The sequence below is a fragment of the Mixophyes fleayi genome, chromosome 2, assembly GCF_038048845.1.
Source record: "Mixophyes fleayi isolate aMixFle1 chromosome 2, aMixFle1.hap1, whole genome shotgun sequence".
Classification (NCBI taxonomy): Eukaryota; Metazoa; Chordata; class Amphibia; order Anura; family Limnodynastidae; genus Mixophyes; species Mixophyes fleayi.
Genome location: NC_134403.1, coordinates 133,100,251 through 133,172,339, shown reverse-complemented (window position 1 = coordinate 133,172,339; position 72,089 = coordinate 133,100,251). Strand labels below are relative to the sequence as shown.

The 72,089-nt window shown below is 42.1% G+C and overlaps 1 protein-coding gene across 1 annotated transcript; it reads right to left on the bottom strand.

The window, feature by feature from the left end:
* Nucleotides 1–23,940: 23,940 nt before the first annotated feature.
* Nucleotides 23,941–57,803, bottom strand: TNFSF13B (TNF superfamily member 13b). The gene is made up of 6 exons (XM_075198048.1): nt 57,262–57,803; nt 54,600–54,672; nt 49,524–49,580; nt 34,050–34,165; nt 25,487–25,637; nt 23,941–24,352 (listed from the first exon to the last, which is right to left on the bottom strand). The coding sequence occupies exons 1-6, from the start codon at nt 57,568–57,570 to the stop codon at nt 24,240–24,242; spliced, it is 819 nt and encodes a 272-aa protein (XP_075054149.1). The 5' UTR covers nt 57,571–57,803; the 3' UTR covers nt 23,941–24,239.
* Nucleotides 57,804–72,089: the final 14,286 nt, after the last annotated feature.

The following is a 72,089-nucleotide window of genomic DNA, read 5'->3' as shown; positions in this document are numbered from 1 at the left end:
ACCTTGCACAACACGGAAATCAGTCTCCACTGCGCTTGACTCAGGCGCATCCCCACTCCTTTGCCTATGTCGTAGGTGGCTGTGTAGGCCTGAATGGCCTTTTGCTGCTCCTCCATCCTCTGCAGCATATAGAGGGTGGAGTTCCAGCGCGTCATAACCTCTTGTTTGAGGTGATGGCAGGGCAGGTTCAAGCTTTTTTGATGTGCCTCTAGTCTGCGGTAGGCACTGGCTGAATGCCGAAAGTGTCCAGCAATTTTGCGGGCCACCGCAAGCATCTCCTGCACACCCCTGTCACTCTTGAGGTAATGCTGCACCACCAAATTAATGGTGTGGGCAAAACATGGGACGTGCTGGAAATTGCCCATATTTAATGCCCGCACAATGTTACTGGCATTGTCTGACACCACAAATCCCCATGAGAGTCTAAGTGGGGTAAGCCACTGGGAGATAATTTCCCTCATTTTCTCTAATATGTTGTCAGCGTTGTGCCTCTTATTAAAGCCTGTAATGCACAATGTTGCCTGCCTTTGCATGAGCAGCCATTTTGTAGATGCTGCTACTGATGCAGCTGTTGCTGTTGCTGCGGAAGGGGATGCATCTACCCAGTGGGCTGTCACAGTCATATAGTCCTTCGTTTGCCCAGAACCACTTGTCCACATGTCCGTGGTTAAGTGGACAGTGGGTACAACCGCATTTTTAAGAGCACTGAGGACACTTGATCGTACTTCTCTGTACATTTTTGGTATCGCCTGCCTAGTGAAGTGGAATCTCGAGGGGATTTGGTACCGGGGACACAATACCTCCATCAACCCTCTAAATCCCACTCCACTGATGGCGGACACCGGGCGCACGTCTAACACCAACATTGCAGTTACAGCCGCAGTTATACGCTTTGCAATAGGGTGACTACTATCGTATTTGGTGGTCATGGCAAACGACTGTTGGACGGTCAATTGTTTGGTGAAAGACTTAGCGGTCTTACGACTTCCCCTCTGGGAAGATGACCGACTAACAGCAGCAACAGCAGCAGTGGCAGTAGTAGGCGTACCGCTGCAGGATTCCTCGGATGAATCCCGTATTGAGGAGGACTCAGTCTGGCTGCTGACTTGGGCTGCAGGACTGAATCTGATGGAGATTGTGGAGGAAGTTGACGAGGAGGGTGTTGCTGGTGTGTATCCAACTGGACCACGGGATTTAGGTGTCCCTGTACCGATGAGGGTCCTAGCCCCAGTTCCTGAACTAACCACTGAACTATAAAGGTTATTCAGGTGACGTATAAGGGAGGATGTTCCTAGGTGGGCAAGATCCTTACCCCTGCTTATTTGAGCTTTACATAAGCTACATATTGCCATACATTGGTTGTCTGGATTTGGATAAAAATAACTCCAGACCGAAGAGGTGCATTTTTTGGTCTTCTGACCAGGCATGACGATGGGCTTTTTCATCCCATGGACATCAGCTGTTTCCCCCCCTGGTGCCTCATTTACAATAACCACATCACCATCCTCATCATCAAGTTCCTCCACAGCGCCAGCTACATCATCAATAGCCTCCTCCCGAGCCACCTCTTCCCGTACAGTGATGGGAAGGTCAGGCTTGACAACCACCAACACCCTTGGACTCGCCTTGGGGATTTGTGATAATTTCTCTTTAGAAGGCAGAGTTGTTTGCTGTTTTGTTGCTGACAGCATAACTCTCTTCAATTTTTTGTAGGGGGGGGAGGAGGAGGAGGGCTAAGATCCGTGGGTGAAGCTGAACCACTAGTCATGAACACGGGCCAGGGCCTAAGCCGTTCCTTGCCACTCCGTGTCGTAAATGGCATATTGGCAACTTTACGTTTCTCCTCAGATGATTTTAAGTTTCTCTTTTTGCTACTTTTTCTTAACTTGGGCTTTTTGGATTTTACATGCCCGGTACTACGAGATTGGGCATCGGGCTTGGAAGACGACGTTGATGGCATTTCATCGTCTATGTCATGACTAGTGGCAGCAGCTTCAGCATTAGGAGGAAGTGGGTCTTGATCTTTCCCTACTTTATCCTCCAAATTTTTGGTCTCCATTATATGTAGCACAAGATACTGCAGAATGTGTGAACTTGGTAATATTGCAGTACCAATGGACTTATACTGCTGGATTCGTTTTGCAAATTTGGTTATAATTATTATTTTTTATTTTTTTTTTAAATTTTTTATTTTTTTTTACTTTTTTCTTATTTTTAAAAAACTTGGGAATAGTGGGGAAATAACTATGCCCTTAGAAGCACAGAGCACAGGACACAGCACCACTGGACTGAACAGGACACGGCACAGGACCCAGCAGCACTACGGAACTCAGCAGGACAGAGCACAGGACACAGCACCACTGGACTGATACTGCAGAATGTGTGAACTTGGTAATATTGCAGTACCAATAGACTTATAATGCTGGATTGGTTTTGCAAATTTGGTTATAATTATTATATATTTTTTTTTTTTTTAAATTTTTTATTTTTTTTTACTTTTTTTTTATTTTTTAAAAACTTGGGAATAATGGGGAAATAACTATGCCCTTAGAAGCACAGAGCACAGGACACAGCACCACTGGACTGAACAGGACACGGCACAGGACCCAGCAGCACTACGGAACTCAGCAGGACAGAGCACAGGACACAGCACCACTGGACTGATACTGCAGAATGTGTAAACTTTGTAATATTGCAGTACCACTGGACTTTTACTGCTGAATGTGTGAACTTGGTAATATTGCAGTACCAATGGGCTTATACTGCAGGATTGGTTGTGAAAATTTTGTGGTAATTAAAAAATATTAAAGTAGTTTTTGGTATTTTTTAAAAAAACTTTTTTTTATTTTTTTAAACACAGGGGAATATTGGGGAAATAACTATGCCCTTAGAAGCACAGAGCACAGGACACAGCACCACTGGACTGAACAGGACACAGCACAGGACCCAGCAGCACCACTGACCTCAGAAGGACAGAGCACAGCACACAGCACCACTGGACTGATACTGCAGAACACAGCACAGCACAGCACAGCACTAAACAGCACTAAACAGCACAGCACAGCACAGCACTAAACAGCACAGCACTAAACAGCACAGAACTAAACAGCACAGAACTAAACAGCACAGAACTAAACAGCACAGAGGACCACCTAACACACCCTCCCTCTACCCTGATCAATGCCCGAGTGAAGATTGCGGCGACTAGCGGGGAATTTATAGGATCCGAGTATCGCGAGATCCGACAACGGGATTATGAGTCAGAGCCTCAGTTTCACTTTTGAATTTGGCGCCAATACCCGGATCTGTCTCGGATCCGACTCGGATCCGCAACGTTCGGGTGGGCTCGGATTTCATAAATCCGAGTGCGCTCATCCCTAAAGAAAACCATCAACCTGTATGATTCGTACCAATAAATGTACCTGGACTGCGTAGAGGAGTGGGTCACCACAATATATATTAAAAACCCTGAACTTGTATGATTCGCACCAATAAATGTACCTGGACTGCGTAGAGGAGTGGGTCACCACAATATATATTAAAAACCCTGAACTTGTATGATTCGCACCAATAAATGTACCTGGACTGCGTAGAGGAGTGGGTCACCACAATATATATTAAAAACCCTGAACTTGTATGATTCGCACCAATAAATGTACCTGGACTGCGTAGAGGAGTGGGTCACCACAATATATATTAAAAACCCTGAACTTGTATGATTCGCACCAATAAATGTACCTGGACTGCGTAGAGGAGTGGGTCACCACAATATATATTAAAAACCCTGAACTTGTATGATTCGCACCAATAAATGTACCTGGACTGCGTAGAGGAGTGGGTCACCACAATATATATTAAAAACCCTGAACTTGTATGATTCGCACCAATAAATGTATCTGGACTGCGTAGAGGAGTGGGTCACCACAATATATATAATAAGAAAACCATCAACTTGTATGATTCGCACCAATAAATGTACCTGGACTGCGTAGAGGAGTGGGTCACCACAATATATATTAAAAACCCTGAACTTGTATGATTCGCACCAATAAATGTATCTGGACTGCGTAGAGGAGTGGGTCACCACAATATATATAATAAGAAAACCCTGAACTTGTATGATTCGCACCAATAAATGTACCTGGACTGCGTAGAGGAGTGGGTCACCACAATATATATTAAAAACCCTGAACTTTTATGATTCGCACCAATAAATGTATCTGGACTGCGTAGAGGAGTGGGTCACCACAATATATATAATAAGAAAACCATCAACTTGTATGATTCGCACCAATAAATGTACCTGGACTGCGTAGAGGAGTGGGTCACCACAATATATATTAAAAACCCTGAACTTGTGTGATTCGCACCAATAAATGTACCTGGACTGCGTAGAGGAGTGGGCACTGGGCACCACAATAAAAAATATATAGAAAACCTTCAACAGGTCTGAATTACACCCAAAAATAGTATCTGGACTGCGTAGAGTAGTGGGCACTGGGCACCACAATAAAAAATATAAAAAACCTTCAACAGGTCTGAATTACACCCAAAAATAGTATCTGGACTGCGTAGAATAGTGGGCACTGGGCACCACAATAAAATATATAAAAAACCTTCAACAGGTCTGAATTACACCCAAAAATAGTATCTGGACTGCGTAGAGTAGTGGGCACTGGGCACCACAATAAAATATATAAAAAACCTTCAACAGGTCTGCATTACACTGCACATACGGCTGCTCCTCCATCCTCTCCATCATATACATGTTGGAGTTTCAGCGTGTGACAACCTCTTGTTTTTGATAATGTCAGTGCATTTTGAATATTTTTCAATTTGCCCCACACCACTGAATGTACTTTATCTATGATACGCATCTATCTATCTTGACTGCGTAGTGTGGTGGCCCCGGTACACAATTTGGTACCGAGGCCACAATATAATTAAAAAACCCTTCACGGGTCAGAATTCCACCAAAAAAGGGTATGGACTGCGTAGTGTGGTGGCCCCGGTACACAATTTGGTACCGAGGCCACAATATAATTAAAAAATTGGGCATCAACTGTCACTGTTGTTTAATATCTGATACACCTAAATATGGACTGCACAGTGGAGTGGCCCTGGTAGTAAATTTGGTGCCGGGGCCACAATACCTCCTCCAACTTCCAAGTGTAGTGTTTATAAAGACAGACAGCGTCGAAGTGTTATTAGTTGACTTTCTTAACCCTAAAATTGTCCCTGTTGCAAATATTCGTGCAATGGACAGTTACTTTTTTATTGAAAGACTCAAGCTTTCAAGTGTAGTGTTTATAAAATATAAACAACAATACAGTAGTTTTAGAGCACGTCAATACCTCTTGTTTTAAATTATGACAGGGCATTTTACTTTTGGTTTAATTTCTTGAATTTGTTTAAATTTGGTTTTACTTTTTGAACATGGCAAACGACTGTTGATTGGTCATATAATGCAAAAAAAAAAGTTCCAAGATGGAATTGTCCTTGGGCCCTCACACCCACCCTTATGTTGTTGAAATAGGACATGCACACTTTAACAAACCAATCATTTCAGCGACAGGGCCTACCAAACAACTTTGGCTGAAATGATTGGTTTGTTTGGGCCCCCACACCAAAAAAGCTATTCATCTCTCCCTGTACAGACTAAACAGGCTCTACTGAGGCAAGATGTCATCCTCATCCTCAACCTCTGATTCCTCTCCCCCTACAGTGTGTACTTCCTCCTCATCACACATTATCAATTCGTCCCCGCTGGACTCCACAACCACAGGTACCTCTGTAGTATCTGGAGGGCAGTGCTGTACTTCATTGAGGAATTGATTATTCATTTTTATAAACATCATTTTTTCAACGTTGTGAGGAAGCAACCTCCTTCGCCGCTCACTGACCAGGTTCCCCGCTGCACTAAAAACTCTTTCCGAGTACACACTGGAGGGGGGACAACTCAGGTAAAATAGAGCCAGTTTGTACAGGGGCTTCCAAACTGCCTTTTTTTCCTGACAGTAACAATATGGACTGTCTGACATGTCTACTTGGATGGTGTCAGCAAAGTAATCATCCACAATTTTTTCTATTGTGACAGCATCCAATGCAGCGAGAGTAGACATGTCTGCAATGGTTGGCAGGTCCTTCAGTCTGGACCAGATGTTATCAGCATCCCCGCCAGCGCCTCTTTTGGGAAAACTGAGCTTTTTCCTCGCAGCCATAGATGTGGAAGAAAATGAGGGTGGAACTGTTGGCATGTCACGGTCCTCTTCAGAGGACAATCTCCTGACCAGTAGGTCTTTGCACCGCTGTAGACTTGTGTCCGCCGGAAACAGAGACACAACATACGCTTTAAACCGAGGATCGAGCACGGTGGCCAGAATGTATTCCTCTGACTTTAAAAGAGTGACCACCCTCGGATCCTGGCAAAGCGTACGAAGGGCTACATCCACAAGAGCTACATGCTTGGTGTAATCGCAATGGCTTACCAGCTCCTCCCTCACTTTCTCCAGCTGCTTCTGCAACAGCCTGATCAGGGGAATGACCTGACTCAAGCTGGCAGTGTCGGAACTGACTTCTCGTGTGGCAAGTTCAAATGGCTGCAGAACCTTGCACAACACGGAAATCAGTCTCCACTGTGCTTGACTGAGGCGCATCCCCACTCCTTTGCCTATGTCGTAGGTGGCTGTGTAGGCCTGAATGGCCTTTTGCTGCTCCTCCATCCTCTGCAGCATATAGAGGGTGGAGTTCCAGCGCGTCACAACCTCTTGTTTGAGGTGATGGCAGGGCAGGTTCATGCTTTTTTGATGTGCCTCTAGTCTGCGGTAGGCACTGGCTGAATGCCGAAAGTGTCCAGCAATTTTGCGCGCCACCGCAAGCATCTCCTGCACACCCCTGTCACTCTTGAGGTAATGCTGCACCACCAAATTAATGGTGTGGGCAAAACATGGGGCGTGCTGGAAATTGCCCATATTTAATGCCCGCACAATGTTACTGGCATTGTCTGACACCACAAATCCCCATGAGAGTCTAAGTGGGGTAAGCCACTGGGAGATAATTTCCCTCATTTTCTCTAATATGTTGTCAGCGTTGTGCCTTTTATTAAAGCCTGTAATACACAATGTTGCCTGCCTTTGCACGAGCAGCCATTTTGTAGTTGCTGCTACTGATGCAGCTGTTGCTGTTGCTGCGGAAGGGGATGCATCTACCCAGTGGGCTGTCACAGTCATATAGTCCTTCGTTTGCCCAGAATCACTTGTCCACATGTCCGTGGTTAAGTGGACAGTGGGTACAACCGCATTTTTTAGAGCACTGAGGACACTTGATCGTACTTCTCTGTACATTTTTGGTATCGCCTGCCTAGTGAAGTGGAATCTCGACGGGATTTGGTACCGGGGACACAATACCTCCATCAACCCTCTAAATCCCACTCCACTGATGGCGGACACCGGGTGCACGTCTAACACCAACATTACAGTTACAGCCGCAGTTATACGCTTTGCAATAGGGTGACTACTATCGTATTTTGTGGTCATGGCAAACGACTGTTGGACGGTCAATTGTTTTGTGAAAGACTTAGCGGTCTTACGACTTCCCCTCTGGGAAGATGACCGACTAACAGCAGCAACAGCAGCAGTGGCAGTAGTAGGCGTACCGCTGCAGGATTCCTCGGATGAATCCCGTATTGAGGAGGACTCAGTCTGGCTGCTGACTTGGGCTGCAGGACTGAATCTGATGGAGATTGTGGAGGAAGTTGACGAGGAGGGTGTTGCTGGTGTGTATCCAACTGGACCACGGGATTTAGGTGTCCCTGTACCGATGAGGGTCCTAGCCCCAGTTCCTGAACTAACCACTGAACTATGAAGGTTATTCAGGTGACGTATAAGGGAGGATATTCCTAGGTGGGCAAGATCCTTACCCCTGCTTATTTGAGCTTTACATAAGCTACATATGGCCATACATTGGTTGTCTGGATTTGGATAAAAATAACTCCAGACCGAAGAGGTGCATTTTTTGGTCTTCTGACCAGGCATGACGATGGGCTTTTTCATCCCATGGACATCAGCTGTTTCCCCTCCTGGTGCCTCATTTACAGTAACCACATCACCATCCTCATCATCAAGTTCCTCCACAGCGCCAACTACATCATCAATAGGCTCCTCCCGAGCCACCTCTTCCCGTACAGTGATGGGAAGGTCAGGCTTGACAACCACCAACACCCTTGGACTCGCCTTGAGGATTTGTGATAATTTCTCTTTAGAAGGCAGAGTTGTTTGCTGTTTTGTTGCTGACAGCATAACTCTTCAATTTTTTGGAGGGGGGGGAGGAGGAGGAGGGATAAGATCTGTGGGTGAAGCTGAACCACTAGTCATGAACACGGGCCAGGGCCTAAGCCGTTCCTTGCCACTCCATGTCGTAAATGGCATATTGGCAACTTTACGTTTCTCCTCAGATGATTTTAAGTTTCTCTTTTTGCTACTTTTTCTTAACTTGGGCTTTTTGGATTTTACATGCCCGGTACTACGAGATTGGGCATCGGGCTTGAAAGACGACGTTGATGGCATTTCATCGTCTATGTCATGACTAGTGGCAGCAGCTTCAGCATTAGGAGGAAGTGGGTCTTGATCTTTCCCTACTTTACCCTCCAAATTTTTGGTCTCCATTATATGTAGCACAAGATACTGCAGAATGTGTGAACTTGATAATATTGCAGTACCAATGGACTTATACTGCTGGATTGGTTTTGCAAATTTGGTTATAATTACTTTTTTTAAAAAAAATTTATTTTAATATTTTTTATAATTTTTTTTTTATTTTTTAAAAACTTGGAAATAATGGGGAAATGACTATGCCCTTAGAAGCACAGAGCACAGGACACAGCACCACTGGACTGAACAGGACACAGCACAGGACCCAGCAGCACTACGGAACTCAGCAGGACAGAGCACAGGACACAGCACCACTGGACTGATACTGCAGAATGTGTGAACTTTGTAATATTGCAGTACCACTGGACTTTTACTGCTGAATGTGTGAACTTGGTAATATTGCAGTACCAATGGGCTTATACTGCTGGATTGGTTTTGTAAATTTGGTTATAATTATATATATTTTTTTTTAATTTTTTATTTTTTATTTTTTTTTTACTTTTTTTTTATTTTTTAAAAACTTGGGAATAATGGGGAAATAACTATGCCCTTAGAAGCACAGAGCACAGGACACAGCACCACTGGACTGAACAGGACACAGCACAGGACCCAGCAGCACTACGGAACTCAGCAGGACAGAGCACAGGACACAGCACCACTGGACTGATACTGCAGAATGTGTGAACTTTGTAATATTGCAGTACCACTGGACTTTTACTGCTGAATGTGTGAACTTGGTAATATTGCAGTACCAATGGGCTTATACTGCAGGATTGGTTGTGCAAATTTTGTGGTAATTAAAAAAAATTAAATTAGTTTTTGGTATTTTTTTAAATAACTTTTTTTTATTTTTTTAAACACAGGGGAATATTGGGGAAATAACTATGCCCTTAGAAGCACAGAGCACAGGACACAGCACCACTGGACTGAACAGGACACAGCACAGGACCCAGCAGCACCACTGACCTCAGAAGGACAGAGCACAGCACACAGCACCACTGGACTGATACTGCAGAACACAGCACAGCACAGCACAGCACAGAACTAAACAGCACAACACAGAACTAAACAGCACAGCACGAGATCTACCAGGACAGAGGACCACCTACCACACCCTCCCTCTACCCTGATCAATGCCCGAGTGAAGATGGCGGCGACTAGCGGGGAATTTATAGGATCCGAGTATCGCGAGATCTGACAACGGGATTATGAGTCAGAGCCTCAGTTTCAGATTTGAATTTGGCGCCAATACCCGGATCTGTCTCGGATCCGACTCGGATCGGCAACGTTCGGGTGGGCTCGGATTTCAGAAATCCGAGTGCGCTCATCTCTAAATATAACTGGGGGTCCAATGCAAGTTTAAGTAAAGAATGATTTATGTTTTAAAGGGGCAAAAATTACTTAAATTGATGTTACGGGTCCAAATTATTTTATGAATAAATTAGTTGTGCAAATTTCTGTAATGAACATGGTTTTTTTTTTTTTTTTTATTATAGTGGCTTATATCTAACTACCAGTGGGGCAATAATTTTTTCTCATGTAGTGGCAACACTTATTATTTCCAGATGAGGATACCATTTAAAGTACATACTTGGGACACTACAATACTAGTCTGTTTTGCAGAAAGAAAAAAAAGGGACTTTGCAATAAATGCATCAGAAAAAACATTGAAGTGTTTATTTTATATTTTTGGCAGCGGGCTCAGGAGATTTGGGCCGGCTGGTGGATGCCCGTCTGCTACCCCTGGTCCTCCCACTGCTATTCACTGGAGTAACTGGGCACCGAGGTGGTTGGGGTAGTGTTCTGGCTACTACCACCTGACATTGGGGGCACCGGAAGCCGTGCATTATTTAGCCACAAATAGACATTAAATTGGAGGACAACTCTCGGACTGCCCCAGTAAGATTGTTGATGTCAGTGTTCATTTGCACCAAAGAGTTGTCAATCCTTTCCATTGACGTACACAATTGCATTTGATTGTCCTGAATGTTTTGCAAATACTGAAACCCTCTGGTAAGCTGCCTTTGCCTTCCACAGGACTCTCCAAGAGGGATCCAACCATACTTTCCTGTAACCTGCTACACTGCTGAATGGAATCAGCCAAATTGGGTAGTGCTGTCGGTTGAGGTTGGCTGTGTGATGAAGTTGGTGGGCTTGTTGGTGCAACCTGCACAGACTCCTCAACTTCAGGTAATGTAGACATGGGTTCTAAGGTTATGAACTCCTCAGATTCCACCTCTAGTGCCTATCTTTTTGGTGTGTCCACACAAGACCTCCCTGGCGCCTTGTGTTGTTCCGTAGAAAATGGAAAAAACCCACTGTTAACCATTATCAGGAAAAAAGCAGTTACAGGCAAACGATTAATAGCATTTTTTTCACCCACCCCTACAAGATAGGTGGATTTACTTTTTAAGGAGTCATCATCCTCCTGGCTTGTGACTGCAAAGTTTGCTTTTGGGTGGAGGCTGTGTGTAGTAAAAAATTGAAAGGTTTGATATTAATATATTTTTCATGTGCAAAAAACATTTACCAAAAAAATAAAATAAAATAGCATCATTTAAAAATATTACGGCTTCTTTTTGCAATGTGCAGAAAAATCAAACATTTACATGCTGCAGAATTACTGTTTGAACATAAAAGATAAACATATACACCATTATACGTTACTCACCAGCCTTATGTTGGGACACAGGTCTGTCGGAGTCCCACACGTTAATTCCCTTGAGGAGCTCAATTGGGATTAGCTGCTTGAACTCCTCCTTATATGACGTGTAGGTCATCATCAGAGCGAGCCCACCACCAGTCCTGGCAGCTGCTCTTCTCTCCTCTGTCATCTTTTCTTTGACTCTGCATTTATGTCTGATGCGTTTGTGGCAGTTTTCAATTGTATGCTTAATGGTGCCCACCACATTCACCGCATCACATAATTGTGACCACAGCTGATTCTTTAGTGCAAATGTGGTCTTTGCAGCTAGGCTCCCTAAAATCCACAATTTTCCTCAAAACTAAAACGCACATCACGCCCGGACTTTGTTTTCCCAGCAGAAGAGCCTGCCTTTTCCTCCTGCTCCTCCTCACCTCCTAGCTACTCTCTCTTCTCCCCAATGTCCCTAGCCTTCTCATCTCTCCTTCCTCTCACCATGCTGACAAAGAACACACATGGGAAAAATGAAACAACAAATAGACTCACAAATAAAACACAGGGAAGAGACAAAACAACAAGTACACTAACAAACCAAGCAGAGGAAAAAACAGAACAACAAAAAAGAGTCACCCAAAAATATATTACTAAACACACAGACAGAAGACAAACACACACAGACATAAGACAAACAAGGGCAGCTATATCAAATAAGAAAAAAAAAAAACAAATCTCACTTTCTACACACCACATAAATTCACCTTTCTCCTACAGTGTTACCTGCTCTCTCTATGCTACTGTCAACTCAACTAATGAAGTAGCCTGCTTTTTTTTATCATGTTAGTGAGGTCAAAATCGCACACGTTTTACATGTAAAGCTTCAAACCAATCAGAAATGAGTATTGTTTTGAAAAAGGTGATTTTACAGCTAAACACAGGCGATTAAAAATTGCCGCAAATCACGTAAGATTGACAACCATTTCTTAATTGATACTACTAATTGCTAGCTAATACATATGGCGACTTGGTGGCTCAATCACAAGTGATGGCAAGCGATTTTCATCGATTTGAAAGCGCTGCAAAACTTCAGCTCGATACATTTACCCCCAAGACTTCGCACCAGACTCATGTAAATCAACTGGAAGGTCTGGTGCGTGACATCTGTGCTATGTTATCGTATGTTTTTTTCTCTGTTTTTTGGTGTTGGTTTTATACTTCGTTTATCATTTTTAAATGCTCTTATGGTTTGCATTTCAACCTGGAACTCATCAGGCTATTTCTGTTCCCAGTTTTCCGGCTATGTGAGACTGCTCACTCTTTGTCTATATACAGATAGCAGGATTAATACCCAGGGCCTGTATTTGAAATATGTCGTGTATTGGCTCTTCTTTGCTTGTCTCTTATTATTTTTCATTATTTTCAAAACATCACCTGCTTATATACAGGCCACTGGCTGACAGTGTTATGTGTGGGTTAGATGTATAATACTGTTTGGGACACAGTAGTTATATTTTTGTTGGAACGCACTTCCGGTTTCTGTTTTTTTGGTGCGATTTTTGATGCTTGTCAGTGATTATCCCTCTAGCAATCTGGTATAAAGTTGGACGATGCACGTGGGTTTTTAGTAGAGATGGGCGGGTCCGGTTCTCCGAGAACCGAACCCACCCGAACTTTGGGTATCCGAGTACCGAGCTGAGCAGCTCGGTACTCTCCCGCCCATTCCGAATCCAAATCGAGGCCGAACGTCATTGTGACGTCGTCGGATCTCGGGACTCGGTTCTCGCGATACTTCAACTTTATAAATACACGCCTCCACAGCAATCCATCGCCATTTGACAGAGGGAGAGAGCAGGGTGTAGTCATAGGCTAATTAGAGCAGGGACAGAGAATACCATATTGTTCTTGCAATTGCTCTAACCAAAATCGCTAGTGCAGAGAGGAGGATAGAGGTTTATTATTTTTTCTTCATATTTGGCACTCCCCAGCGCTTTTGGGGTGTCCCCCATAATTGTGCATTAATATTTCTGGCTGTCAAAAGTCATATCTGTCAGCAGTATCTACTAAATAATTTGTAGCACACCTCAGTGTTTTTGGGGTGTCCTCCCTAATTGTGCATTAATATTTCTGGCTGTCAAAAGTCATATCTGTCAGCAGTATCTACTCAATAATTTTTAGCACTCCTCAGTGTTTTTGGGGTGTCCTCCCTAATTGTGCATTAATATTTCTGGCTGTCAAAAGTCATATCTGTCAGCAGTATCTACTCAATAATTTTTAGCACTCCTCAGTGTTTTTGGGGTGTCCTCCCTAATTGTGCATTAATATTTCTGGCTGTCAAAAGTCATATCTGTCAGCAGTATCTACTCAATAATTTTTAGCACTCCTCAGTGTTTTTGGGGTGTCCTCCCTAATTGTGCATTAATATTTCTGGCTGTCAAAAGTCATATCTGTCAGCAGTATCTACTCAATAATTTGTAGCACTCCTCAGTGTTTTTGGGGTGTCCTCCCTAATTGTGCATTAATATTTCTGGCTGTCAAAAGTCATATCTGTCAGCAGTATCTACTCAATAATTTTTAGCACTCCTCAGTGTTTTTGGGGTGTCCTCCCTAATTGTGCATTAATATTTCTGGCTGTCAAAAGTCATATCTGTCAGCAGTATCTACTCAATAATTTGTAGCACTCCTCAGTGTTTTTGGGGTGTCCTCCCTAATTGTGCATTAATATTTCTGGCTGTCAAAAGTCATATCTGTCAGCAGTATCTACTCAATAATTTTTAGCACTCCTCAGTGTTTTTGGGGTGTCCTCCCTAATTGTGCATTAATATTTCTGGCTGTCAAAAGTCATATCTGTCAGCAGTATCTACTCAATAATTTGTAGCACTCCTCAGTGTTTTTGGGGTGTCCTCCCTAATTGTGCATTAATATTTCTGGCTGTCAAAAGTCATATCTGTCAGCAGTATCTACTCAATAATTTTTAGCACTCCTCAGTGTTTTTGGGGTGTCCTCCCTAATTGTGCATTAATATTTCTGGCTGTCAAAAGTCATATCTGTCAGCAGTATCTACTCAATAATTTGTAGCACTCCTCAGTGTTTTTGGGGTGTCCTCCCTAATTGTGCATTAATATTTCTGGCTGTCAAAAGTCATATCTGTCAGCAGTATCTACTCAATAATTTTTAGCACTCCTCAGTGTTTTTGGGGTGTCCTCCCTAATTGTGCATTAATATTTCTGGCTGTCAAAAGTCATATCTGTCAGCAGTATCTACTCAATAATTTGTAGCACTCCTCAGTGTTTTTGGGGTGTCCTCCCTAATTGTGCATTAATATTTCTGGCTGTCAAAAGTCATATCTGTCAGCAGTATCTACTCAATAATTTTTAGCACTCCTCAGTGTTTTTGGGGTGTCCTCCCTAATTGTGCATTAATATTTCTGGCTGTCAAAAGTCATATCTGTCAGCAGTATCTACTCAATAATTTGTAGCACTCCTCAGTGTTTTTGGGGTGTCCTCCCTAATTGTGCATTAATATTTCTGGCTGTCAAAAGTCATATCTGTCAGCAGTATCTACTCAATAATTTTTAGCACTCCTCAGTGTTTTTGGGGTGTCCTCCCTAATTGTGCATTAATATTTCTGGCTGTCAAAAGTCATATCTGTCAGCAGTATCTACTCAATAATTTGTAGCACTCCTCAGTGTTTTTGGGGTGTCCTCCCTAATTGTGCATTAATATTTCTGGCTGTCAAAAGTCATATCTGTCAGCAGTATCTACTCAATAATTTTTAGCACTCCTCAGTGTTTTTGGGGTGTCCTCCCTAATTGTGCATTAATATTTCTGGCTGTCAAAAGTCATATCTGTCAGCAGTATCTACTCAATAATTTTTAGCACTCCTCAGTGGTTTGCGCTCAGAATGGATTCAAAGCAGTCCACATATGATCTAAATGAGCAACCAGGTTCTGTCACCAGTCCTGATGTTAGTGTTCCCAGTACGTCATCTGGCCAAGGCGATGTCAAACAACAGAGTGTTTTCAAATTAGTGCAAAAAACAAAAACCAAAAAAAAATTTACTGTATTGAAGCGAAAAAGAAGTGTAACTGAGCAAAAGTTAAGTGACGATAAAAAAAAAATTGCAAGCATGCCATTCTACACACGCAGTGGCAAAGAGAGAATGAGGCCTTCACCTTTGGCTATTAGTGGCAGATCCCAAAAAGTTACCCAGGCTACAATTGGTGCACAACTACTGTTACGCGTCAAAGCTGAGCTGCAAGATACCAGTGAGGCATTACAGGAGAATATTTGCTCTGATTCACAAATGACAACAATCCCTGTGGAGAGTCCATCCAACAGTGGGATGTCTAATCGTGAGCATTCTGCTGATGTGTGCCTTAATAGCCCGAGTGTAGCCGGTGATACCCAAATTGAGGATGCCACTTTGGAATTAGAAGAGGATGAGGGGGAGATTTGTGTAGGCGACGAGGGCGCTAATGAGGATGTTGATGAGGATGAGGTTGTTTGTGTAAGTCCTGCACCAGTGGCAGCAGTTCTGGCACGTGACAAGAAAAAGGCCATTGTCATGCCTGGGCATAAAACAAAAAAATCCACTTCTTATGTGTGGAATTATTTCTACCCAAATCCAGACAACAATTGTATAGCCATTTGTAGTGTATGTGAAGCCACAGTCAGTCGAGGGAGGGACCTTAACCATCTTGGAACCTCGTCTATGTTACGCCATTTAACGAGAGTTCATGGCAAAGTGTTGGGAAAAGCTGAAAGTTCTTCCCAAAAGAATACAAGCACTCCCTCATCAGCTAAGACCCTCCGCTCACCGACATACCGACGGCTACAAAATACACCCACCACACCATCCTCATCAATATCCTCAGTAGCGCTCGGAGTTAGCCCGGCATCCCACTTAAGGCTGGATGACTCCGGCACTATTATTGATTCCTCTGAAGAAAGCGTTAGTCCTGCTGCTGCTGTTGCTGCTGCTGGGGGTGAATCGTCATCCCAGAGGCAGGTGAATAAAATGAGCAGTCCTACATTTCAGCAATTAACTGTGAAACAATCATTTGCGAGGGGAAGCAAATATGACAGCAGTCACCCAGTCGCCAAGCGAATCACAGACGCCATGGCTGCAATGTTAGTGTTAGATCTGCGTCCAATCTCCACAATAAACGCAGCTGGTTTTTCACAGTTAATTGAGGTTTTGTGTCCGCGTTACAGAATTCCATCGCGACACCATTTCTCCCGTAAAGCTATTCCACAACTATACCAAAAAGTGTGTAAAAATGTAGAGATTGCGCTGAAAAATGCCATTCTGCCCACTGTTCACTTAACCACAGATATGTGGACAAGTGGAAGTGGCCAAACCAAAGACTATATGACTGTGACAGCCCACTGGGTTGGTCATTCACCTTCACCAGCAGGAACAGCAGCAGCATGTACACCACTACGTAACATTTGTCACAGGCAGGCCACTCTTTGTATCACCGGCTTCACTAACAGGCATACGGCTGACAATTTGTTACGCAAACTGAGAGATGTGATTGATGCATGGCTTATACCACTCGGACTCTCCCCAGGGTATGTCATTTCAGATAACGCCAACAATATAGTGCGAGCATTACAGCTGGGTGATTTCCAACATATTCCCTGTTTTGCTCACACCATCAACTTGGTGGTGCAGAGCTTCCTACGAAATAACCGTGAGGTGCAGGAGATGCTTTCGGTGGCCCGTAAAATTTCAGGCCATTTCAGGCATTCAGCCACAGCATGTAGGAGATTACAGCAGCTCCAAGAGCAGTTTAACTTGCCCTGCCACCAACTTAAGCAAGAGGTGGTAACTCGGTGGAATTCCACCCTGTACATGCTTCAGAGGATGGAGGAACAGCGCAAAGCCATCCAAGCATATTGCACAAGTCATGACATTGGGAAAGGAGGGGGGATGTATTTCACTCTTGCACAGTGGGGAATCCTTTCAGTGCTGTGCAAGGTGCTGAAACCATTTGAAGTTGTGACATGTGAGGTCAGTGCAGACTCTGCTAGTTTGAGCCAAGTCATTCCTTTAATTAGACTATTGGAAAAGCAGCTTGAGAAAATGAAGGAGGAGCTGAAAGCAAGCAATTCAGCAAAGTATGTTGGCCTTGTCGATCAAGTACTTAATTCGCTTCACAATGATCCTCGAGTTATTAAGATCTTGAACTCGGATCAGTACGTTTTGGCCACTGTGCTTGATCCAAGGTTTAAAACCTACATTGAGTCTTTACTTGTAAATGAGCGAGATGTGAACTTTTGCAAGGAGCTATTGCTCAGCAAGTTGGCCGCTGAACTGGGCCTCGGCTTGACGACGTGTCCTCCTTCACTTTCTCAAGCTGTTGCTCGTAAAAAATTAAATTTCCAAAAAAGAAGCAGGGAAGACACAGGGGGCAGACGAGAACAATTTAACATCTGGGCTGGTTTGAAGGATTTTTCAAAAAAAAGTGTCACTTTGCCCATAAGTCCATCCAATATGAGTATAAACATGCAAAGGATGGTGGAGGATTACTTTCAAGAGGTAGTTGATATGGAAATGTCAGACAGTCCCTTTCCTTACTGGGAAGAAAAGCAAGCCATTTGGAAACCCATGTACAAACTTGCTTTGCAATACCTAAGCTGCCCACCCTCCAGTGTGTACTCTGAACGAGTGTTCAGCACAGCAGGGAACTTAGTCAGTGATCGCCGTAGAAGGTTACTTCCCAAAAATGTGGAGAAAATGATGTTTATAAAAATGAACTACATCTTCCACGAGGAAGGCCTTCACCATCCAAGACATCCAAGCACTGACTGTTCTCTAATGGCGGATTCAAGCGGCGATGAATTGATAGTCTGTGATGATGACGTACACACTGATGAGGGTGAGGATGAAGCTGAAGATGATGCCGATAACATCTTTTTAAAACTTTCTATGTAAGTGTAGGGTGCAATCTACCCCCAAAGAGGAAAGGGACTTGTGGCATTTCCATATCACATACCATCTTGAAAGGCTGCTGTTAGGGCAATTTATCCTTAAGGGTAGGGTGTCATAGACAGAGTGACCCTAAACTGGCTTTGTCCATTTTTCATAATATTGTACAGTCTATAATGGCTGAATTTTTTAGTATTTTATACAAGTGGAGGGGGGCCTAGAGAGACAGAAACCAAACTGGCTTTCTCCATGTCAATTAATATTGTACAGTCTATAATGGCTGAATTTTTTGGTATTTTATACAAGTGGAGGGGGGCCTAGAGAGACAGAGTGACCCCAAACTGTCTTTCTCCATGTCAATTAATATTGTACAGTCTATAATGGCTGAATTTTTTAGTATTTTATACAAGTGGAGGGGGGCCTAGAGAGACAGAAACCAAACTGGCTTTCTCCATGTCAATTAATATTGTACAGTCTATAATGGCTGAATTTTTTGGTATTTTATACAAGTGGAGGGGGGCCTAGAGAGACAGAGTGACCCCAAACTGTCTTTCTCCATGTCAATTAATATTGTACAGTCTATAATGGCTGAATTTTTTAGTATTTTATACAAGTGGAGGGGGGCCTAGAGAGACAGAAACCAAACTGGCTTTCTCCATGTCAATTAATATTGTACAGTCTATAATGGCTGAATTTTTTGCTATTTTATACAAGTGGAGGGGGGCCTTGAGAGACAGAAAGCAAACTGGCTTTTTCCATTTCTTTACATATTTAACTATAAGTGTAGGGTGTAATATACATTCAAAGACGATGGCTGCATTGCCAATATGCATAGATGGAGAGGAAGACAATCTGTTTTGTGTGTAGAATAGGCCTACCAACGAAGAATTAAACTGTTTTTTTGGATGATTTATTACCTCAACAATTAGATTACTTGTCTCTAAAACAGTTGGAGCACTAAATTGGGTTAATTTAGGCCCAAAAACATGGATTTTCCCAAAAAATAGCAAAACAAAACCAAACAAAACCAAAACCAAAACCAAAACACGCAATGGCGGTTTTGCAAAACCAAAACCAAAACCAAAACACGACGGTAATCCAGATCCAAAACCGAATCCAAAACCAAAACACGGGGGTCAGTGACCATCTCTAGTTTTTAGGTCTTGACAAAGGTATGGGGCCTAAATGTTGACTCTGTTCTGTTTCTCTGCCTTACATTTTGCTATTAAAGATTGTGGATTTTTGCAAGCTTGGAGAGTGCACATACTTTGGATTTATAGATAACTATATATATGAATACATACACAGTGCTCCAAGGGTGTTGGTATTTGCTGATATAATATACTGACACTTCTCCCCACTTTCTTTGAAGCTGATCACATGTATTACAAGCAGACACTTAAAGAGCACATGATGTGGCCAGAGCAGGTCTCATAGCTCACCTTAAGCTGGGTTTGCTCTCACTTCCCAGGCTAAGGAAGGTATGAGTTCAGGGGCAGGCTGGCTGCTCCTATTAGAGCAGCTTGGGTTGCGGAGGTGGACTGCCCTATAGATGAGCTGTAGACCAAAGTGAGGAGGTGGGATCTTAGCAGAGGGGCGAGGTTACATGGGTTTGTGTCGTCCTCCAGTCTCGGTGCTCCAGTCTGTCTGGCTATGTATGGTGTTTATGTGTATGAACATGTGACTCTGTGTGTATGTATGACCGTATGTATATTGTCCTACTATTTTCATAGAAATTAAATTGGCGATTGTCAGTAAGAAAAATATGTTCAATGTCTGAGAATGCTGTGGGCAATTATGGATATCAATCCTACCTGACCACTGAACATTTAGTGGAATTTATAATATGAATGAAAATATAACAAGGATGGCAACAATATAAAGCTTTCTAGTTTAGAAAGTAATATGGCCCTTGTCATGTTTTCAGTTTTCCAGCATCTGGACAGGCCCGGCGCTCCCATTAGGCAAGGTTAGGCACTTGCCTAGGGCGCCGGGCTCTGGAGGGCGCCATAAGAATGTAAATTACTTTAAAACTGTGCGGCGACCGCTGACCATACTTGTCACGGCCGCCGCACAGCATTCAGATGCACGGGGGAGGGGGGAGAGGCTATTGCTCACCACCGCCGCCTCTCTGCTCCGTCTCCTCCCCTCCACTCACTAGTGTCAGTGAGTGGAGGGGAGGAGATGGAGCAGAGAGGCGGCGGTGGTGTGACAAGGTAAAGAAAGACGGGGTGAGGGGGGAGGAGGGAGCCGATTTTTGCGGGGGGCGCCGGCGATTTTTTCAAAATGCCTAGGGAGCCATGGACCCTAGCACCGGCCCTGCATCTGGACCCTGTAATCTTCTGTACAATCTCTACTTAAGTCACCTTTCACATAATATCAGATCATAGTTTCCAGACAGAGGAAACAGGTAAGGGAAAGGAGAAGTTATACATGGATAATATAAGGGAGAGGTGAAGAAACACAGCAGAGATATTAAGCAAAGTTGGAGGGACGCAAGAGATATAAGGGGAAATGTAAATAATATAGAAAAAGTAGAGGATAGCGCTGATTCAACTGTAAAAATAATTTAATAAACAAATTGAAGCCAAAGGCCTGATTGTAAAAATTAGCACAACTGACTAGCATACATACATAGATAATTACTAAAATAAAATAGATATCGCCAACCTATTATACAATTACTTATCATATAAACTGGTGCACCAGTAATGAATAGTTGACCAATGTATGGCGGTATCAATATGTGAACAAAAGATTTAAATCAAGCTGTGGTCCGGACCAATCAAATTGCAATAATCAAACCGGTTAATAAACCAACCAAAACTATTGTGCAGATTAAAATGCCATAGAGCTACATATCGCTGTATAGCATAGCATGTAAAAATTATGCAAATATGGTCAAGCACAAACAGGCAAAGTTGTTAGTCCAGCTCAAAAAATGAGCATGTGAAAAATGAACCAAACTGGGCAGGAGCGCTTCTTGATTATATACTGACATATGGAGTAAAAATGATAGGTCAAAGTAGGTAGAGCACGAAGGCAAAGCAATTACTAGTAGGCAATTTAGGCATGTAATGAAACACCAATAAGCCTTCCAATTCCTAGTTAGAAACCTTCAAATTTCTGATTAAGAGCCTGTATGGAGTTAAGCTTGTATATCCAATGCTGAATTGTAGTGGCCGCCCAGTTTGAATTATGCAGACACCACGGACCGGTCACAGCGGGACCGAGCGGCAGCAGTTATGCAAGCGTGTTAGAGCAAAGTACAAAGTATCAAGACAGATGCTGTATTGTGTTAAGCATAGCGATACTTAGCTCATCAGGTCTCCAGTCATTGTAAAGAAGTCCTCCACAGTTGGTATTATGGTGAGAAGTATCCGTTGTCTCCGTGATTATAGGAGAGATACAAACAACAGTCCGGCACACAGTACCCCGGGGTAGATGGGCGGGGTCAGTTTGTCAGCTAGTCAGCTGATACAAAGTAGCCAACCTGACGCGTTTCTCCGGGCAGTCCGGTTTCATCAGAGGAATGGTAATTGTTGTAATGGCAAGTCAATTTATAATCCGATCAGGTCACATGACCAAAAATCAAAACAATAAAGATTAAAAATGATTCAAATCGTCCTCTTATACATAAGGTTATAAGCCCAATCACCAAAACACTCATGGCAAAAATGACTAAACCAATTAAAGGTCATAAGCAAACACAAATATATGTTTATATATAGACATGCAGCTAAGTTCAGAGTACCCTAGCTATAGCATGCATTAAATAAAACCAATTAAACATAAAATTATAATGTAATATCATTAATACAGAACAATTAAAATGTTGGAAAAAATATGTTTTTAGAAAGTATATTAATAAATTGTCGCAAACCCATATATCTAAGCGCCTCTTAGGGTACTTAAATTAAACCAATCCCTATGTATCCATGTTGATGTAGATAGGCATCGGTATTATATGATAAATAAAAATTGATAAATATAAAGGATAAAACAAAGATGGGAGAAGGGGGAAGGGGAATAGGGAAAGGAAGGGGGAGGAAATGGAACGATCTAGCAATAGTAAGCCCCCTAAATGTTACTAAGTTCAATGCTCTCGTTCAAACCAGAAGGCACAAGGGTATCTAGCCTGAATATCCAATAGGCTTCCCTGCGGCACAGTGAGTTGAATCTATCTCCACCACGAGGGGTGGCTTTCACCTGTTCAATAGCTTGTACTTGGAGTTTATCTAAACCCCCTGTCTTGCAGGAATTTATATGACTTGATAAGCTGTGGGATTTTATATTTTTGAGAATATTACGACGATGTTCAGTAAATCGTGATGCCAAGGGGCGAATAGTACGACCCACATATTGTTGGCCACACCCACAGTTTATAAGGTAGATAACAAAATTAGATTGACAATTCAAAAATTGTTCAATTACAAATGTATCATTGGAATGAAAGGATGTAAAAGACATACATTTATGTTCAACATAGTTACATGTGAGACATCTAGTTCTGCCACATTTATAAAAACCTCTTGGTTTGGTCTTCAACCAGTTGTCTGTAGACATGACACAAGGTAATTCCACAGATTTTTCCAATCTAAAGAAACTAGGTGCCAAGTGTTCCTTTAGATTACGGGCTCTTCTGAAGATAACGTTATTTCCCTGTCCTAATAAAGGGCCCAATAGGTTATCGGACTCAAGCATTGTGGAATTCTTTTTAATGATGTTCTTAATTTGACGTGCATAACTGTTATGTTGAGTGATAAACATCATAGCTTGATCATTATGATGTATAGCTCTATCTTTTTTAAATATTTTTGGGCATTGTAGGAGAAGGTCCTCCCTCTCAAGTCCCCTAATGTCATCAATAGCTTTATTCAATATCTCAGTCTGATACCCTTGTTCTACAAACGACTTGTACAAAATTCTTATATGTTTCTCAAAATCACCTTGGGTTGAACAGTTTCTTTTCATTCTTAAAAATTGGCCTTTGGGGATATTATTCCTCCAGGCCCTGGAGTGGTCACTATCAAAATGAAGAAATCTGTGTGCATCTATTGGTTTGGAGAAAGTTTCCGTATGGATTATGTTGTCAGCTATATACAGTCTAACATCCAAAAAATTAATGGATGTATGGCTATGAGTACTTGTGAACCGGAGACCAAATTCATTATTATTAAGATGAGTGAGAAAGGAAGAGATAGAAAAATCATCCCCATCCCAAATAAAGAATAAATCGTCGATATATCTGCCATAGAGGACCAGGTTTGCCCCAAATGTGGAATTCCAGACAAAAAGATCTTCAAATTGTCCCATATATAAATTCGCCAACTGTAATTAATACAGCTCTATATAGATTACTTAGCGCCCTGTTTTATTTTGATTGAAATGTAAATAAGACCTGAAGGAAGACAGGAGACATTAAGTGAAGGTGATGTAGCACAGGAGACATGAGGGAGAGGTGGGGGACACAGGGTGGGTAGCCTTGCATCATTTAATATGTTTTATATTATAATATATTGTTGAAATGCATTTAAAATTAAATATTAGTTTTACACTATAAAAATTCCTACAGCTTGTGGGTGCCTAGGTAGCCTAGTGTATTTTCTTCTGCATAGAAGTATAAGGTGTACTGTTTACACCTCATATAGTTATATTCATGATACACACCCAACACATACATTGCTAATTTCCATTTTATTCTCTACCTGCATAAAAACTGTCCGTAAAAATGAATTTAAAATGTATAGTTGTATTAGAAGAATTTTCTCAAAAGTGCAACAATTTGATTGTTCCAAGAACTGCCATCCACATAATGAAAACATTATTCCAATGAAGGCTGCAATTACTATTTTTAATGTTACTGGATCTCTTAAAATAAACATATTTCTGGTAATTCACAGGATATTAAGCTTAATTCCTGTTTCGACTCCAGTTTATTACTAAATTGCTATCTTGCTGCCATGATGTTTGGGAATGGAAGAAAACAGTTTAGTTTCATTTTGGTTTGTTATATTTCACAATAGTTTAATTGCCCCAAAGAATGTACCGTCTCCACTCAAAGATATTTTAGCTTGGCCTCGTGGTATTACAAGGTGAAGTTCATCGCCGTCTTCTAATTTTGCAATTCCTAGAAAAAAAAAAAAATAGAAAATGACATTATTGCTTTAAATCTTATGAAGAAATACATTCAGCCAAGAAGGACTTAATTGTGTTTGTTACATTGTGAAATAATCTGGGGCTTGATTCATTAATTTAAGAAACGTCTTATTTCAGTCTCCTGGACAAAACCATGTTACAATTCAAGGGGTGCAAATTAGTATTCTGTTTTGCACATAAGTTAAATACTGACTGTTTTTTCATGTAGCACACAAATATCAACTTTAAATTTCAGTGTACAAATAAGCTATCAAGTATTGGAGAGTTTATGCAAAGAAAGTTATTTATATTTAAGACTGTTTCCGTCAGCCTGTTGGTCCCACATGGCAGTCAGACAAAAGGAAGCAAGCTGTAACCTGCTTTCCAGTAATAAATCAGATGTGAAATGCACAGATAAAATATGTATTGGAATAAACATTAAATAGTTTTGCAAGCTTATTTGTGTCACTTCCAATAAAGACTTCTGGTTAAGAATCTAACGTTGTTTCACTGTCAGGGCTGCCCAAAATTTAGGGACTCCATGGAGTATGTGTGAATGAAAGATATACAGCTATATACATATAATTAATACATATAGATGTTAATTGAGCTGAACTCTGCTAACAGTTTGCCGTAACATATGTGCTGGGAGGTAGAGGAACAATGCCTTTCCCTTCCATCAGTTGCTGGCTATGGTATATGTTATTCAGTTTATTATATCCTGCCTGAGCTTATATGCCCATTCAGTGATAGGCAACCTGATACACTTCAGTGGCCACATGATGCGGCCCTCTAGCCTTCAAAAGGGCTGCACATTATCCTTAATATCTGTAATAATTAAAAAAAATATATTTTAAGAAAGAGACTCTTCTCTGTAATAACATATCAGCAGGCATTTTAAAGAAGTGTTAAAATCTATAACCAACAAGTCGAACAATAAAGCAGGGGGCCACAGGTGAAGGCTCAGAGTTCACTGCTGTTCATATTTGTTTGATTACTGTAGAAGTTTATTTTATTTACAAAGTTAATTCTTTATTCACATCACTGACCTAAAATGTATAAAATTTCATGCTGTACTCCAAACAACTTTCTAATAGGTTGTTCCTCATCTCATTGTATCACCTACCAGCTGTGAAACATGAATTGTTTGGGTTAGACTGTGGCATATTTTGTAAGCACTTAAACAAAGTAACCAAGTCTGGTTCATCGCCCACCAATTGTGCCTTTTTCCTTTGGATGAGATGGCCCATTGTAAAAACTGTATCTATGTACCAGACCTGCAATGAAACAAAATATAAATTTAGTAACCTTTATTAAGTATACAAAATGCATATTGTGTCAATTTGTGTAAACTTTTTATGTTGTTTGGTATAATAAAAAACAATTTCTAGACGTAGCAAGGTATCCTTAATCCAAACCCGGGAAAGGGTTTGGATTAAAATATAAAGACATATCAATCCAAACCCTTTCCCGGGTTTTTTGTTTGTTTGTCACTCCTCATCATCATCAACATTTATTTATATAGCGCCAGCAGATTCCATAGCGCTGTACAATTGGGAACAAACATTAATAAGTCAATACTGGGTAATACATACAGACAGAGAGGTAAGAGAACCCTGCTTGCACGCTTACAATCTATAGGAGTCCTTCTCATCCACTTTGTAAAGCTAGGTACACACTACAGGGTTTTCATCCAATAATCGGCTCAACCAGCCGACATACGACCGCTCGTTCGAAAGTCGGGACAGTGTGCGTAGTGACACAATGGTCGAATGTCTGCCCAAATGGAAAATTGTCGCCTCGTTTGGTTGGTCGTACCGTTTAATATTTACGTTCCAATCTCATTCACATTGTGTAGTCTGTATAGATTTCCGACCGATCCACAACAATCCTCCGATCCTTCCTCGACCTGGGGCTCCGTTGAGGGCGTGTGTATGTAAATTTGTGATGCCTGTACCTTTCCCACATGGCGCAGTATCCGCACATCACTGACTTGTGTTTTGTGTACATGTGTATTGCACCTGTCTGGTTGCAGATCATTACACTTGTGTTTTGTGTTTTGGATCCGGATTTTCGTTATTTTTGGGGTTCGGATTTGTCTCGCAAAACACTTGACGAAAGGTCTCGGTTCGGATTTAAGGTTTTGGATTCGGATTTTTTTTGAAAAAAACATAAAAAGTTTAAAAATCAAGTTTTTGGGCTTATTTTCACTCCTAGGCTATTATTAACCTCAATACCATTCAATAACAAGCATTTCCACTAATTTACAGTGTATTCTGAACACCTCACAATATAGTTATTAGTCCAAAACGTTGCAACAAGGTATCTTTCTGGACTGCGTAGAGGAGTGGGTCACCACAATATATATTAAAAACCCTGAACTTTTATGAATCGCACCAATAAATGTACCTGGACTGCGTAGAGGAGTGGGTCACCACAATATATATTAAAAACCCTGAACTTTTATGATTCGCACCAATAAATGTACCTGGACTGCGTAGAGGAGTGGGTCACCACAATATATATTAAAAACCCTGAACTTTTATGAATCGCACCAATAAATGTACCTGGACTGCGTAGAGGAGTGGGTCACCACAATATATATTAAAAACCCTGAACTTTTATGATTCGCACCAATAAATGTACCTGGACTGCGTAGAGGAGTGGGTCACCACAATATATATTAAAAACCCTGAACTTTTATGATTCGCACCAATAAATGTACCTGGACTGCGTAGAGGAGTGGGTCACCACAATATATATTAAAAACCCTGAACTTTTATGAATCGCACCAATAAATGTACCTGGACTGCGTAGAGGAGTGGGTCACCACAATATATATTAAAAACCCTGAACTTTTATGATTCGCACCAATAAATGTACCTGGACTGCGTAGAGGAGTGGGTCACCACAATATATATTAAAAACCCTGAACTTTTATGATTCGCACCAATAAATGTACCTGGACTGCGTAGAGGAGTGGGTCACCACAATATATATTAAAAACCCTGAACTTTTATGATTCGCACCAATAAATGTACCTGGACTGCGTAGAGGAGTGGGTCACCACAATATATATTAAAAACCCTGAACTTTTATGATTCGCACCAATAAATGTACCTGGACTGCGTAGAGGAGTGGGTCACCACAATATATTAAAAACCCTGAACTTTTATGAATCGCACCAATAAATGTACCTGGACTGCCTAGAGGAGTGGGTCACCACAATATATATAATAAGAAAACCATCAACTTGTTTGATTCGCACCAATAAATGTACCTGGACTGCGTAGAGGAGTGGGTCACCACAATATATTAAAAACCCTGAACTTTTATGAATCGCACCAATAAATGTACCTGGACTGCCTAGAGGAGTGGGCACTGGGCACCACAATAAAATATATAAAAAACCTTCAACAGGTCTGCATTACACTACACATACGGCTGCTCCTCCATCCTCTCCATCATATACATGTTGGAGTTTTAGCGTGTGACAACCTCTTGTTTTTGATAATGTCAGTGCATTTTGAATATTTTTCAATTTGCCCCACACCACTGAATGTACTTTATCTATGATACGCATCTATCTATCTTGACTGCGTAGTGTGGTGGCCCCGGTACACAATTTGGTACCGAGGCCACAATATAATTAAAAAACCCTCCACGTGTCAGAATTCCACCAAACAAGTATCTGGACTGCGTAGTGGGGTGGCCCCGGTACCCAATTTGATACCGGGGCCACAATACCTCCTCCAAACATGGTACAGACAATTCGTCATTGAGATCCCATCAAGTATGTTAAAGACAGACAGGGTCCAAGTGTTATTGATTGACTTTGTAAACCAAAAAACTGTCCCTGTTGCACATAGTCGTGCAATGAAGACTGACTTTTTCAGTATGAAATAGAATTAAAGTATTAAATAGAATTAAAGTATGAAATAGAATTAAAGTATTAAATAGAATTAAAGTATGAAATAGAGTGGTATAGAGTTGTAGTGTGGTATAGATAGAGTGGTCCCCACAATATAATAATAAAACCCTCAACTGGTCTGAATTCCACCAAACAAGTATCTGGACTGCGTAGTGTGGTGGCCCCGGTACACAATTTGGTACCGAGGCCACAATATAATTAAAAAATTGGGCATCAACTGTCACCGTTGTTTAATATCTGATACACCTAAATATGGACTGCACAGTGGAGTGGCCCCGGTAGTAAATTTGGTGCCGGGGCCACAATACCTCCTCCAACTTCCAAGTGTAGTGTTTATAAAGACAGACAGCGTCGAAGTGTTATTAGTTGGCTTTCTTAACCCTAAAATTGTCCCTGTTGCAAATATTCGTGCAATGGACAGTTACTTTTTTATTGAAAGACTCAAGCTTTCAAGTGTAGTGTTTATAAAATATAAACAACAATACAGTAGTTTTAGAGCACGTCAAAAACTCTTGTTTTAAATTATGACACGGCATTTTACTTTTGGTTTAATTTCTTGAATTTTTTAAAATTTGGTTTTACTTTTTGAACATGGCAAACGACTGTTGATTGGTCATATAATGCCAAAAAAAAAGTTCCAAGATGGAATTGTCCTTGGGCCCTCACACCCACCCTTATGTTGTTGAAATTGGACATGCACACTTTAACAAACCAATCATTTCAGCGACAGGGCCTACCAAACAACTTTGGCTGAAATGATTGGTTTGTTTGGGCCCCCACACCAAAAAAGCTATTCATCTCTCCCTGTACAGACTAAACAGGCTCTACTGAGGCAAGATGTCGTCCTCATCCTCAACCTCTGATTCCTCTCCCCCTACAGTGTGTACTTCCTCCTCATCACACATTATCAATTCGTCCCCGCTGGACTCCACAACCACAGGTCCCTCTGTAGTATCTGGAGGGCAGTGCTGTACTTCATTGAGGAATTGATTATTCATTTTTATAAACATCATTTTTTCAACGTTGTGAGGAAGCAACCTCCTTCGCCGCTCACTGACCAGGTTCGCCGCTGCACTAAAAACTCTTTCCGAGTACACACTGGAGGGGGGACAACTCAGGTAAAATAGAGCCAGTTTGTACAGGGGCTTCCAAACTGCCTTTTTTTCCTGCCAGTAACAATATGGACTGTCTGACATGTCTACTTGGATGGTGTCAGCAAAGTAATCATCCACAATTTTTTCTATTGTGACAGCATCCAATGCAGCGAGAGTAGACATGTCTGCAATGGTTGGCAGGTCCTTCAGTCCGGACCAGATGTTATCAGCATCCCCGCCAGTGCCTCTTTTGGGAAAACTGAGTTTTTTCCTCGCAGCCATAGATGTGGAAGAAAATGAGGGTGGAGCTGTTGGCATGTCACGGTCCTCTTCAGAGGACAATCTCCTGACCAGCAGGTCTTTGCACCGCTGTAGACTTGTGTCCGCCGGAAACAGAGACACAACATACGCTTTAAACCGAGGATCGAGCACGGTGGCCAGAATGTATTCCTCTGACTTTAAAAGAGTGACCACCCTCGGATCCTGGCAAAGCGTACGAAGGGCTACATCCACAAGAGCTACATGCTTGGTGTAATCGCAATGGCTTACCAGCTCCTCCCTCACTTTCTCCAGCTGCTTCTGCAACAGCCTGATCAGGGGAATGAACTGACTCAAGCTGGCAGTGTCGGAACTGACTTCTCGTGTGGCAAGTTCAAATGGCTGCAGAACCTTGCACAACACGGAAATCAGTCTCCACTGCGCTTGACTGAGGCGCATCCCCACTCCTTTGCCTATGTCGTAGGTGGCTGTGTAGGCCTGAATGGCCTTTTGCTGCTCCTCCATCCTCTGCAGCATATAGAGGGTGGAGTTCCAGCGCGTCACAACCTCTTGTTTGAGGTGATGGCAGGGCAGGTTCATGCTTTTTTGATGTGCCTCTAGTCTGCGGTAGGCACTGGCTGAATGCCGAAAGTGTCCAGCAATTTTGCGCGCCACCGCAAGCATCTCCTGCACACCCCTGTCACTCTTGAGGTAATGCTGCACCACCAAATTAATGGTGTGGGCAAAACATGGGACGTGCTGGAAATTGCCCATATTTAATGCCCGCACAATGTTACTGGCATTGTCTGACACCACAAATCCCCATGAGAGTCTAAGTGGGGTAAGCCACTGGGAGATAATTTCCCTCATTTTCTCTAATATGTTGTCAGCGTTGTGCCTCTTATTAAAGCCTGTAATACACAATGTTGCCTGCCTTTGCATGAGCAGCCATTTTGTAGATGCTGCTACTGATGCAGCTGTTGCTGTTGCTGCGGAAGGGGATGCATCTACCCAGTGGGCTGTCATAGTCATATAGTCCTTCGTTTGCCCAGAACCACTTGTCCACATGTCCGTGGTTAAGTGGACAGTGGGTACAACCGCATTTTTAAGAGCACTGAGGACACTTGATCGTACTTCTCTGTACATTTTTGGTATCGCCTGCCTAGTGAAGTGGAATCTCGAGGGGATTTGGTACCAGGGACACAATACCTCCATCAACCCTCTAAATCCCACTCCACTGATGGCGGACACCGGGCGCACGTCTAACACCAACATTGCAGTTACAGCCGCAGTTATACGCTTTGCAATAGGGTGACTACTATCGTATTTTGTGGTCATGGCAAACGACTGTTGGACGGTCAATTGTTTTGTGAAAGACTTAGCGGTCTTACGACTTCCCCTCTGGGAAGATGACCGACTAACAGCAGCAACAGCAGCAGTGGCAGTAGTAGGCGTACCGCTGCAGGATTCCTCGGATGAATCCCGTATTGAGGAGGACTCAGTCTGGCTGCTGACTTGGGCTGCAGGACTGAATCTGATGGAGATTGTGGAGGAAGTTGACGAGGAGGGTGTTGCTGGTGTGTATCCAACTGGACCACGGGATTTAGGTGTCCCTGTACCGATGAGGGTCCTAGCCCCAGTTCCTGAACTAACCACTGAACTATGAAGGTTATTCAGGTGACGTATAAGGGAGGATGTTCCTAGGTGGGCAAGATCCTTACCCCTGCTTATTTGAGCTTTACATAAGCTACATATGGCCATACATTGGTTGTCTGGATTTGGATAAAAATAACTCCAGACCGAAGAGGTGCATTTTTTGGTCTTCTGACCAGGCATGACGATGGGCTTTTTCATCCCATGGACATCAGCTGTTTCCCCCCCTGGTGCCTCATTTACAATAACCACATCACCATCCTCATCATCAAGTTCCTCCACAGCGCCAGCTACATCATCAATAGCCTCCTCCCGAGCCACCTCTTCCCGTACAGTGATGGGAAGGTCAGGCTTGACAACCACCAACATCCTTGGACTCGCCTTGTGGATTTGTGATAATTTCTCTTTAGAAGGCAGAGTTGTTTGCTGTTTTGTTGCTGACAGCATAACTCTCTTCAATTTTTTGTAGGGGGGGGGAGGAGGAGGAGGGCTAAGATCCGTGGGTGAAGCTGAACCACTAGTCATGAACACGGGCCAGAGCCTAAGCCGTTCCTTGCCACTCCGTGTCGTAAATGGCATATTGGCAACTTTACGTTTCTCCTCAGATGATTTTAAGTTTCTCTTTTTGCTACTTTTTCTTAACTTGGGCTTTTTGAATTTTACATGCCCGGTACTACGAGATTGGGCATCGGGCTTGGAAGACGACGTTGATGGCATTTCATCGTCTATGTCATGACTAGTGGCAGCAGCTTCAGCATTAGAAGGAAGTGGGTCTTGATCTTTCCCTACTTTATCCTCCAAATTTTTGGTCTCCATTATATGTAGCACAAGATACTGCAGAATGTGTGAACTAGGTAATATTGCAGTACCAATGGACTTATACTGCTGGATTGGTTTTGCAAATTTGGTTATAATTATTATATATTTTTTTATTTTTTTTTACTTTTTTTTTATTTTTAAAAAACTTGGGAATAGTGGGGAAATAACTATGCCCTTAGAAGCACAGAGCACAGGACACAGCACCACTGGACTGAACAGGACACGGCACAGGACCCAGCAGCACTACGGAACTCAGCAGGACAGAGCACAGGACACAGCACCACTGGACTGATACTGCAGAATGTGTGAACTTTGTAATATTGCAGTACCAATGGACTTATACTGCTGGATTGGTTTTGCAAATTTGGTTATAATTATTATATTTATTTATTTATTTTTTTAATTTTTTATTTTTTTTTACTTTTTTTTATTTTTTAAAAACTTGGGAATAATGGGGAAATAACTATGCCCTTAGAAGCACAGAGCACAGGACACAGCACCACTGGACTGAACAGGACACGGCACAGGACCCAGCAGCACTACGGACCTCAGCAGGACAGAGCACAGGACACAGCACCACTGGACTGATACTGCAGAATGTGTGAACTTTGTAATATTGCAGTACCAATGGACTTATACTGCTGGATTGGTTTTGCAAATTTGGTTATAATTATTATATATTTTTTTTTTTTTTTTTAATTTTTTATTTTTTTTTACTTTTTTTTTATTTTTTAAAAACTTGGGAATAATGGGGAAATAACTATGCCCTTAGAAGCACAGAGCACAGGACACAGCACCACTGGACTGAACAGGACACGGCACAGGACCCAGCAGCACTACGGAACTCAGCAGGACAGAGCACAGGACACAGCACCACTGGACTGATACTGCAGAATGTGTAAACTTTGTAATATTGCAGTACCACTGGACTTTTACTGCTGAATGTGTGAACTTGGTAATATTGCAGTACCAATGGGCTTATACTGCAGGATTGGTTGTGCAAATTTTGTGGTAATTAAAAAAAATTAAAGTAGTTTTTGGTATTTTTTAAAAAAACTTTTTTTTATTTTTTTAAACACAGGGGAATATTGGGGAAATAACTATGCCCTTAGAAGCACAGAGCACAGGACACAGCACCACTGGACTGAACAGGACACAGCACAGGACCCAGCAGCACCACTGACCTCAGAAGGACAGAGCACAGCACACAGCACCACTGGACTGATACTGCAGAACACAGCACAGCACAGCACAGCACAGCACAGCACAGAACTAAACAGCACAGCACAGAACTAAACAGCACAGCACGAGATCTACCAGGACAGAGGACCACCTAACACACCCTCCCTCTACCCTGATCAATGCCCGAGTGAAGATGGCGGCGACTAGCGGGGAATTTATAGGATCCGAGTATCGCGAGATCCGACAACGGGATTATGAGTCAGAGCCTCAGTTTCACATTTGAATTTGGCGCCAATACCCGGATCTGTCTCGGATCCGACTCGGATCCGCAACGTTCGGGTGGGCTCGGATTTCATAAATCCGAGTGCGCTCATCCCTACTTTATAGGGTGTATTTTGTAAACTACAGGATCTCCCTATTGGTTTTAGTTAATTTGTTCAACTCAATACAATCAATAAACAAAACTCCACCCACCCAGGGTCCCAAAACTGATACATAGCGGATACCTGTGCTCATCACCTTCTCTGTCTGCTGGGGTTAATGAAAGCCAGAGGAGGTTCCCTCACGAAAGCACTCATATATTGTACGGACTGGAAAATTGTATTCATTATATATATATATATATATATATATATATATATATATATATATATATAAAAATGTGTTCGTTTAATGCATCACTTCTTTCTTCTTAAAAGAATCTTATCGCTAAAAATGTATATAGACTCAGAACATTGGCTCACACAGCTTACCTGACCATATATAAAAAACAAACCACTTTCTTTTATCAAGATTGTATTTTGTTTTTTATCAAAAGCAGTCCCTTGTTTAAAACTCAGGAGCCAAGGTATTACGGTTGTGTCATCATCTGAAAAGAAAAAAAAGCCCAGTCACATCACTAAACATAAACATTAATACAAGTTACGATACATATTTCTGTCAAATAACAGCAGCAACTCTTCATACATTGAAAAAGTAATTTCAATTTATGCATAATCTAAATACAAAATTACCCTGTTTTGTAAGATGCCATTATCAAGAAGCTCTGTATTTAAAAAGCTATAGGGATTTTGTTTTAACAAAGAGACACTGGCATCACTTATAATGCAAAACACATGGCGGTATGGTGCACACAGCACAGAAATAGGGGCATGCGCCAAATCCACATTTTTTGAATTTGCCTGAACAAATATGTTTTTTTGTGATATTTGCAGGTATTTAGTCTATTAATGAAATACTCATACTGCAAAAGTAAAAACGTTTGTGTTGCCTAGAATCACATTTTGTTTTATACCACTTTTCCTCTCATCCTCTCCTGGGCATTGCTTTTTAAACATTTGACTTTCAGCAATAAACAATAACAAGACTGTAATGTGTCTGTCAAGGCAGTAGCCGCATATTGTCGATTTTTTTTTTGGCATACATATTGCTTAGTGTTCACAACTTATTGTTTATTCTCCAAGAACAGTTCAAGTAATGCATTCTAAAAAAATATGTCAAAACTTCCTTTTGAAAAACAGCAGAGACTTGCTGCTCGGATCATGAGTTATATTCCTCCTAGCTGTGTGGACAGGAGAGGCAAACCTTGGTAAGCCAGGTAACCACAGCTTACCAGTGTGCTTTGCCAGCCTACCTTCACTGGATTTTTTTTTTTTACTTCGCTGGCATTGTACCATTTTAAATTCCAATAGCACAGCGGGTATTAGAACAAGCATGGGAGTATGGGAGAGCGTGCATGCGCAGTGAAGCCACTTCTGCACAGGTGCCGAAGAGTGCCAAAAGGAATTCACGGCATGTGGCAAACTACGGACAGGAGGGTGCCAGAGCTGACAGCAGCGGACTTGTGTGTAGAATTTGTATGTTCTTCCAATGTTTGTGTGAGTTTCCTCTGGTTTGCTCCCATATCCCAAAAACATACCGATAGGTTCATTGGCTTCTGACAATATTGACCCTAGCCTGTGTGTGTGTGGTAGGGAATTTAGTTTGTACAGCGCTGCAGAACTTGACTGATGCCATATAAATAAACAATAATACTTGTTTAGGGTCTATGTATACTTGTACATGTATATATTTTTCTATATGGGACACAAGGCTTGTTTATATTGATTTAAGGGAGTTACATCATGCCTATAGGCTCCTTATGGGAAGAGTTAGATTAAGGGAGGGATACTGGGGGCACGTGCCCCAGGCCCCATCTGTCAGGGGTCCCCCTGAACTAGGTACTCTAAAAAGGTGCCAGCAGGGGGGCCGGCACAGTATGCATTTGGTGGCTGGTCCCTTCCCTGGTAACAGTCATCTTTATTCTGGTGGCCGCGGATCTAATGATCTGTCCCCCCTTATGTGTTCCTGCTTCCTCCCTACTCCGGTCCCTATCACTGACAGGTGTCACATGGGACATGTAACAGGTGCCGTCCCATCTGTGCAGAGCAGCAGGAGAGGCTCCAACACAGTGTGGATATAATAAGGTAAGTGTGAGGGAAGGAGGAGTTATGTTACTATAATGTGTGAGGGAGGTTATTGGGGAGGTATGTTACTATAATGTATGAGGGAAAGATATGTTACTATAGTGTATGCTATAAATTTAAGGTTAGATTATGCAGGGGCACATGCAGGTGGGGTGAGCACGGGTGGGGGGGTTGGGCGTTAGCAGGGGTGTCGTTAGTGAGGGTGGGTGCAGCAATCAAATCATTGGTGGTCAGTGGCAGCAACAGGCAGCCAATCGTGAGGCTGCCTGTTGCTGATTGGCCTCAAACAGGAAGTGCTCACTTCACTTCCCGTCTGAGCAGTGAGGAGGGATGCAGCAGAAGTGCACCTAAAGGTAAGTTAGAGGTGCTGATGGCAGTGGTTTGTGTGTGTTTTGATGTCAATGTGTGTTTGTGTGTTGACAAGGGGGCTTGTAGCAGTGTAATGTGTGTGATGGCACAGGGGGCATGTGGAAATGTAGTGTGTGTGTGATGGCACGGGGCTTGTGGCAATTTAATGTGTGTTTGTGATGGCACAAGAGTTTTCTGGCAATGTAGTGTGTGTGTGTGTGTGATGGCACAGTGGCTTGTGGCATTGTAGTGTGTGTGATGGCACAGATGGCTTGTGGCAATGTAATGTGTGAGGTAGGTGGTGTCAAATTACTGGCTGTTATTTTGTTTGTGTGGCTATGGTGGGGCAATTTAATTTAATATAGGGGTTGGTGCAGACTTATTATTGCTATTTCTTAAAAGTGAATGCAAGTTATTTAATGTATGGTAGGAAATAGGTTTATTTAATAAATGTGATTACAATTAATGTTGGGGTTATTTAGGGGAAATAGGTCTTGTTATTAAAGGTGATTAAAATTATTTTAAAGTCGGGCTGGTTACAATAAAGGGGCACTAATAATAATACATTTAATATCGGACTGCATAGAGGCAGGGAGGCCTACTGTGTTGACTCATTGCTGGTATTTCTAGATCTCATGTACCTATTCTGTTTCCAAACAGGGACCCAAAATTCCAGGATCCAGACACGCACAACTGAGCTTAGGACACGAGCAGCAGCAACAAGTATTAAAAGCAGAAAGAACAGGTAGGAGAGCCAGCTGTCCTGATTCTGGTGGGGCAGTCCTGAGTTTGGGGACTGATCCACTCAGTCAGGACTTTGTCCCGACTACAGGGACAGTTGGGAGGTATGTCCCACTTCACACTGCCCTGCTTATGAAGGGGGAGCTGCATGCACCTAACAGTAGTGCATGCAGCATTGCTCGTGTATTTAAAGGGGGGTTGGAAGAATTGGAGAGCTACCTAGCCCTGTCTAAAATTATAGCTACGCCCCCATGCATGCTGATCACGCCCACAGATGGTGTGCCATGGAAATCCCCCTCCTCAAATCCTGCATTTGCCCCTGTTATGGGACCTTTTATTTAATGCTGGGGTGGTTTGGGCTATTAATTGAATGTGTGGCTGAGTTTGGGGAGGATGCACTTTTTGGATTCACATTTATGAAATGTGAATATTTTTATTTTAATGTTGAGGCTGGAGGGATGCTTCACTAAATGTGGGTGCTATTGATTTAACGTGGGGGTGGTTGGAGTTTTCTAAATTACTACCCATTTTTTTCAAAATAGCCCCCCCCCCCAACATACAAGGATCTAGACAAGTAGCATCCAAAAACCAGCAGCTACAGGTAGTGAAAGTGACAAGAACAGTTGGAGAGAAAAGGACAGTCTGCCAACTGTCCTGAATTTGTTGGTGCAGTCCCGAATTTGGTTGACTGTCCCACTTAGTCAGAATTTGGTCTGCATACAAGGACAGTTGGAAGGTATGTATTTCACACTGTATTGCTCGTGAATGTAGAACTGCATGCACCTAACAGTAGTGCCCACAGTACACAGTGCCTGTGTATTTGTCTAAAATTTTACTAAAATTAGAACCATATTACATCACAGGGCCTCCTCTTGTCTTAAGTGCCCCAGGCCCCCCAGAACCTTAATCCAGCTCTGCTTATGGGGCGTGTATATGTCTTTGACTTATGCCATCCGGATACTTTCAGGTTGCAAATTTATACAAAGGTGTTCAAACACATTTATTGTGAGCAGTATTACTTTGATCAAGTAAGGTATATACACTGATCAGCCACAACATTAAAACCACCTGCATAATATTGTGTAGGTCCTCCTTTTGCCACCAAAACAGCTATAACCTGTTGAGGTATGGACTCCACTGAAGGTGTCTTGTAGTATCTGGCACCAAAACATCAGCAGCAGATCCTTTAAGTCCTGTAAGTTACAAGTTGTTACCTCCATGACTCTGACTTTCTTTTGGAGCACGTTCCACAGATGCTTGATAAGATTGAAATCTGGGGAATTTGAAGTCAACACCTTGATCGCTTTGTGATGTTCTTTTAACAATTCCTTGCAATTTTTGAAGTATGGCAGAGTGCATTATCCTGTTGAAAGAGGCCACTGCCATCAGGGAATACCACTGCCATGAAGGGGTGTACTTGGTCTGCAGCAATGTTAGGTAGGAGGTATGTGTTAAAGTAACATCCACATGAATGCCAGGACCCTAGGTTTTACAGCAGAATATTGCCCAGATCATCACTCAGACGAGCTTGACTTCTCCCCATAGTGCATCCTGGTTCCATTTCACACTCACCTGGCCATCCACATGATATAAAAGAAAATGTGATTCATCAGACCAGGCCACCTTCATTGCTCCATGGTTCAGTTCTGGAGCTCATGTGCCCATTGTAGGCACTTTTGGCAGTGGACAGGGGACTGCATGGCCACTCTAACCGGTCTGCGGCTACACAGCCCCATACCCAGCAAACTTGTGACGCAATGGGTTTTCTTACATCATTAACTTTTTCAGCATTTTGTGCTACAGTAGCTCTTCTGTGGGATTTGACCAAATGGACTAGCCTTTGCTCCCCATGCGCATCAATGAGCCTGGGGTACCCATGAACCTGTCACCAGTTCACTGATTGTCCTTCCTTGGACCACTTTTGGTAGGTACTAACCACTGCATTCTGGGAACACCTCACAAGACCTGCCATTTTGGAGATGCTCTGACCCCAGTCTAGCCATCACAATTTGGCCCTTGTCAAGTCGCTCAGATCTTTATGCTTGCTCTATTTTCCTGCTTCCAATGCTTCAACTACAAAAACTGAATGTTCACTTGCTGCCTAATATATCCCACTACTTTGCAGGTTCCATTGTAATGAGATTATCAATATTATTCACTTCACTTGTCAGTGGTTTTAATGTTGTGGCTGATCAGTGTATATTAAATTTATATTTGCCCAGACATTTTAGTCCAGGTATTAAAGTCCATGGAACTTTTTACTGGGTAAAAAAGAAAGCTGGTTGCTCTTTTGTGATAACAGGGCACCAATTGCTTGCTTACACACAGTGATTTGGTAGACATTATTTTGATCAATTCAGATATTAGAATAAATCATGGCAACTGTAACATATTATTTCATTATTGTCCTGATAGGGTTAGGATTATTACATTTTATTTAGTGGTTCTTAAAAGTTCAGGTATACAGTAGGACACTGCGGGGAATAAATAATGTAAAGCATAACATATATAAACTTAGTTTATACCATTTTCATACAAAGAATAGTTCTGAACAAACACTATCCAGCCAGATAAAGCAACCTACTGTAATTGTAGGGTGAATGACTTAGTCATGAACAGTTCTGATTGGAACACATTGTTAGATGTATGTGCTAAAAGGCAAGCTAGAATTAAGGATGGAGTTTGTCATTTTTTTCTTATATTCTCTTAACACTAATATGGTGACCTGCACCTTTGCCATTTGAATGGCAATAAATTTCCTTTAATTAAAAACTATGAAATATTTTTGCTATTTAATATCTTCAGTTGTATAGGGTCTTAGCTTTATATGATCAATTAATTCATGAATTACTTTGACCTTTGTCCCTTGCATACTATTATCTGTCTGAAGCCAGACAAATAGCAAGATATATGCAATATATATGTTCTGATTTATACACCCCCTTTGCACTTGCTTTTTTTTACTGTGTTCCTGTGTTATACAGTAAGTGATAAGGTGAAACTACGTGTATTGTTTGCTAAAATCCACACTTAATATTCAGCATGCAAAAATTAACCACAAAACAGAAAAACAATAACAGCCACACACAAACATTAGTCACAATGCAGCATAAGAGGTAATTCAATAAAGTACTCCAATATAATAATTTCATTTAATATATCCTACACATATTTAATTCAATTTATTAGTGCACATATTTTATTTAATGGACACAAATGAAACTCAAAATAATAACCTTGCAACATGGTTTTACCAAGACATAAAGTATCTAGCTTTATTTAACTAAAGTTGTCAATGATATATTGCAAAATCAAATGATGTTGTTTTAAGCATTTTACGCATGGATTTTACGAGCACATCAATATAAATTAAATAACCACAGTATATATAGAAAGCTGGGCATGATGTTATAGAACCAACACATTTTTTCACTTATCTGAAAGAAACTAAAGCTAGCAGCCAAGGAGGAGATACTGTCTACAAATAGTGTTAATAAAAAGTGCATGGACACACACACATATATATATATATATATATCTATCATAATATCATAAAATTTAAATATCTTGCCTGAAATCAATAGCAACATTACTAAGCAGCACAGACTACTTGTGAGAGAAAAGAGGAACTGAGGTCTGGCAGTTGGATGATTGATTAATGTGTTTTTCCACATTCAGATGATTTGGGCTTGAACATGCCCACTTGTAACTTTTACTAAAAACTTAGTGTGACTGGATCACTATTAAATAACTTTTGGTAAAAATTTATTTAAAACAAATAGCGCAGGGCACTTATTTATGTAATTGCACGTACACTTCTTTTTGATATTGAGTGTATGGTGAGATAGGAAATCGTTATTTCTGAGACCAGGGGAAGATATTTGTCTCTTGTTTAACCTTGCTATAGGATATGCCTATTTCTGATGTATATCTCTGATACAATGAGCCTGTGTTTACCAAGCCTTTGGTGTATTGTGATGTGGGAAACTAGCTTGTGTTTGGTTTTTGTTGTTCTGTGTGAATATGTATTCCGAACGGTCTGATGAAAGGCCACATGTTAATTAGATTTTTTGATGTGTGAAGGTCCAACATTGAAGGCAGGAACTTTTAATTAAGACTGGCTCCTGGTTTTCTCTGCATCTGAAAACCAGGTGCAGGACATCACAGCGTTTCTAGAATTTTGTTAGCCTTGAAATGCATGTAAATCTATGTTTTGGGAAGCAGGGTACTTCCTGATTCTAAAAATAGACTATTTCTGAGCTGTATAAAAGATGAGCTGTGTGAGCATGTAAGTGTTTTTCTGATTTCAACATCTGACTTGATCACTGGTACCTCAAACCAGTGTGAGCAAATAAACCATCTTGCTTCATCAAAGACCTGCTTGGAAACATCTTCAATATTGCTGTATTCCTGTGATCTACAGATTAGACTCTAAATCTAATCCGTTCTCCGGCTGTCTCTGAGGTTTGGACCCAAGCGTTTCCAGTACCACCGCTCTCCCTGCTACTCAGCAGCCCTGGTTTAATGTGATAGGCCAGCAGGGGAGTACCAGCCCAGCTACACCAGCAATGAAATACGCTAGCAGCATCATTTACCCAGAAGAAACCCGGTACTGGATGTCGGTAAGGAGTCCAGTGGTGGCAGCTCGTGTAAGCCCCTCCTACTCGGCAAGAGGGCGCATTTGGGATAATGAAAGGGGACGGTGGCAAAGTAAGCCCAGCCGGTTCCCAGCAACAACAGACAGGGTGGCATAGGCGGTCCATCCTGTCACACTTAGTTCTATCTTTCTGGTTTTCTTCAGCCATGCCTTTACATCATCAGGCAGAGATGTTTATATTTATTTCTGTCACGATACAATGTAGAAATACAGCTAAAGAGCCATGAATAGGTGAAGAAACAAACAATGTGTATTGCTGGCAAATATAAACAGGTGATGAAATCATAAGTTTGCAGAAATACCAGATATTCAGCAGTTGCAGGTAAATGAAAGGTGAGGGAAGATTCCAGGCAGCATATACAGGGAAATGCACAGGTAAGTCCCAGGTTCACAAATGAAACAGATCAGCAGAATGAATGATGAGATCCTAATGCAGTAGAATTACAGGAACAATGCAGGAGGAAGAATCACAGGGTGTAACCACAGGATATGACATCAATAACCAGCTATGTGTGTTGGGAGTGACAGGTATATAAAGGGAAATTAGAACACACCCAGGTGCATGGAATAATTAGTGAACAGTGTTAACTCCTAAGGTACTAGGAGCACAACAGGCACAATAGCAGCACCTCTGGTGAGCAGAGGTACTGCTGCTAAGACACAAAATGAACACAACATAGTAAAGTCTGATAGTCCAGGTTAGGAGCTGCCAGGCAAGTCGTGACAATTTCACTTAGATATGACACAAACCTGTTCTCTGGATATAGTTGTATTGCAATAGAGGAGGTCATTTCCAAAGTTTAAAACAGCAGCTCTACAGACAAAATACACATTATGACCTGCTATGTGCCTCACTTTGCATACATTTTGTCTGCAAAGTAAGATGGGTGCATTTCCAGAGGAAGGGACGTTTACACAGACAAAAGAGAGGAGTTGGGCAGAGTACGGATGTTCCTAGTCAACAAAGGAGTAGGGACACTAGTGCACCTCACTTTGCAGAGTAGAGCAGAAACGAGATTTCATTTTGCAGAGCAAAATTATTGTATTGATAAAGGGTGGAGATCGGCTATAGTCAGACTCTTTAATGAACCAAAATAATGCCCTTTAATTATAAATAAATGCAGGCTGGGTAGAGGGATGGTGGGGGAGTAAAGTGATGATGATGAAGTGCAAAAAACAACATGCTGTTCCTCTCCCAGAAGGTACCAGCCCCACACTAAAAAGTACTGGGCTCTACCTGACTCCCTTGGGCTGTGGGAGTTGGGGTAATTAACACGATTGGGACCCCTAAAGTGGCATTTATTCATCTTGCTGTGAATAGAGCTGTTCTGTTTTCCCCAAGACGGTCACAGTTATCAGGTGACAGATGCATGATCACAGTATTTTACAAGCGGATACAGATAGATTTTATTGCTGTACAAAGAGATGATCATAAAACTCAACTGTGCACATATTAAACGTGGTACCTGATACGACATGTGCCGCAGCCATCTAATCAGGTACCACATTCACATGCCATACTTTTCATCTTATAAAATATAACATTTAGGTCTATCTACAAAGAAACTGTAGTGCTCCTCCTTCTGTGGAAGAAAACACTCTGGCAGCTGCTATCAGCTGGAGTTCCCATCAGAGTGCTTATCTAAAGTAGGGATGCTTAGGCTCTGTTTTTGAAATCCAAGTCCCCCCGAACTTAGGCAATCCGAGCCGGCTCGGTACTTTCGAACGTCCTCGCAACTGAAATTGAGGAAAAACGTCATTGACGCTTCGTCGGATCTCACGAGTTTTGGATTCCATAACTATCGACTTCCACGGAGATCTGCATCATTTCTCAGACTGACACAGAAGGGGTAGGATCAACCTTGTCAGACTCCAGTGCAATTGGTCAGCGTCATTGCTCAAACAAAAACAGGAGGGGTGGCAGTGTTCTTATCAGTCTCCAGTGCCATTGTCATTGCTCACACAGAAACAGAAAGGGTAGCAATGTTCTTGTCAGCCTCCAGTGCCATCTATATGGCATCCAGCTGCTGGCAGCAGTCATGATGATACTAGTCCTTCTACGTCATCTACTAATACCTATGCTCAAGGGCATAGTGGGTTTAAGTCATTGTAAGTTTACTGTAGAAAAATGTAAAATTGCCAACATGCCATTCTACCCAAATTATTAACAAGCATACTGTTACGGCTTTCGGTCTTATCATAAACTTGTAGAACAAGATGGCAAGGTCTCCACCTATAGCAGCCGCATTTCCCGTAGAGCTCGCTATGCTCGCAGGTACTCGTATGCCCCCAGGTCTTAAACTCAGAGCAGTACAAGTTCATGAACGTACCGTAGCGCAGAGTAGTGGGGAATAGAGAATCAAGCGTGGTCAGGAAACAGGCCAAGGTCTTAGGTCCGAAGCAGGTACCGTAGTCAGAAACAGGCAAGATGTCAGGGCTGGCAGCAAATGAGGAGGGTTCAGAAACGAAGCAAAGGTCAGGGCAACAGGCAAAGAATCAAAGTCCAATAAACAAGGCCAAGGGTCATACACGAGAAATCCAATCCAAAAGCAGATAAAGGGCACAGGAGCAGGTCAGCAAACAGAGTCTGAGAACTATAACCAGCAGGGAGGCCAAGCCCTCCCTGCCTTATATACAGAGACTGGCCAATGGCAGCAGAGGAGCCCAGCAGGGGGTAATCAGCCTCAGGGGCTGATTAATTAATATAAATTAATTAATCAGTTGAGCACGCGCCCGGCTGCCCTTAATGCTGGTACACGGCGCTAGAAACTACAGCGTCCAGACCATTGCCTAGGCAACAGCTGGAGCGAAAACAGGAAGTGACGTCCCGGTCATCATTGAGATGGCTGGGACGCGTCCTGCGGGCATAGTGAGTCGCAGAGGCTTGAGGCACCGGCGAGATTCATGACAGTTACCAGCATCAGCGAGCTCCCTTCTCTCAGCTAGATCCCAGTGTGACGAAACAAGTTTGATAACACTTTAACAAGCCTGTCCCCCGTTTCTCACATAATGTGGATTGTAGCAAGTACTTTTTATAGCCCTTGCTTTTGTTCCCCAGCTCAACAGAGTACAACTGCAGTATCTAATTACATGTGCATAAGGGGACTGTCACGGCTAAGGATAATTATGGATCCCCAGCCTCTACTTAGATGGTAATAGTAGAGGGTGGTGGAGACAGGACACAGTGGAATTGAAGTTCTTAACTTGAGAGCATCACAAGGAACAATAACACAAACGATGGTAGTGTGTTGCAACTTGATATATTGATAGAAGATACAACAGTAGTTATAATAAAATACAATCGTAATCACAGATGCACTTCAGTTGGTAACCAATGGCAACAGCATGCAAAATAGACAATATAACAGTTCAACGCTAGATGGTAATAGAACACTTGGATCCCACACGAAAAACACACAGCAGATGAAGGTGAACCACTGACACAGCTAAAAGTCCGATGCGAATAGTATGTAGACTTGGCTGATCCAAACGTATAATATGATTCACTTTAGCAGGTGGTTATAATTATCACAATAGTTCATATAGCGGAACAAAGAACGTTATATGCTATCCAGGAACTTGGACATAACTGGTAACAAGCAGGAAGGTGTTGCCTAGAAGTACAGCGTGATAACGAAATCCAAACTGAGCGTAGAACTACAGGTCACAGGAGATCCGGTTAACAGGTAAGCAAGAGTTCATCACAATTAGACGACAGCTGGTAATGCACACAACTTGTATTGAAGTAGAGGCTCCCGGCTTAGCAGTATATTCATATTAACAGTCCAGCAATAATAATCAGCAGAATAATAATAGCCGTGCCAGACATAGAACCACAGATGACTGTAGTTCAACATAGCATACCGCAACATAGACAGCCGAGTAGAATAGTACTGGAGCCAATCAACATGAGCGCAGGTGTAGTAGACAACTCACGAATAGTTCTGTGTGCAGATGAATGACACCACGTAACTTCAGCTTGTAGATAAACCACGAACTGACATACAGCGGAGCCGATGGAGAGCAATGATGACAGGTAACTTAGGCAACAGATAGCATCCAGCAGATAGGCCAAAGATCTGATATGCAGCCAGAACCCACGGCATTGTGAGTAATACGAAGATCAGACAATGAGTCCATGATTACGGGAACTTGAAATAGTCCCCTAGGACCAATAGGCTTCAGAAGAAGATCCCAATCAATATAACGAGAAACACCTATTGACAGGTAGAGACTCTGAAGTGAAAGCAAGCAACAACATAGTTCTTAAAGGGCAAGTCACAACGCTAGTACCTAGCTATTGGACCGGCGTGTGACAGGGACATTGTAGCTCATTGTAAAAATGTATATTGGTTATTGTATATCGTTGATGTGGCAATGAGGTTCTTATTCATTGTCTTTAAAGTGAAGCCAGGGGGGTTATGGGTAGGGATCAGGTTGCAAGATACTGGTAAGGCTAATCAGTATCCATTGTTCTCACAAGACTACTCCAGACGTTTGGTCTACAATCTAGCAGGGGAGGTTCTGTAGAAGTACAGCTCATCTCCACTCCCCTCTCCAACCCCCCTTGTCCAGTACTCACAAATGTTTAACAAGGAGAGGCCCAGGGGCTTGACCATATAGGGGAAAACACGGTGGAAATTTGACATTAGATATAAGGAGCCACTTCAGGGGGGTGATGTGATATTCATTCTGGGATTTGATTCATGGCAGATGCAATGTAGCTGGTTTTGAGTTTTAGTTCCCTACCAATGGACTACAGCTGCAGCTAAGAGAAGAACTCCATAGGTCTTTAAGTCAGGACATCCTGGTGACTGTAGCTCCTTAAGCTATTGGGGTAAGGGACAGATGATGTGGTAAACCTGCCTGGCATTTACTGTGTGTACATAATATTCTAGTGATTGTTTTTGTTTCAGTAAATGTACTGTTGTATTTTTCTAACTGCATTTGCCTAAGTGACTAATAAGAACCTTAGAAGGTACTGGGTAGGGTTCCCTAGCCTAGGAAGGCACCCTTGGGTGGCCAGCCAGAGTGAAGTGGGTAGAATTGGGCCAGAAAACCTGGTATCTTTACAACCAGCACCTGCAATCTACAACATCATCATCCTCACGCTCATCCTCACCCTCATCAGTGTGTCCATCATCCTCGCACAATATTAATTCATTCGCACTGGAATCCACCATTACAGAAATTTGATGTAATTGCTGGTAATGACCTTTCTCGTGGAATTTGTAGTTCATTTAAATGCAGAGCTGTCATGATTTTTGGGCAACTCTTTTAGACCAGACCAGATGTCAAAATGTTGTGCTGTCTCATCTGCATCACCACTGGGTGTCTTGGGAAAGCTTAGTTTTTTCCTAGCCAGAGAAACTGAAGGAGGAGACGTGTCATGTACGACTTGAGCTTTTAGCTTGCGGACCAGGAGCTCATTGCATCTCTTGAAATCTGGGTCAGTTGGGAAGAAATAGAAGCCATAGCTCTTAAACTCAGGATCAAGCACAGTTGCCAAAATGTAGTGATCCGATTTCAAGATATGGATAACTATTGGATCCTGGTGAAGTGAAGAAAGTACTTGATCTACAAGTCCGACATAGCTAGCGGAATTGCTTTGTTTCATTTCCTCCTTCAATTTCTCTAGCTGCTCTTCAAAAAGTCTAATTAGGGGAATCACTTGACTCAAGCTAACAGTGTCTGCACTCTCTTCACAGGTGACTACTTCCAGCGGTTTCAGCACCTTGCACACCATGAAAAGTATTCTCCACTGCACTGGACTAAAGTACAATCCCCCTCAAATTCTATTCTTCTTGCAGCTGCTACAATCTCCTACATGCTATTGCAGAATGCTGAAAATGACCTGAAATATTTTGGCATACAGACAGCATCTCCTGTATGTCACTGTCATTTTTTTAAATAGCTCTGTACCACCAAGTTGATTGTGTGAGCAAAACAGAGAATGTGATGGAATTCTCCCTGCCGTAATGCTCTAACAATATTGGTGGCATTATCAGAAATCACATATCTTCAGGACAGTCCAAATGGGATAAGCCATGTTGCAATGACAGCCATTAGTTTTTCAAAAAGGTTGTCAGCGGTATGCCTTAGTGAAGCAGTTGATACACAGAGTATCCTGGCTCTGGAAGATCTGCCGCTGTTTGTTAGATGCTGCTGCTGTTCCTGCTGCTGAAGGCGATTCATCAACCCAGTGGGCTGTCACAGTCATATAATCTTTAGTTTTCCTAGTTCCACTTGTCCACATATCTGTGGTTAAGTGTACAGTGGTTGGAATGGCATTTTGTAGCCCAATAATTTTCTTTTTTGTAACCTTCTGGTACAACGTGAGGAATGGCTTGTCTAGTAAAATGGTATCTAGATGGAATTTGGTAACAGGGACACAGGACCTAAATTAACTGTCTAAAAGCTGCTGAATTAATGGTGGATATTGGATGCAGATCTACTACTAGCATAGTCACCATGGCGCCTGTGATCCGCTGTGTGACTGGGTGACAGCTTTCATACTTGCTTCCTCTTGCAAAGGATTGTTTAACAGTCAATTGTTGTAATCTACTAGTAGTCTTCTTCTTGGTCTGCTTCTGGGTTGAAGATCCACCCCCAGCAGCATGAGCAGCAGCAGCTGGCCTAACGTTCAAGGATTCTTCAGAGTTATTCTGGATAGGGGAGGAGTTATCTCAACTGGCTAGAAAACTGTTGTCAGGATTTGGGTAAAAATAATTCCACACATAAGAGATAGATTTTTAGGTCTTATACCCAGGCATGATAATGGCCTTCTTCATATCATTGGCAATAACTACTTCCACTGGTGCAGGACTTGTCACTGTAGAGTTCATTAACAGCACTGTTAGCTTAGCTGCCTTAAGCCCATTGGTAGCTTGTTTTGTTAGCAAACGAAGCACTTCAGCCACAAAAGTGGCACTCCTTGTCGCTGAAGTGCTTGATTTGTTAAAGTGTGCATGTCCTTTTTAAGATCCAACATAAGGGAGGGCCCAAAGACAATTTCATCTTGCTCAACTTTCTTTTCTGCTACTGCTGTGTGGTAATGTTTCCTAGATGTGCTATGAACTGCTCTGTGTTTGTGCCATTGCTCTGTCGCTTAGTAGCCAGCCAGCTCGCTGCAGTCTTTGGATGAAAATAATATTGTGACCTATGAGGTGGTCAAAATTGACTGAAAATGACTGGAAATTAATGTTATTGGGGTAAATAATAATATAGGAACAAAAAAAAGGCAAAATATATGAATTAAGCATATTTTAGCAAGTTTTAAAAAAAAAAAAAAATAGATCCAAAACCAAAACACGTGAGGGTGGTTTTGCCAAATCCAAAGCCAAAACCAAAAACACGGGGGTCAGTGAACATCTCTAATTTAAAAGGGAGAAGTGTTCCTAAAGATGGCAACTCCTTTAATGCCACAGGTTGGGTTATGGCTATATGACATTTTGTCTGGTTAAAGAAAATCTGTCTGATTTGGAAGGTGTAAATAATATACATCTGCACACAGATTGCTGGTTGCTGTTTTTTAATATTGATGCCCAATTTCCATTTTATTTAATATCAAAGATTAAATCCCCCTATACCCAAGCACTCAACATTGGCTTAATCTTCTTGCCTGTATGCAGAGGTTTAGCCCTTCTACACTCATGGCTTTACAAAGTACTCTGTTCTCTGTTCTCTTATGTAACATAAAGGGAAAGGAGGAATGACGGGGCTATAACACATTCCAATGGTGAAGTAGCTGTAATTAAGGGAGTTCTGCATTACTTATTCATGTGGGAACATCCCGATGCAGTATTAAGATAGCTGACATGATCTGCAGCATGTGTCTACGAAAACATATCCTTACAACCTAGAACCTAGCTCTAAACCAATACAGCACTTTAATTGTATATTGTAATTGAAAACATCCAGAAAAGCCTCAAAGCTCTAATCATTGACTTATATTGACACAATGAACTACTTGAAAAACATAAGAATAGAAGAAAAAAAGAACAAGCATTACAAACCTTCCTCTTGAACATTTCCTGATTTGTCTGCAATTAGTTGCAAGCAGGAATGGAAAACTGAAAGCAAAAAAATGTTGATTCTCGATAAGAACATTTCAATTCGGTAAAACACTGTTCTTGACTTCTACATTCTATGTTCTTTTCATCTACATGTTCAGTACATATACTCCTTTGTGAAAAAAATGTTTGCTATATTTATTTCATTCTGAATTTTTACACATTTTTGTACTGAGTAAGGGTCTGAGTTAATAAATTACACCAAAAGATTTTTTTCATTTGTTGGGCAAAGTTTTCTAACATGCAGTGACTTGGTGTGGTGGAGCTTAACCCTTTATTTGGTAAGCATTGAAATTATACACCATCTAGTATTGAATTCATACACCATAAAAGTGATCAATATTGGAACTTCTGAAACAAGTGACTACTGTAAACACACATTTAAATGTTGCTTGAGAGCACCTCTGCCAAGGAAAGAACAAAAATGTAAGCGTTATTACATGGAAGTAATGCGAAGTTCGTGTTGCTTGAGAGTAACATTGCACTAGAAAGGTTAATGACACAATTTGCGCCATTAAGCATTGCCCTTAACCTCCACAAATTGTATTAGGGGACGGGGTTACGGTGAAGTGATGGCATTACCACGACCCTTCCCACACTTGCCACCTGACAGAAACTGTAAGTTGGCAAGTATGGTTCAGTGTTAACCTGATATTCCACTGCAGCTCTGTTAAAAATTAAAGTTTTACTACCACACTCCATAACACACAGCTAAAGGCCTTCCAACATGTGCCCTAATAGTGTTTCTGCTGTTACTTTGAGCCTCATGCTCATGTACAGTTAGGAGTAGTGCAATAAATGTATCAAATTTGCACCTTTGCAACCATGTTGCTCTGCAGGGGGGCAAATGTTAAATATTTTAGATTTAGACTTGGCAGGAGGCATGTCCTAGCAGTGTAAAAATAAAGCTGTCCAGTATTTGTGTACTATATGCAAGAAAAACTGCATTTGAACTCCTTGCATTGCAACATGTTTTGTCTAGCAGCAAATTTGCACATTTTTTTTTTGCTTTGCTCCTAAATGAGGCACTTCTGCAGTTAGAGAAGCACTTCCCTCCTACCATAGCAACATGTTGCAGAGGAGTGAAATTGAGCATGGTGGACATATTTAGTATAAACACACTAGTTATTGTACTTAACTTTTTAAAAGGGAGGAAAATAGGTAGATTTATTAAATGAAAATGCTATAAATTTTAATGTCTCGGTAGGTTGGGAATGTTGGTTATACATTGATACATACTGATGTTACTAATTCATACTCGCCTACTCTCCCGTAATTCCGGAGTAGGCAAAGCTCCTGCATTTGCCGAAATTCACAGCATTGAATGGATCAGTGAAAACATATTCTACCTTAATGTATTTCAAATTCACAACAAAATGATAAAAATGTGTTGGGGGCTAAATACTTTTTCAATGCACTGTGTAAGAGAATTCGAGAAGATAAGAATTATTTCTTTAACTTGCAGTCTCACACAACTATTGGCATGGTACTTCTTTGCACATAGCAATTTCACTACATTTTTACTGATTGTCCTCTGGTAACCCTGCTGTGCAGACTGTATTGGTACTCCAACCACTGTGATCCTGTTTTTAGAATTAGTAAGTCAAAAGCCCATGGAAATGCTATGGCAAGACCTGTCCAATCTAGGAAATTCTCAAATGTTAAAAGATGTTTGCCATACAGGATTACTCCAAAGTCCCTAAATGCTAATGTACAAAGGCACATTAATGATCATTCTGTTTCATATATCACTTGTATAAACATAAAGCTCTCAAAACAATAGGGGCCTGATACATTAAGGGGTGTAAATGGCTGTACTTTGCGTATAATGCGCACAATTACTCTGCACATGCTCAGAACTGGACCATAGCCACAGAACACAGCAGCTTCCAATTCATCTTTGAGAGCAAAGGACTCTTATGACAGCTTATGATTTCAGGGACGGAACAGGGAGGGGAATGGGCATATGCATGTAGACAATGTGCACTAAGGGCGTGTCAAGCAGCATCAAATTCAAGCTTTGGGCATCTCAAAAGGTATGTGATTTTCAGTCGTATTACTTGCATCAGCTACAGGTCTGGTGTAGGTGCTGATTACTAGTGATGACGTCTGTGTTTTCATGCTAGAACATGTGTTTGCAATCAAGATCCACTGTAAAAATATATTTTATGTACAGTAGACATTCATAACATACTAATAAATGTATTTTATGGGGGGGGGATTTTTTTTTTTTTTTTTTTATATATTTTGTCATTAATGACTATTTTATTAACAGGTGACATTAACTGAATTTTCTTTTTATTCTGTGCGTTCTTTTGCGACTTCATATTCTACATATGTATTAGACATATCCTGCAGTGTCTTCTCTGTTAGAGCAAAGCTGACCTAGACCCATATTCATCAACAGACGTATCTTCACATCCGCTCCTTGTTGAATCTGGACGTCAATGCCCGTTTCCATGTGCTTTTTTTTGTTTTTTTTTAAAAAATGCATATTATTTTTGTTTTATGTTTACTAATGAATCAGGCCCTAGGATCCAAAAATAAGATTCAATATTGGGTGAATCATTTTCTTTCCCAAAAATTAACTGGGATCCTATCACCCTCAAAACTAGGTAACAGAAATGTGCAATCCAATTTCTGGAGGAACTAGTCATGAGCACAACAAGATTCTCCATCACTGACTTAAAACAAAAAGCAACTACAAATGTGCAGTTTCATGGACCAATTAATATGATTTTCAAATGTTTTAAGGGGCCAGATTTCTGCAGGTCCAAGGATAAAGTGTATACCATTTATATCTATAGACTTCCAAAGCACACAGTGGATGTCTTTCAATATGGCTATAGTTCAAAATTGGGGAAGAGTTACATCCCCACAGCAGCAGAATATCACTGAAACATTTTGTTATTTGAACAACTGTGGTTGCATTTTTATAACTACATGAAGATATAGGTATAATGATTGTCATGAGCTACAGCTATAGCTAAAGGGCAAATGCTTGAATATACTGTTTTGCTATCTCACTGGATCCCACATTTCTTATAATTGAAAGAACTCCTCTATCATCCACCAATATGTAACCAAAAAAGAAGAACTATGACTTCACCTATGTGTTGAAGATAATATGTCACATTTAATTGCATAATATTTACAGCACATTTTGGGGAAATTATCCAGCCCTTCGTCATTACCGGACAAAGGATATATAGTTTTCAGGAAACAACGTACTGTCCTGTATATGCTGCAAGTAAATAGGGTGCTATCATTCCCTACAGTCTAGAAAAGACAATTGGAAAACAACAGCCAATAGAATGTAGGCTCTTATTAGATTCTAACAAAGATAATCATGAAATATGTTTGAGATTTGTCTTTTCTCATTATTGTTTATGTATTTATTTAGAATATTGACTTGAGTTTGCTGAAATACATAACCTTACATCCTTATGCAAATGTAAAAATATACATTGATGTCTATTTACCATCTAGAAAGAATGTAAGGCACACTTTAAAATGTGATGTACTTCTGTAGAATTTTTTTACATTTGTAATTAATACTCCTGGTATGTAAGAAATAAATACCAGAATAACTTTTAGTGCTAAAGAGGACAGGTGTATGAAAGTATGGAGATAAGCTAGTGTAAAAGGTAATATTGAAGCCATCCACTAAAGCAACATTTCTTATTAGTTTGGAAACAAACTAACTGCATTTCTGTACAATCACATCAATACCTGGATGGATGTTAGAATCACATCATATAGATGAGAATCATTTAGATCAGCTAGTTTTATGTCCTATGAAAGTGCATGTACTGGGCTGCATGACTACAGTCTTGGACTGGTTTCCATTTAGTACAGATAATTTACTGAATGGAGTCTTGCGTTCCTGTTCCACTACCATTAATGGAGCACAATATGTGTGGTGTGATTAATTTGAGCCGTATGATTTTACAGATAGACTGTTGCAGGTCGCATTCTAAGTTTATGGCTCACAGCTTGCCTAAGAGGTTCTTAAAAATGTTAAAATAAAACTATAAAAGGTTGTATATTTCAGCTGAAATAGTTAAAAATGCTACAAAATGTAACATTTTTTTTATTTGAACTGCAAGCATTACTGTGTTTTAACTTGAGGTTTGTACTAGTAAATTGTTAAAATGCTATACAAAAGTAGCCACTAAGCCTGAACATGTTTAAGATGACTCAGACATGATAGAACCTACTTGAACACTGCTGAACCAGCTCGAACATGGTAATCCTGTTCTCCCTGCTGGAATTTAGCTTGAATCCCATCAAATTTAAAATTTTAGCGCAGATTCCAAAAAATGGTTTTAAACAAGAACCACTTTTAAACAAGACTGGGCAACTGTACTTAGAGTAGCTTTAAGATCATTGGATTCCAATCACAGAATTACAATACACAAGCTCAGGCAATTTCAGTCTGATTTCATGTCGATACAAAATTTACATATTAAGCAAATGTATTATCATTTGATTTCATCATCTATACGCTGTTGTATTGGCTTGATTATCACCCACATACAAAAATATGTATTGAATAGGTCAGTGTTGGCTAACCTGTGACACTCCAGGTGTTGTGAAACTACAAGTCCCAGCATCCCCTTTCAGCAATAAGCTGCTATATATTGGCAAAACATGCTGGGACTTGTAGTTTCACAACACCTGGAGTGTCACAGGTTAGCCAACACTGGAATAGGTAGATTGTAGCCACCTTAGGTAATGAGGGAAAAAGTGTATAATCCATTCATATAAGCTAAAATATGCAAATTAGAGAATGTATAAATGTTTTTACAGATTTTGTAATCACATATGAAGAATACTTTATAAGGTTTAGTTTTTGGCTGTTCTTGTTACCTGGCCTTAACTAAAATTCCAAGCCTAGCAAATCACTATTGACAGAACTTAACTGGAAATACTCAATTACTACTGTAAAATTGGCATGATTGCAGAATTAATGCAAAAACCTCAATGAAATAAATGCTTTTTTTTTTTTTTGCTTACCTTTTCCTTCAGATATATACCTACGTGATCGACTTTTTTGAAGTAGGTTGTCAATATCTTGTGATTTTTCTCTCTGTAAATAGCAAATTGGCCGAGTAGAGTAATGGAATAAAATTAACTGGATATAAAAGTGAAGAATGTGGGAATTTAAGATGACCCTAAAATAAGGTGGACTGAGGCTGAGTTTGCTTCAAGCTGTACCTAAGACATGTTACTTGCAGTGACATTACCTGCTTCAGGGTCTCCTACCCCTGTGCTGTGTTTCAGCTTATCTTATTTTGACACCAAGCTGCGCAGCCAGTGTCGGACTGGGACATGAAGGGCCCACCGGGGGAAATGCAGCGGTAGGGGCCCACTACAATGGGGTGTGGCCAACTGTAAGAGGGGTTGTGGTCAGTCATTAAAGGGGATGGGGTCAGGCCATGGAGGACAACGTATAGCACCTTAGTATGGTCCATAAAGAAAAAGAGGAAATTTGCAGTGAGGAGCCGCGAAGGAAAAGACAGAAGAGAAGAAAGAAGTCAATAGGAAGGTAAGTGAAGGGGAGCAAATGCAGCATGGAGGGCACTGTGTGAAACAGGGGAGACAGGGAAAGGGGAGGGATGAATTGAATACAATCAATCATCATCAGCTATTTGTGTGCTGTCCATTCTTTGTGGTTAGTGTTCTCTCCCCTCATAGTGTACACAGAAAACAAATGCTATACTACAGTACTAGAGATCAACCATTCATCATATGAAAACCACAATATAAGGGTATAGACTAAAAATTAATATATCCATGAAGCACTATGGAGACCACAAAATTATTAGCATAAAAATATATGCACATTTAAAATATTACATAAATCTAATTACACTCTAGACACTGGCAAATAAAAACAGGACTCTAAAAAATGATCTACCCACAAAATGTACACTCAATAATAATCCAATGCCACTACAAAGGACAAAAGCAAAACATTAATATTAAAGCATATAGCAGATGCAATCCTATAAGGACCTAACTGTCTGAATGTGTTTTATTCTGATTAAGATATGCTTCTATAGGGAATAGAGTCCCACAATTGATTGAAAACAAATAAACATGGAACATGATATAAACAGTGAATTTGGTTACTAGTTTATTAGGAATCCATTCATTTGTCAGCTGCAATAGGATCCTTTTATAGAGGCACTGAAGACGTATATTGCAATGAAGCCATTCTAATTTATCTCCCTCCCTCCGAGGTCACACAGTGGAGAGCTCTAGAGAAGTTTGCACGATTTATTACTTACTGATTACACGGACTCACACTGCAGTTAGGATGGCAACTTTATGACTACAGGACGCCTGCAACTACAGCAGAAGGAGTAATATGAGATCTGTGTCACTGTGAAGCATTTCTGCCTCTCTCTGTCTCAGGAGCAGGAAGTGTTCTCACGTGCTGGCTGTAGGCAGGGATTAGTTTGACAGTCTCCGTTTCATATGTAGACTGACCGCAACTCGGTAATTCTCTGCTCTGCCTCACCAACAAAGAGGGCGGGGTTATCAGGCAACAGGGCCTCCCGGGGGATACCCCGGCTCCCCGGCAGGCCAGTCCGACACTGTGCGCAGCCTGAAGTCAGCAACTGCAGCCTGAAGTCAGCAAGCGCTGCCATTAAAAGTGCACTAATTTTTTATATCAGTGTGCATGAACAACAGGTATCTATCTTGCTAGTTCTGTGCTATATTATTGACCAAACTTGTTCCTGCCCTTTTCTGTGCTTGCTGCCTGTTTAGTACCTGGCCATACATTATTGAGCCAGACTTTTTCTGATGGCTTGAAACCCGGACTTTTGCCCTTACCCTCGACGTGTGTCTGATTTCATCTGTGCTAGTGTCAACTGCTGGCTATCTGGTAAGCCTGGTGGCCGTGGCCTTCTTGGTGTCTCAAGGTGAAGCCTATTACCTCCATGAGGGAGTCCCTTATGCAGACTGGACACTTATTAGACTCTGTTTCCCCAGGTAAGACAGTGCTAAATACTAGTGGCAAGGTTGGTTCACTAATTGGTCTCTTGACACTAAGAGTTGGAGGAAACAATTCAAACAACAACTTTACATTGATGAATGATAACAATGCTAATAGCAGAACACACACTGCTTCTGGTTTAGTACAAGGATCAGCATACTTGCAGTTAGTAGTCCACTATCTAACATGCATTGCATTTGCTGTTTGTTGTCTTGATAGTGTATGCAAATGGCACTTTGAGGTCTGCAATATTCACATTTGTGAGGATACAGAGGTCATAAATGATATATCAAACCAATGCCTAGTTGTCTATTTGGATCTCTTTTTTTATTTTGAAGTTTTCCCAATGTCTCAAAATGTACTGCTTATTTCAGCCTCATTGAGTTATTTCATAATGAAGTTAGCCATTCTGTCGTCTGAACCAATACTCATCAGAATGCAGTAATTCTTCCTAAATTCATAAGTTAATATTGAGATGACAAAATGGCCATCTCCACTGTGGCAAAACTCAGTGGCATAGTTAAAGGCACTTGGGTCCCTGTGCTAAAATACCTCTAACCATTGTTTCTATTTTGTACCCATTATATTTTGTTAATTTTCTTTGTTTGTCCCCATTTGCTCCTTTCTTGATCTGACCATATTATGTATAGCTCAAACATGTAACAAACTAACCTGATTGTCTTCTGCCCAGTTGGAGTGTGTCTCGCTGCTTGCTCCATTGTTATCCAGCACTAAAGTGGAAGACTGTCTGTCAAGTTTTCTGTATGTTCTCAACTCAGCTTGCATGGTTGCAAGTTCTGTTTTCAAAGCAATGACATTATAAACGAATACAGATGTAAGACATGAGAAGATAAGGATGGTGAAGGGAAGACATGCAGCATACACAACTCCTTTTGGGTAGTAGCAGTGACAACAGTAACAAATCTTTTTCCGCTCAGTGATGGGTAGAAAATAATTCCTGGGTGTCATTTCTGAATCCATTCTGTGGTTTCTTTAAAGTACTAGGAACTGTTTCATTACTTGTCTTTGTCATTTGTAATCCATATCCTGAAAGAGAACGGTCTGTGCTAAACCACAGCTTAATCCATGGTAAACAGTATACCCAGTGGGATTGCACGCACATTACTAGTATAGATCGTCATGCCTGCCTTTTCTTTTATATGATCTTTTTCAACGTTTTACGTTTGTTATCTGTTTTATCATGCAGTAATGTTTGCCAGTCACCTACTAATCTATAGTAACTTCTTCTTTTTAGAAAGGAAGTAATATTTGACATTAGAGGAAGCCCATGCATGTCATCTATTGTTTCATTATTCATTTGTTAAGTCTGATCTGCTATCTGTAAAGGTTTTGCTAATTCAGTTGCAAATTATAAAACTCAATTTTGAGCCCGTTTTATCCTTATTTTTCAGTAGTCCATACTTAATATAGCAGACCTTTGAAGCATTAGGTTGCTGCATTGATGGTTTAAGATGAGTATTTTCTCATTCATTTTACTTGAACCCTTTGATTAATCAGAGAGAAAAGAGGGCTATACCTAAATAAAGGTACCCATATGTACTGTGATACTGAAGCCCCATATCCATAGCCGGATTAAGGGGGGGGCACAGGGGGCACGTGCCCCGGGCCCCCCTCTCTCTGAGGGCCCCCCCGCCGCCGGCCACCAGCCGCCATCTGATCGGATCACCTGTCAGTTGGTGATCCGATTCTGTTGCTTTTGCTTTGCGGCTGTGGGGCCCCCCTGACGCAGGCGCACCGCCCCCCGCAAAATTTGACAGCTGTCCTGATGTACAGCAGTCGCGGTGCTGCTGTACATTAGGCTATTCTAAGATGGCCGAAATGGAGCTGCTGCGCATGTGCAGCAGCAGCTCCTCTAATGCAATACCAGAAGAGACTGTCTGGGATGCTGTGCTGAACGTGGGTTCCTAGGTAAGTCCCACTTTCACTTGGAGTATGTATGTGTGTATTTATGTGTATATGTGTAATATATATTATATATATATTACACATAAATACATATACACATAAATATATATATATATATATTATAATATGTGTAAGTATATGTTAATTGAACCTTTAATAGAAGAGGCATAATTACTTTAATAATTACTGACAAAATAGGGGATCCCATAACATATTTGTTGTGTGTGCCTACGTATATACATATATTATATATATATATATATATATATATATATATATATATATATATATATATATATATATTATATATATATATATATATATATATATATGTAGATAGATAGATATATCAAAATTATTGACATGTTATAAATGTTTTTTTCATTTTAATGTGCGGCATCATTGCTCTTTATGTATGTGTATTTATATGTATACATATATATACATTTATACACATACACATACATAAAGAGCAATGATACCGCACATTAAAAAGAAAGAAACATTTATAACATGTCAATAAGTTTGATATATATATATATAAGTTAAAACTGATGTAATTTTATCAGTGTTTTTTTTTTTTTTTTTTTAATGTGCAGTATCAGTACTATTTTCTGAGGCGGGCTGGGGCGGGAAGAATAAAAAAGACTATTTTGGGCCGGTCCCTGCAATAGCCCAAGTCTCTATTACTTGGTGGATGGCCCCTTCCCCGAGACCAGCCACGTTCTATCATTGGCTGCAGATTCTTACAATCCGTTCCCCCCTTCCCCTATGTGTGGCTGCTATTGTTGTCAGGGACGTGCACCACGTGACAGGTGCCGTCCCATTTGTTAAGAAAAACAAGGCCATACAGCGTGCAGATAAAACAAAGTTAGTGGGGGTAGTATGTTAATATAATGTGTGTGTGAGGGGGGTAGTATGTTAATATAATGTGTGTGTGAGGGGGGGTAGTACGTTAATATAATGTGTGTGTGTGAGGGGGTAGTATGGTAATATAATGTGTGTGTGTGAGGGGGGTAGTATGTTAATATAATGTGTGTGTGAGGGGGGTAGTATATTAATATAATGTGTGTGTGTGTGAGGGGGGTAGTATGTTAATATAATGTGTGTGTGTGAGGGGGGTAGTATGTTAATATAATGTGTGTGTGAGGGCGGTAGTATGTTAATATAATGTGTGTGTGTGAGGGGGTAGTATGTTAATATAATGTGTGTGTGTGAGGGGGGTAGTATGTTAATATAATGTGTGTGTGAGGGGGGTAGTATATTAATATAATGTGTGTGTGTGTGAGGGGGGTAGTATGTTAATATAATGTGTGTGTGTGAGGGGGGTAGTATGTTAATATAATGTGTGTGTGAGGGGGGTAGTATGTTAATATAATGTGTGTGTGTGAGGGGGGTAGTATGTTAATATAATGTGTGTGTGAGGGGTGTAGTATGTGAAGGGTTTTTTTTAATATAATGTGTGAGGGAAGGGTTTTTTTAATATAATGTGGGAGGGAAGGGGGGTTCTTAATTTAATCTTGGATTGCAGGTAGATGCTAATTATTTAATGGGTGCTATTTTATTTGTGGAGTGATGGTGGGGCAATTTAATGTAATAGTGTGGGCTATCAATTTAAGATGGGGTGATTGGACCTTTAAATTTGATGCTGGGGTGGTTTGGAAGATCATAAATGAATGTGGGGCTGTTTGGGGAAAATTAGGTCTGTTTATTAAATGTGGATATGAATTATTTAATGCAGTGGATGATTGTGCAAAATGGTTATAATTTTTAAACATAAATGCCATTTAATTTATTGATAGGGCTGTTTCGAGGGAGGGAAATATGTTTATATATTAAATGGGAATACTATTGATTTAATGCTGGGGTTGGTTGGAATTTTCTAATTTTCATGTACCCATTTTTTTTTCCAAATAGGGCCCACATCATTCCAGTATCCAGACAAGCAGCAACTGAGCTAAAGACACCAGCAGCCACAGATAGAGAAAGTGACAAGAACAGGTAGGAGAGAGCAGGGCATTCTGCCAACTGTCCTGAATCTGGTCGGACAGTCCTGAATTTGGGTGACTGTCTCAGCGTAGTCAGGATTGGGTCCGACTACAAGGACAGTTGGGAGGTATGTCATGCTTCACGTTGTACTGCTTGTGAAGGCAGAGCTGCATGCACCTAACAGCAGTGCACACAGCATTGCCTGTGTGTTTGTCTAAAATGATAACCATGTTACATCATAGGGGCCCTCCTGCCTAAAGTGCCCCAGGCCCCCCAGAGCCTTAATCCAGCTCTGCCCATATCACAGCATGTATGGGCAGGAAAATCCCAGATAGTGATCCTCTAGAAATCAAAACAATAACATCTAAACAAGGCAGAAAATTTTCAAGCCCACTTGTGTGGCCAAATTAAACCACGGTCCCATTATTTGAGTTTAGAAGGATGTGTGAAGTATCTTGAATGATTTGCTTCCCTTTGTTGAAATTATTTGCAGCTGTGGGTCAAGCAGTTGATGCTTATACTTTATGAAGTAGACTGAACAATGCTGGAGCAGTTCCCTTTGCCATACCTCCCTATCGATTTTGCCCAAACATTCACGATTTGCGAACCTCAAAAGGGACTGGGCTTACATGTGGGGTTTGGGCGGATCAGGGTGGGACTAACAGTATGTTGTTCTGATTTTGCAAGCCTAAGTGGCTTTGGCAATTTGCCGGTGTGTTACGAATACTTACCTCTCCTCATTCCCCCGCCGCACATCCGGCTTTGGCGGTCACGTGATCGCTATTTAGGGCGGTCACGTGATCTCTATCTAGGGCGGGAAATTCAAATTGAACACACTATAAAAACATAGCTCTGACACTTGGTGAGTGTCAAAGCAACTTACCAGTTCCTGGCTCCTGATTCCTGTGTCCTCCTTGTTCCTGCTTCCTGTGTGCTTTACGTCCTGTGTACCGACCCAGCTTGCTGACCTTCCAGATTGCCTGTGCCCCTGACCCGGATTGTCTCACGCCTCTCTCTCTCCAAACGTTTATCTGCTATTCCTGTGTACCGACCCGGCTAGCTGACCACGCATTTGTTTTTGTGACCCACGTACCGAACCGGCTTGTTTGACTCCGAGATTGCCTTCTGATTCTGTCTGCATTGCCTGCCTGTGTACCTACCCGGCCTGTCCGACTATTCTCATCCTGCTCCTATTCCGCTGTACTACATCTTGGGGCAAACCTGAGGGCCGCGACCTGCGACTCCTGGCAGCAAAGCCCACCCCGCCTTGCGGCGGTCCTTGGTGAATACCGGGGAGGTCGTTAGACTCCGTACCTCAGGTAAGCCAGCGCTAATCAAGATTAGTAGTATATCCAGTAATCTGTAACACGGTGGTATTAAAAACAGCAATTTCAGAAAAGACCAGTGCGTTATAACTTTAATAAAATTACCAGTTTAAATACTGCCAGCAAATTGCCAAAAATCCCAGAGTTCTCAAGACCACAGACTGATCCATTTACCCCTTAACTGTAGGGAAGTATGTTTTATACTTGGCAGGCCTTTGTGAGTCACTGCAGGTAAGTCAAACCTCTCCCCAGAAATAAATATATATGTGTGGTCAAAGTGGGCTGCTATTTGATGGGATGTCATACCAGCATTTCTCCCTGCTGCTCACCACTTGGCAATCAATTATCACAAACATATTTGTATTCAATGCAGAAGCCATAATGGGTTGGTTAGCTATTTGCATAGGCCTCAGTGCATTTTGGTCTTCAATAAAATGGCTGTCACCTGATATAACTCAGACACACCGTAAGATAAAATTTAACTCACCTGAAACTGATGTTTTGGAAAATAAAATTAAGAAAAATTTAATTTCAAGGAACCAGCACAGATTTGCTATGTTCCATGCCAGCACCATATTTCTGGGGTTCTTTATTCAAGAGTCAGACAAGCCAGGGCCAAAATGCCACCTGCTGTGCATGTGCAGCAATTTAAAGATAAATAAAATAGCTCAAATAGTGGTTCTGACATTAAAGGGGTTGCTTTGATTTTTCCCTGATGTATTGCATCTACACATTTGTGGGCCCCTTAACAAGTTTTAAGTGGCTCTCCCTAAACTACTGGCCCTCTGCTACTATGGTAGTTACATCTTTCCCCTACAGAGCCAATGTGGAGGACTTACCTGGCCGGGACCGTCGTCATCCCTCGGGCGGCGGTTCCCTCAGTTCAGCCGGGACGGTGAGCCAATCAGGGCTCACCTCCCGGCCGTTTCAAAAGGAGAAATGGCGGTGGACCAATCCGGACCCGCCATGTCGTCACGTGGCGTCGCGTCGACGCTACGTGATGACGTTAGCGCGGCGCCGACTATTTAAGTCGGCGCACGCGCCGCCATTTTGTTCAGTTCGTCGGCGGAGAGAGCGGGAAGAGGACGTGTCGCGGAGAGTTGCGGGATCAAGACAAGAAGAGAAGACAGCAGAGACCAGCAGTGGCGGCAGAGAGCCCTTGTTAGGGCTAAGAGCGCCTCTGCTGCCTGAAGACCGGCGGGATCAAGACAAGAAGCCGGCGGCAGAGCGTGGAAGCAGCGGCAGACGGGGAAGGAGTCCAGGAGAAGCTCCCCGAAGACAGCACCAGGTAAGGCCTTTGCTAGGCAACTCCTCTCCCGGGCCCACGCCCGCAGCACATTAATTAAATTCGGGCACTAGGCCCGTGGGCACAGTCGGGCACAAGGCCCGTGGCACCGTGAAGTAGGGGCACAAGGCCCAGGGACCTGGGCACTAGGCCCTGATAAAGTTAGTGGGCCAGTAGGCCATAGTATTGATAATAAAGGGGACAAGCCCCTATTAGTTAGACAGGGGGGCGTGAGAGCCCCAGGTACAAGGGCACAAGGCCCTTAGGTAGTTAGTGGCCTAGAGGCCATAGGAAGGCCAGAGGGCCTGGTTAGGGGCTGGTAGCCCGTAGGCTATTAAGGGCACAAGGCCCTCAGTCAGTTAGGGAGGCCACAGGCCTCAGGCAGGGGCTAGTGCCCCTAGGCAGTAGGGCATAAGGCCCTAGTGAGAGGGCTCAGAGCCCTGAGTTAGAGAGGGGGCTGAGGCCCATGAAACAGAGCAGAAGGCTCTGTGTGTAGCTGGGCAGAGACCCATGGTGTGTAGGGCATAAGGCCCCGGTGGTGTGTGGTAGAGGCGTGAGGGCCTCGTGAGTGTAGGCGCGGTCCTGTGTGAGGTGAGCACACGTAGTTAGGAGGTACAGTAGAGCGGAGGCTCCTGTGGTGCTGTAGCAACCTGCTGGTTGGCTAACAGCGGTGTGCTCTGGTAAGTAGCGTGCAAAGTACTGTATACTGTATTTATTCTGTCTGTGCGGCGAGTATAGTTTACATTACAGTATTTTGGGGTGTGCTACATAACTGTGTCCAGGGGCAAGACGCCAGGCCCCCATTAAAGGTAGGCTCTTGTTCCCTGTGTTTCCTGTGCTAACGCGTGTTGTGGGGACAAGTGTAGTTACCAGCATACACATAGTCAGGGGAGAACACACGTAGTTTCACTGTCCCTTAGGTCCCCGGGGTCACACTGGTACCCAGAGGGGGTGGCTGAGTGAGTCGGTGGCAGTGCAGCACACCTTGAGGCAGTTCCAGGGGCGGCCGTGGTTCTGATCAAGGGTCCTCAAGGCCGGTTCCGTGCAGGTGGACCTGTGGTTCCGGACGTAGGGACACGTGTGAGATACCCGAGTACAGGCAGTCGGGCGGTTCAGTTCGATCGGCTGTTCCGTGCGGCAGTCGGCCCGCGGGTTAGTGTGCTGTTCTACTGAGCCTCAGCCGGGCTTAAAGAACCGGTCCTTAGGGCCTGTGTGTGACTCCATAGCAAGAAGGCAGCTTCTTGGTACGACCTGGGTGAGGGGGTTAGGAACCGCCCTCCGGTTTAGTCCGTGAACACCGGCTGGTGTTCCCCGTAGTGTGTAAGTGAGCAGTTCTGTTAGTGCACCACACCTAGTTAGTCATAGTGGTTTGACTTAGTTGCGTTGCTGACCATTAGGACGTTGTTAGGGTCGGGTCGCTGTTGTAGTCAGTTTAGCATTTGTGGGTGCCATTTTAGTCTCACTGAGAGCGTAGAGGGAAGGCTGTGTGTTCTTGTCATCCGCAGGAGTCGGGAAGGTGCAGGAGAACCGGACTGGAAGTGGGAGTGTCCCGGTGAGTATCACGCTCGATTCCCCCTTTCGGCTAGGCCCTCACCGGCAGGTGTGTGAGGTACTTGAGGCGGGATTAGTCCTCGGACTAGTCTTGGCCTTCAGTGCCTGTAGTCCCCCGCGTCTTGGCCAGAACAAAGTGAGGAGGCGGCAAGTGAGCTTGGACTGACCGTGTCCTTGTTCTTTGCCGTAAGTCTCGGACAGCCCGTACTTGGTAGACTCGGTTTAACTGTGTTTTCCCTCTTAGGTGTTACTTGCGAGCGTCCGGCGAAAACCCAATCAGGGACCGAGATAGGATCCAGTCATCCACGCGGATCGTGGTAAATTCGGAGGTATTAGGAGTTAGTCGCCCAGTGAGGCACATCTCCGATAGGGACCTCACACCAGTGCCACTGATTGAGCGGCTATGTCTATTTTCAAAATGCTGCACATGCACAGCAAATGTTCTGAGACTTGGGGATTGAGGGAAGGAGGAGCAGCTCTTCATGCTCGACTCAACAGTAGAGGAGTCACTGTTGAGCCAGCCACATTCATTCTGTACGTTTTCCTCCGAATAGTATTTATTCTCCTTCCATACATAAATTGTATTTAACTTGTGTCAGTTTCTTTTCCCCTCTCCTGTCTAGTCCAGTCTCTCCCCCCTTCCAATGTCTGTGCCATTCTCTAGTCTATGCCATGCCCACTCCACCTCCTATCATTGTGCCAGTCTCTCACTGTCTCCCCATGTCTCCCTCTAGATTGTAAGCAGGACTGCCTCTGCTTTTGTTTTCCTTTCTAACCCTTCCTTTTTACTCTGATCTGTCTCATGGAAAACAAGCAAATATTCCCCTTCTCCGACATAGCCTTCCAATTTTTATTTTAACCTTTCTTTTTCCTTACTAAGGCTATAGAATATTGGGACAATAGGTTGTACATTAGGTTTGGAATATTGGGATAAGAATTGATTAGAGATTTACTGGTAGTATATGGATTTACTGGGGACAATAACACATATGGGTGCTGTATTGCATATATGGATAATGGCCTAGTGGTTAGCACTTCTGCCTCACAGCACTGGGGTCATGAGTTTGATTCCCGACCATAGCCTTATCTGTGTGGAGTTTGTATGTTCTCCCTGTGTTTGCGTGGGTTTCCTCCGGGTGCTGAGGTTTCCTCCCACACTCCAAAAACATACTGCTAGGTTAATTGGCTGCTTTCAAAAATTTACCCTAGTCTCTGTCTGTCTCCCTGTCTGTCTATCTCCCTGTTTGTCTGTCTGTGTGTGTGTGAGTGTGTGTATATATTAGGGAATTTAGACTGTAAGCTCCAATGGGACAGGGACTGATGTGAGTGAGTTCTCTGTACAGTGCTGCGGAAATAGTGGCGCTATATAAATAAATGATGATGATGATACATATGGGACATATGGAGTCCGTGAATGATACATATGGAGTTTATGAGGATGGCATCTGGGATACACACACTAAGGAAATTATTTATATCCATTTATAAATGGTATTGCACCATCAGTGCTAGACTGTTTTATTATGGAAGATTGCTATTGAAGCTGTTAATGAGAATACTGTATGTAATATCATAAAGTTCTATATCAGCATGCAATCTTTCCTGACATAGATATCATGGCTATCTATTTCTATAGAACAAATGTATATCAGAATCTGTAAGTGGCTGGAAGGAAATTATATGTACTAAGTATATGACTGTAATTCCCACATCTAAGATATCTCCTATGCAGTGCCCGAATAGTATATAGTGATATGTTTAATGCAAACAGTTAATTCAGAGCAGAAAATGTATAATATTTCTTTGTAAACTGGAAACTGCATTTGTGAGTGGTTAATTAATGAAATTAGTTATTAAAGAGTCAAAGTAATTGTCATGTAATTGTAATTGAACCTGAGGATGGCAGGTAAGTACAATCTTGTGATTTTAATATTTTTTGCTGAACAACTAAACAGTAAACATTTGATACATTTTGGGTCTTTTCCAACAAGCACAAAACCCAATGAGCACACGCACTAATGGAGTTTGAGACACTGCTGCTCGGGAATATCTCATTGACAATTTTGCTATTAATTTTCTATTAAGCGATGCTGTCCTATACATCAAAGCATAGGAGCAGCGCTTTTGCTTATTGTTCCATCAAAACTGCTAATCGTGGTGGTACCAAAGCCCTAGAGGGGATCCAAGAGATCCTAAGGCCTTCTCTAAACAGGTTGAGAGTCCTCCAAATCAAGCACTGAAACAAATGCAATTAACAGTGCTGAAGAAACTCTATTTGTATGCGCTGCTCCAATAACTTTAAAAGCATATTTTGTTATTATTGTATGGATTGAGGTCTACAAAAACATAATACACATAATAACTGGAATACTGAAAGTATTGTCCTGTGTTAGTTGCAGATTTTTTTCGATGGTGGCAAGTGCCAAAGACCTTTATCGCTTGGGCTCCACTGGTCACTTGGAATAAATCGCCTCTAGTTTGCAATGCACTTGATAAAGATACCTGGAGGGGTCAAAGTGTTGGATTAAAGACCACCTTGTTTTATGACTTGCTTTGGAGAGTGTCACGATCTGCCTCTGGCTGTAACCCTGCATTTAGATGCTGCTGTGCCTTTCCCTGATCCTGTCTGCCAAGAACTATGTGGACTTCATGGATACCGCCTGCAGTACCACTATTCCACCAAAGGGGCCACTGTGGTACTTTGACTGTTTCTCTACCTACTAGAGTTAACTTGTTACTCTGGGATGCTTAACACCTGTCTCTGACTTTTAAAAGACGGCCTCACCCAGCACCATTGACAGTTCATCTGCTGGTTTTCCTGTGTATGAATCCTGATTGATTTCCTGGTTTTGACGTCTGCTTGGCTTGTCGTTTTCCACCTCATCTTATGACCCAGACCCGGCTTTGTTGTGACTTCTCTTCTGCCTTCTCCCTGGTATCGTGGTGGACTGTGTGGCTTTGACCCCTGGCTTGTTTGACCCTCCTGCTTTACTGTGTCTGCATTCCATTGCACCACTAGCAATCCTGCACCTACACTCTGTGGCATATCCAGCTCCTGTGTCTACAAAAGAGAGACAATTCACAGCTTGGACTATGCCCCAGCAATAAGGTAGTTGGAATTGTCCTCTTGAAGTATGTTGACTACAGAAATAGAATCAAATATCAACTCAAACTGTCACGAGCCACGGCAGTGCTCTGAGACGCCGCGACTCTCTGCCTGCTCCTCAGTTAAGTCCCGGCTGTCAACATGACGACCAGGATGTCATTTCCTCTTCCGTCCCGACGGTTGTCAGGACAACGGTTGGGACCCTCTCGGCAAGTAGCGCAGCATCCCGGCGTGATCTAGCCAGGTGCGTGCGCAAGTAGTAATATTTATTAATAGGTTGGCACATTAGACTGGCAGCAAAGGGACATTCAGAACTCCAGCTGGAGTCTTCTCATTTATTAAACAGACTACTTCATTATGCATTCATATTCCAGGGTTAGGTGATGACCAATCCCAGCTCTGCACAAGTAATTAACCAACAGCCTTCTGGGGCTGATTCACAACCCTGTGCCTCCTTTGTCCTGATTTGCCCAGCAAAGTATTTAAGGCAGGGAGGGCTTAGTCTCCCTGCTGGTTATAGCGTTAGTGTGCTGCACAGATTGCTGACCTGTTATTGGAAACTTTCTCTGTACTTAGTTTTTTAACCTGTTGTGACCCTTGGCTTGTTTATTGGACTCTGCTTCTACGCTTGTGCCCCTTTGACCTTTGCCTGTTTCCTGGATTCTTCTGTTTGCTGCCAGTACCGACCTCTGGCATGTTTCACAACCTTCCTTTCTTGCTTCTGACCTACGACCCTGGTCTGTCCCAGATATCAGCCTCCAGGATTCCGATTAGCTCCATCCTGTACCGCGTTTATACTGATAAGCCTTTACTACCCTAGAGCCTAAGTCCTGGGGGCATCTGAGTACCTCTGACCATTGGTTCTAGGGGAAAAGTGGCTGCTAACGGTGTAGACCTCTAATAGCTTGTGTCACGGGCACTAGGAGTCTTTGCCCAGGATATCACCAGATGATGGACTTACCAGAGTAATATAGTTGGGACTATGGTTCTCTGGTAGCAGAGTGACAACAGAACAGGAGAAACAGCAGATGGTGAGAGAATGCTCGAGGAAAGTCTATGACTAGCAGCAACTGGTAATGAGTAGATGAATGTACACGAGGAACCAGATGGACATGGGAACGTGAGGAAAGTCAGTGGTCTGCGTATAGCAAGTTGTACCACTGCTATAGTGAGGAGGAATGTCCAGGAGTAGCGAGGAGGTAGTGAGAGTCAGCGGTCTGCGTATAGCAAGTTGTACCGCTGTCTATAGTGAAGGAATGGAATCCAGGTGAAAGTAGGTAACGGGGAAGTCAGTGGTCTGCGTATAGCAAGTTGTACCACTGCTTATGTGAGAGGATACTTGAAACTGGTGTCACAGGGAACAGGAGTCAGTGGTCTGCGTCAGCAAGTTGTACCACTGCTATATATATATGTGAGGAGTGGCACGAGGAGATGAATGTAAAGCAGAGTATACATGGGGCACACAGAACTTGATCCCACGATGATATTCACAATACAACGATAACTGACAAGCACTGCTTGAAGTATACAAAGTCACAATAGCTATCCAGGCAATAGTAAACAAAGTCAATGGTAACAATAGCTTCAGTGGATAGGAGGCTCCGGAGGAGAACACAACTCTGTCCAGATGGATATGCAATACACAAGCAAAGTCAATGGAAAGTATGCATACCGCGGTTCAGGAGAGCAGGCTGTCAGAGAGACGTGCAGGGATACCTGAACGGCTGAAGGCCGGCAGGAGGAGAGACCACTGGAGGGTGGAAGCGGTAATCAGGTTGGTGCAGCGCACGGCAGGTAATCCAGAATCAACGAAGCAATACTCAGGAAGCAGTAGTAACTGGAAACATGAATAACACGGGAGAGTTGAGGCCGTCTGGTATCCATTAGTAGAGGTGGAGGCAGCGGAGAGCTGACACGATAAACCCTGGAGAGTTCAGACGATCAGGAACTCTGTAGTAGTAACGGAGGCAGCGGATAGGAATCAGCTGAGTGCAGGCACGATGAACACAGGAGAGTTGAAGTGAACAGGAACTCTGTAGTAGTAACGGAGGCAGCGGATAGGAATCAGCTGAGAGCAGGCACGATGAACACAGGAGAGTTGAAGTGAACAGGAACTCTAGTAGTAACGGAGGCAGCAGATAGGAATCAGCTGAGTGCAGGCACGATGAACACAGGAGAGTTGAAGTGAACAGGAACTCTGTAGTAGTAACGGAGGCAGCGGATAGGAATCAGCTGAGTGCAGACACGAGGAACACAGGAGAGTTGAAATGAACAGGAACTCTGTAGTAGTAACGGAGGCAGCGGATAGGAATCAGCTGAGTGCAGACACGAGGAACACAGGAGAGTTGAAGTGGTCTGGAAACCACAATAGCAGTAAACAGAAATCAGCAGGAGCTGAATACACGAGGAACACAGGAACACCTTCAGAGGCTCATGGGGAATGAGACTCCAAGATCAGGCAACCAGGTAATGATCACAGGTGGTTTAAATAGGGAGGGTTGCCTGATCATCCAATCAATTAAAAGCAACAGGTACTGAAGGCTTGATAAGGGCTGCACATGCGCAGACCCTCAGGATGGCGGACGGCCACGGTTCCTGAACACACGGGAAATGGCACTCACAGTCCGGTGAGTGACAGCTTGGTTCTAAAGGATCATCTACTAGCCATTTTCATAGCAGATACATGTTGTTATATGACCCAACGGAAAACTAGAAAAAAAGAAATTAATCATTTTTGCAATGGTTGGATCAGCAAATCCACTGAGTTATTACCCAGGAGTTCCGTAGAGCTCTCAAAATGTGCATTTGTTTTTGTGCAACATATTCCCTCATTTAGTGGGAACTGATCGATTTTATTAACTGGCTACATTTGTTTCTGGTCTCTTTGGACATCTCTAGTCAGTAGCCCAGTATTCCACATACTGAAGGGATGGAAACAATTAAAACATATATTACCTTAAGTTCACATTACTCAGGCCCCCAGTGGATTTCTTGTTGTTACTTATTACCAGTATACACAAGAATCACTTTCTGTTTCAGCATTATTTTTTCTACAGCTCAATAGAGGCAATGGGTCAAACATGTCTATATGTACCGATATGAATGTAGCCACATTCTTAATGGCCCATTATTCTCCAATTACATTTTATGTTGTGTAAGTTACATAAATGACCTATTTTTAATCTGGACTGGGACAGAGTGTCAGCTGCTGGATTTTGTAAACAAATTGAATATTTTCCATTTTACTAGCAACTCTATCATTCAGTTCTAACATGATCAACTTTTTATAGGTTAGTAGTACTGTTGATGGCTTAACCATGGCCATTCACAGAAAGGAAACAACCTAATTTTAGGTGACTACAGGCTAAGTCCTCCATCTTCATTGGTGGGGGGAGCAGGGTCTTTTAAAAAAAATACCCACCTGTTGCGTCGGTACTTCTCCTCCCTGCTCCGTCTGCACTGAATGTCGGGCGTGACGTCATCACGCCCGACGTTCAGTGAGGAGCTGCGCAGAGAGGAGTCGGCAAGCAAGAAGAGAAGAAAAGAGAAGAAAGAAGCTTGATATTAGCAGCATAAATTATTATTTGAGTATTAAATTATTTATTATTTGAATATTAATATGCATTAAATGCATATTAATTTGAGTATTAAATGCATGAATTATTAAGCTACCTTTCGGTATTTTTTTTTGTATACTTACAATGGTCATTAGGGCAGAGAAACAGTTGTAAATTTATTTCAATCCCACCACTGCATATATACACACACACACATATATGTGTAGATACATACAATATATACACCCATATATAATGTACACAATAATAATTGATTTAATCTTTTCCAAATAAAAGTATAAGTAGATAAACAAAATCACTAATAGATTTAATCCTAAAGTGTAGTGCATGAAACATGATTATGACATTAATACCCAGGGCTGGATTAAGGGAAAGGAGGCCCCCGGGCTAAGGGTACTGTGAGGTGAGGTGAGGCCACCCCCCCCCCCCACTTACCTCTTATTCTTGATCTGTCCTGGCAGTAGTCTCCTTACTGAAGAGATCCTCCTCGGAAGGACTAAAAAAAAACACTTTCAAGGGCCCTTCAGATGCCCGAGGCCCCTGAGCTCTAGCCCTGTTAGACCTTGGGTTAATCCTGCCCTGTTAACACTTAGGGCTAGATTTACTAAGCTGCGGGTTTAAAAAAGTGGGGATGTTGCCTATAGCAACCAAACAGATTCTAGCTGTCATTTTGTAGAAAGTACTATATAAATGAAAGCTAGAATCTGATTGGTTGCTATAGGCAACATCCCCACTTTTTC

Bases quoted from the DNA above. Each gene is read 5' to 3' on its own strand.
- TNFSF13B (XM_075198048.1), bottom strand. From the start codon at position 57,570: ATGGATTCAGAAATGACACCCAGGAATTATTTTCTACCCATCACTGAG. The intron at 49,581-54,599 runs GTAAGCAAAAAA...TTTTGCTTTCAG, and splicing joins GTATATATCTGAAGGAAAAG to TTTTCCATTCCTGCTTGCAA. The intron at 24,353-25,486 runs GTAGGTGATACA...TTTTTTTTCTAG, and splicing joins CAATTCATGTTTCACAGCTG to GAATTGCAAAATTAGAAGAC.